We start from the raw sequence: 72089 nt of genomic DNA on the forward strand, positions 1-72089 counted from the left end.
TTTGATCGCTTCACCTCCTCACGCGCCGCCGTCGACGGAGACCAAGGATGACACCGACAGACTCGGAACGATGCAAGGAACGCGATGGTGCGGGAGGTGTCGTAAACGGATTACCCGATCATCGTGAATCGATGAAAAACCAACTAAATTCGAGTTATTACCGACGGTACTTTCGACTGAAATTAATGACGAACGACAATGATTCACGACGAAAGGTTTGAGGGGTTTTGTTCCTCGGTTGACAACGAACACGATGGTGGTTTCGGTTCGTCGATCGGAGGTCGGACGGCGAGTAGATCGGAGTTGAAAAAGAGGTTGAGGGGAAGAGGAAAACTGGAATTTTCCAGAAAAATATGCGTCTGATGGGGGTTTATAATATCTCAAAAAGAAAAATGGGTAAACCATAAGTTTAGCCACTGAATTTTCTGCACTTTATAACATGGTCTTCAAACTTTGAAATTTTGCAATTTAATCCTCATTTTCTTCCAAAATACCAATTAAATTTACCATATTATAATTTCTTAAAATTTAGCCCCTAAATTGGGGTGTTACAATTCTCCCCTCCTTAAAAGAATTTCGCCCTCGAAATTCATTAATGTCACATAGTTGTAGAAATGAAACTTTTATCAACTCTTCTATATCTTCGAGTAGCTTTTTATAGAAATATGGATTCTCCACTAATCCTTAACCAGTTGAGTATACATTCTTATCAGAAATCTTCCTCATTTCAATAAAAGAATCTGAACGAAAATTTTCTCGAGTAATCAATCTCTTCAGAATTCTCCCTCAGTCCAAGTAAGTAATCAAAACAACTTTATCCTTGTGAAATCAATTCAGCCTTGGTTACGTGAATAGGCTCATAGAGCAGCAACATATCTCAATTTTATTTCTGGAGTCGAGTCAGAATTTCTCAGATGAATAACTCTCACATGGCTAAGGTACTTTACTGCGTTAAGACAGATGTTACTGGTATTCCTTTTTGTACAAGTATAGCCTTAACGGATAGAAACTTCGGTTTATTCGTTACAGATAAGGACTCAGCCCTGGAGTTCCGGCTCAGAGAGGTATGATTGCAGTCTAGGGGCATGTACTGATCAGACATATTTTGACATTCGACCGGCCGGTCTATCTTGAAAAATTTTGACTTAAACCATAGCTCTGATACCACTAAATGTAACACCCCAAACCGATGCGGGTAGCCCGATCCGATTCGAGAAGTCACATTAGGGCCACCGGAGCGACCCACCGTAAAAATAGCAGAAATTTTAAAACTTTTTATCAGAACATGTAAACTTATAAAATCATTTATCACTATTTAAAAATAAAACAGATTTCCAAACTCGTATATAAAACAAAATACAATTACATGCCCCCTAATCACAAGTACCATACTCTGCAACCACGCCGGAAGAACTCCCTTACTGAAGTCGATAGATGCACTGGTACAATTGTTTTAACCTGAAAAGGTGAGTAATAGAGTGAGCTTTGGAAAGCTCAGTAATACAGAACTACCAGATGATGCTACATGACATGTAGATAAATGGAAAGCCATATCATTTCCTTATCGAATCATATGTATACCAGCTTGCAGAATAATTTGGGGTTCCCTTAGAAGTTCATCGAGTAGAAGCCATGAATCTCAGTTCATAAGAAACCTTTCAAAGTATGACATTTTCAGGAGATCGAATAGGATGTCTAGTGTGTTCCAACAGTATAATAAAATCATAATAGGTACAAATCATAGTCCAGTAAATCTCACAATTTCGTAAAAGAGTTTAACTTTTGAAAATCATAGTTTAAACCCTTTTCTGGTACACCATCAGTAGTTCCCAAAATTATTTTCCATATAGCTTACTTTATGCACATAGCAAAAAGAAAGCCGACTTAAGGATAGGCTATGAAGCTTGTATCCTTAAGCCCAAGTCAATAAGTCCATATAGCTTACCCTAAGCACACAGCAAAGGAAAGCCGACCTAATGAAACATCTTGGGGCCCTCAAGAGTCACATTAGGCCCATTTAGCTTGATCAGAGCTATTCCATCGTAATTCAATTCCAAAATTCAATTGCACCGTGACATAAATTCCATAAATCCAAAAACATGGTAATCATATACCATTTCAAAACAAAAATTAGATAGCAGCCATATTCCATAAATTGTCACATTAAATTGGTGCATCCATAAAACAATAACCAATGAATTCGGTGTACCACATATTAAAACCAATAAAACAGTTCAGTAATAAGTAGGGAACACACTAGAGAATCCCAGTATTTCCAGAGGCCATTGTAGTTATCATTTTGGATAACATGAAACTTATGAAATTTGATCGAATTCCTGGAACAAGGTCCTATTGAGGAGAATCGATTACTAACCGATCTAGCCAGACATTTAATATTGATACATTAGAATCCCACTATATTTTCGTGTGCTTTAGGAAAACGTTCAGGAACCTTTATACATAATAATTCTAAATTCAGATTTACTGCGAGTGATTCCATTACCCAAACAATCAGGGGTATTCAGGAATATACTTTAAATTCATAGGATTTCAGCCCAATTGAACCAAATGAGATATTCAGAATCTTTTCCATCTTCGTTACTTGTTTTTTTTTCTTCAAACATGACCGAAGTGATTTTAGATGAAATATAGAATCGAAGATTCAAGTCATTTACAATCTACGACTATCGATCATATTATCAAACAACTCGAGTTACACAACTCTCAAACTGATGCATGTCAACAAGTCAATTCATTATCCTTCCAGTGTATTCACTCTTTAATACCATAGTGCAGATCCATAGATCATCCCCATAATCATCACTGAATAAATCTTCCAACGGTCTTTATTTCATTTCTACGTTTCAACAATATCAGGAAATACCGACGTACTTGATCCATGGCTCATAACCCATAATGACAATTCATCATGTAAGTTCAACAGTGTTTCCAAACTCATCAAATCACCTATTTAATCCTTACTCATTGATGTTACTTAGTTCGTTTGGTAAGCAAGTCTATCCCGATTACTTTAAAGTTTTCCAGAATAATTCAGACGTTTCTGAATTTCAAATACACGTTGTACTACATTTCATTTCAATTTATTCATATAATAAAGTTATTATGGTATTCGTGGTTGATTTGACTAACGACTACCCACTTATTAGTACTGTATGCTCTCTAGAGTTGAGCTGCGCCAAGTACTTCCAGAATTATCATCGATCCAAATTTGAGCAGATGAACAAACATTCAAGTGATACTTATATCATTCAGGTAATGATATAGTACTAACGTTGGTTAATCACTTAAGTTGCGTTTCACAACTTTTACTGGTAGCACAACATCCATGTTTATTTGGATTTCTTAATTAATCCAAGACATTTACTTATTCTAGGTCATAAGGGCATTTTGGTCATTTTGGTGCTTAACATTTTTTTCTATTCATTTCAAAGCTTGAGTATATCCATTCATTCCTGAGCTTGGTGACATTCTTGAGTTAGTTCCATTCCAGGGGTAATTTGGTCATTTTATAATTCTAGAATATTTCAATCATTTCCTTCCATCCGGTCTTATTATTTAATTCAATCTTATCATTTACTTCAGTCCTTTCGAACAATTCTGTCAGCAGAATACCTCCAATAAATTACTCTTCAAGTATTTACTCCTTATTCGAATATTTTCGGGTCAAGTGTCTTCTCAGATTTTACAAACGGAATATTATAAATTTTTCTATACAAAGACAGGATCTTAACAATTAAATTCGTACTTAATCGAGTTAAGTACAAATCCTCAAAGTACTCTCTCATTCAGGGTCAATTCAGACTATTTTATCTCTCTAGGGCATTTTCGTAATTTCTTAACCAAATAATTTCAATATTAGCACTTAACGAAAATAATTATAATTTAGAGATCCTATGATCAATTGCTTTCCCGAACATTCTTTGATTTTGAAATGATTCCTTCACAAACTCTCATAATTTTTCATCCAAGTATCTTTAACATTTAACCCTTGATGATATAAAATATAACTTACAAATCCAGAGCTGATTTCTTTATCACCAATCACAAACTTGTAATTTAATTCTAACAATTATCAATCTCTTATCTTAGTCATTCGATCCGTATTCAGTTACAGAATTTCTACCACATTCATATCGAGTGAATAAATTATTCAACTCCACAAAAGTGACCAACATTATCTTATTCATGCATTTACCAATATCAACATGTTCCATAAAGCATAAAGAGGTAGTAAAGTATTACCTCGATTTCCGTGCAATACCGATCGACCATAAAAATTCCATTCGAATGCCTTTGATCTTCAATTCAACTTCAAATAATTCCTCAGATACATATCAACATAAATTATATCAGAAACGGAGCTTAATTGCGATAAATGGATCGAATCGGGTGATAAATTAGTCAAAAATAGCTTACCGGGTTCGAATTTGGTGAAATCGACTTCGGATTCGGATTCAAGACGTCGAAAGCATAAAGTATGACTTTTCGAAAATCTGGAATTTTCGGTCAAAATCAAAGTCAACGGGTTTGACCGGCAATATCGAGGCCTTTGGGTCCGAATTTTGGAAAACGGATTACGGAATCGGATTTGGAACGTCGAAAACTATCAAGATAGGTATACTCGGTCGAAGTCAAAGGTCGTTTAATGCCCGGTCAAAGCTGGTCAACGTTTTGGTTAACTGTAGTCAACGTCAGTCAACGGTGGTCAACAGTAAACGGCTCGATCTAGGCGGCTCGGCTTGGCTCAGCTCAAACGGCTCGGCTCGGCTGAAACGGCTCGGCTCAGCTCAAGCGGCTCGGCTCAAACGGCTACTCAGGCTTCCAGACGAAGCCCATTCTCAGGTGGTGGCGCGTGCGGCGCGTGAACAGTAACCCCGTGTCGGAAAATTCCCGGAAAAATTCCTAAAAATTATTTTAAGCGATTTTGAGGCACTTACAAAGATCGGTTCACAATTTTGAACGGCGGAGAGCTCGATTCCAAAACGTCGGAAACTTTGATCGCTTCACCTCCTCACGCGCCGCCGTCGACGGAGACCAAGGATGACACCGACAGACTCGGAACGATGCAAGGAACGCGATGGTGCGGGAGGTGTCGTAAACGGATTACCCGATCATCGTGAATCGATGAAAAACCAACTAAAATCGAGTTATTACCGACGATACTTTCGACTGAAATTAATGACGAACGACAATGATTCACGACGAAAGGTTTGAGGGGTTTTGTTCCTCGGTTGACAACGAACACGATGGTGGTTTCGGTTCGTCGATCGGAGGTCGGACGGCGAGTAGATCGGAGTTGAAAAAGAGGTTGAGGGGAAGAGGAAAACTGGAATTTTCCAGAAAAATATGCGTCTGATGGGGGTTTATAATATCTCAAAAAGAAAAATGGGTAAACCATAAGTTTAGCCACTGAATTTTCTGCACTTTATAACATGGTCTTCCAACTTTGAAATTTTGCAATTTAATCCTCATTTTCTTCCAAAATACCAATTAAATTTACCATATTATAATTTCTTAAAATTTAGCCCCTAAATTGGGGTGTTACAGGGGATTTTCCTAAACATTCCAAAAGATGATCTTAATCATTAAAAAAAAGGCAAAGAATAGTTCAAACCTGAGCATTGGTCATGTTAGCATCCTCGAAACACATTGTTCACTCGACCACACAACTCGAACAACTATATTATGTTCTTGATTTAGTCTTAGAGTAGCAGGAGCCTGGATGACTAACTCATTCGACGCCACTACAACCGATGAGTCCCGTCCTACTAGCATGCATACACAACACTCTGATCACCCTTATACGCCTACATGGATACATAACCTAATGTATTTCCATCATTCTTGCTTCAATACGTGTTTTCCTTATCCACATTGATATTTTCATGCACAATGCCATCATGTAGATCCAGTGCTACAATCCTTAACCCAAATGCAATATCTTTCTTACCATTTGGTCTATTACCTAGATTTGAATCCTTTCCAACAGTTGAGGATTTTCTCCTATTGGTGGGCGTTTGCATTCATGGACCATATAGGTCATTCGCTCCTTCTAAAACATTACTATGTCTTGGATTTCTGTGAGGTTTGTGGCATTTCGGTTTGAGTTTCAGGTTAGTTTTGGACAAGGTTGCATGAGATTAATAGAGGATATGTATTTTTATTGGAGTGATCAGAGAAATATCGGTAGTAGCCATGATTGGAAGCCTGTAGGCAGATTTAAATAACTTAGTGGATCCCTATGATGAACGTCAGCCTCGTCGGATTCTAATTGACACAAACGTTGAAGCCGATGATGTTTTCGCTATCCTTTATCTCTTGAAGTAAGACACAACACAATTCGATTTGCAGGTAAACACAGGGTCTTAGAACGATCCTTCCACATCGTCTTACACACCAGAAGAGACGAAGCTTTAGGAGACCGTAGATACTAAAAGAGGATGATACCTTTGATATAAACGCACTCTGGGACGATGATCATTTCCCACACTCTCTATTCTATGATCAAATACCAAACTTGCTATTGTTTATTCACAACAGTCCCCTCTAACCTTTTGAATATTAACATTAATCATTATTTATTACAAAAATCCAAAAACAAAAATATTAAGCACTAACATATATGGTCACTTCAAAAAGAATACTATTTATTACAGAGCAAAAGATCAGAAGTAGCAACATAGCCTGTTAGTTATAAGGCTTTCTCCATTGATCTATTAGTATAAAGAACTTGAGCTTGAAACAAATTTTCAAATCGATCAAATCACTCATTTTTGTTTTGTAGCATAGGCAAAGGTTACTGCAGCCATAATAGTTGTTGATGAGGAGACCAATTTCCAGAATTGAGATTCCACAATAGTTTTCTCCATAACCTCAGCTTTCAGCTTCAAACCTTGAGTAACTGTCTCTTCATTCTCAAATGCTTGTTTGATTATGACAAGCGTCGTAATTTTCAAATAAATAAACTTAATTTTCAATTTAAATAAATAAAATAAAAATAAATATAATAGTATAAAGAAATAGGGTTGATCCACATGGACTAAAGAATTTTCAATTAAATATGATTTGATCTCTAACTAAAAAATATGCAAAATAAAATAAAAATGAGGTTTTATCAAATTTAATCGAATAAACTAAAATTAAATAAAAAATAACAAAGCAATAAAAATAAATAATTGAAATAGATAATGATAGGAGATAATCTCTATCTTCGCTTTGACATGACTCGTCTTCAACCTTGAAATAGATTTTACTTCAAAATCTTGCCAGTTACAGTCTACAAGGCACAACCCTTGTAACTTGCTCTTCTCTCATGTGAATTAATCCCCATAATCAATTCTTGAAAATGAATCCTTGCTTGGATTTAACTTCGACTATTGATGTTAACGCCAATTTATTCTTTAATGTTGGAAAAGCCCGTGCTAGGATTATGCGTCTCAATGAGAATCAAACCTCATCTTAATTTCCCTTAACAGACTGCCACTAAGTATGTTCTTAGGGATTTGAATTTGATACAAGATGATTTCTTCCTCAATGGTAAATCAAAACAACATTCAAGCCAAGGTGCAATCTTTGAATTGAAAGTGTAATGAATTTAAAGATTAAGTCGATTATCTGACCTTGTTTGCCAAAAATCAAGAAAGATACCTGAAGGTATGAAGCGCTTTTCAATTCTCACGAAACAAATTGAGTCGTCGCTCATCTATCGGCTAAAAAAGATTTAGTAAAGCATGGATTGGATCATTCTTAGCATTGTGAAAAGAAAAAGATGAAATAAAAGTAGAAATTCAATAAATAGTCAAGGAAATACAAATTCCAATCTGAGTTCAAAGGTTGAACCTAAGGAGTATTTATAACTCGAAAGTTCTAAGTAAATAAAATAACTAATTCTTAATCATTATATGAATGCTTCATTGCTTTGTAAACATCGAATTTAACAACCTCACCATCAAATTCCATAGTAATAATTTCACTCATAACGTTGATTTTGGTATGTAAGGTGCTTGGGAATGGGCGACGAAGAAGGATTTCAGAGGAAGTGTTGGTTTGGTCATTTTCCATTTTGATGACATAAAAATCAGCTGGAAAAATTAATTCATTTACCTTAACCAAAACATTTTCAAGAACTTCAGGATAAATGACAGACCGATCAGCGAGCTAAAAAATTACTCTAGTTTCCTTCAAAAGCTCAGCAGAAAGTGAGTTGTAAACAGAAAGAGTCATAACATTTATGGAAGCACCCAAATCACACATAGCTCGTTTGATGCCTACCTTACCGATTTTACATGGAATAGCAAACATACATTGGTCATTTAATTTCAATGAAGCCTATGTTGAAAGACAACTAATACGTTCTTACCTAAATTTACCTTTTCATGGATGATAATTCTTCTTTTCATAGTGCAAAGAACTTTCAAGGATCAAGCATACCTCGACATATTTCGGATTACATCAAGAAGCAGTATATTAATCTCTACCTTCCGAAATATATCAAGAATCTCATTTTTCTCGACTTATTTATCTCATTTAACCAATCTTGATGGGAAGGGGGTGGCGTCGCATAGGGAGAAATCATGGGAGAGGTTTGGGATTTACCTTTTTTTCTCTAGGATTTTGTGTTAACTCCCTCTTCCTCACGGGGTCTTGATTCTTTTTCTTTTTCTATCTCCCTTGCGTTGGTTTCTTCTTGATTTCTTTGGGATCATGATTCTTCATTTTCTTTTTCTTAATTGGATTTAGCAGCAACATTCTTAGGAATAGGTTAGATGATGGTGGCACTCCGAAGGGTGATGTCACTAATGTTTTTTCGTGGATTTACCTCAGTTTAAGATGGTAACCTTCCTTTTGATTCCATTCATCCCATGGTTTGAGCCAATTAGACCTTTTGCTTATCTAACTCTTGTAAATGTGCCTCAATCCTGTTGAAACTTCTCTTAGGATAACGCCAAACATTCAACGATAGACTCTAATGATGATTTCGTCGGTTGAGACGGTGGTGCCCTTGGTTGATATGCTTGATTTGGTCTAGGATTTGTGCATAGATGAAGTTCAGATGATCTCTCCACCCTGGTTTAAAGGTATTTGCATGAGGATTGTAAGGTCTTTGGGGAGGTCCTGGAAAATACCAACTATATTTACTTGTACGATAGTGTCTTCTTGTAACATCGGACAACAATCTGTAGGATGGTATGTCCTTGTGCATATTTCACAAAGTCTAGCGGTACTTGTTTTTCCAGCAACAAGAGATTGAACAATATCATCCAACTTATCAATTTAATTTTCCAATGAAATTGTACTTATCTCGTGAACTCGTCGAGTAGGTTCACTAGAAGAGTCAAATTGTTGATAATTAGCGGCCACGATAAAAATTAGATTTCTAGCCGTATACGGAGTCATATTCACAAGTTCTCCTCCACTAGTTGTGTCAATCATCTTTATCTCTAAAGGAAGCAAACCTTCATAGAAATATTGGAGGAGAATCTGTTTGGTTAACCCGTGCTGTGGATAGCTAGCACAGAGTTTCTTGAATCGTTCCCAATAGTTGTATATCGACTCTTCATCCTTTTTTCGAATTCCTAAGGTGCTTTGCCTTAATTCACTCACCTTCTCCACAAGGAAGAAAATGTCAAGAAAAAGATGAGTCATGTCAGACTAAGTAGTAACATAGTTAGGCAGTAAGTAAAATAGCCAATCCTTAGCCAAATCGGCTAAGGAAAAAGGAAAAGCACGGAGTTTAATCTGATCATCGGATACTCTGTAACACCCCAACCCGTATCCGACCCGGATACGAATCCGAGGTGTCACATTGACCTTTTTAAAACATGTACTTGTATAAAATAGTGAGTAATTTAAAACTTTTATAACATATAAATGACTCATTTACATAAAAGACATTTTCATTATTACAAACCCAATCAGAGTATGTATCTTTCACTTATTATTTACATATAACTATTCGAAACATTTATAAAACTGTTCATAGCTTAAACAATAGATTCTTTTGAAAACATGCCAACTAGAACTTTATATACTAAAATACATATTATTCACATCTTTTCTGATATGACCTTTAGTAAGGAGAACTGACCTGTCTTGCTCCACATTGTTCTTTACTCTTCTTGAAACCTACGTGTAAATCACTTACACGCTAAGTTAAAGACTTAGTGAGGCATATAAACATATAAGGTAAACGGTAATTAATAATCATTCCTAAACAATTACTACTATCATTTTATACCACTCATACTTTTACATGTAACAAATATATGCATACATATATGTCATTATCATTCATGTCTCTTATCTCATGTTCCTATGATCTCTTATGTCCATATCATATAACATATATCATAACCAATTGCACATATACATATCATGTCATGTAAACCATATATATATATATATATATATATATATATATATATATATATATATATATATATATTATCATAAAACACGTACACCCAATCAATTATATTATCATCTTCATTTTTTTCTTATTTTATCACTATCATTGATTCCTTTCATCATATGGTCTTATAAGTTACCATTTGTACAATCAATATCACACATGAAATTCCACAAGGAAACAAACATATTATCATATCACTTTATTAATATTATCTATTTAATAGCCCATGATACTCATGTGAGAACTAAAGATATGCGAGTACATAGAGGTTGTGCACTAATGCTGTCACCACAGCTCATATAATTGCACCGAAGTGCCACGTAGAATTGCACCGGAGTGCCGCGTAGAATTGCACCGTAGTGCCATATAATAATGTCCATAAGGACCACATATCATTCCTTAAGAATCATATACATATGCCAAGGATCAAGTATGTGTCTCACCAGACTTCACACATGTTCCAAAGAATACATATATGTCCCGAAGGACCACATAGACCCTCGACTCTTGGCATGCCAACTATACCCCTAGCTCTCATGACACATAACATGGGCATTATCTTTTATATCCTTTTACATATTCATGTAACCATATCATATATTCATATAAGCTCATGGTTTCATTCACATATACATGTAATCACGTAGTTTCTTTCATGTAATTCATGTCACTTTTCATATGAATTCATATTCATATGTCACATAGGATTCACCCTCATGTATCACATATACTTTCTCTTTCATATGGCTCATAACATTTCTCATGTTTCATATGACATGTAACTCATTGTCATCTTATCATGTTATCACATAAACATATCATCTTACAATACATACAAAACATATCAATACCTATATTCACATATACCTATCATTTCATTATCCTTATTATTATTCTTATCATCACCATTAATCTCTTTTACTTACCATATTCATATCAATAAAACATATACTCATGCACACATATAAATCATAACAAATGCATACTTCTATGAATTCATGTTTTTCACTATTGGAAATAGACTTATCACAAGTCTTATTTTCCCTTGAACCTCATATAGTAGAGAATGTGCACTCACCTTAGCTTTGCTTTGATTCGATTATAATCCTTCAATTGATCCGGAACGGGATCACGTTCTATATCTACATCATCATACATAGATCTATATTAGTATTATAACTAATATACTCTAATGGTTCACTCTTTAGACTAAGAGAAAAGGCAATTTCATCTTTTAATGAAGGTATGCATCGATGCACTACTGATGCATCGGTGCATAAAATGCATTCGATGTTTATTTATTACTGGGATGCATCGATGCACTACTTATGCATCGATGCACTAATTGCATTCGATGTATTTATTTTAAAAGAGTGCATCGATGCACTACCAATGCATCGATACACCTTCAAACAATTTTTGGGTTTTAACATTGATGCATCGGTGCACTATGAATATGCATCGATGCACTCTACCCAGAACCTCTTTTTGAACCCAAAAATTCCTTCTTTTTGGATTAAATCATTTATATTTCTACCCCTTTCATATTCCTAACTTTCATATATATACTTAAACTCATTAATATTCATTTATCTCATCTTTAACCTCTAAATTCCATCTTTCATATGGAAATTCAAGAATCATACTCAATTTCTAACATGTTCCAAATTCCATTCAATTGCTTCTAACTTCTTAATTAGACCCTTAACAAGTCAAATCCAACTTTAGAACTTCAAAAATCTTTCTATAACAAAAGTTCATTTATAAACCCTTAATAAAAATTCCTTTCTAATTCTCTCTCTTTGGTGTTTTAAACTTATATAAGCTTTCCTTAAGCTTATATAACCCTCAAAGACTCAAATCCAACTTAAAACTTTCAAGAAATTAAAAGCTAAATCAAACTTACCTTTGCTTTTGGCTTCCACGTAAAGAAGAAGAAGAAAGGAGAAGAGAACTCTGGAGAATTCTCTCCCTTTCCACGTGTATATAATTCCATTTTTAATTCATTTCTTGGTTAATTGACCTTTTTGCCCTTTATTTCCTTTAATAATTACTAAAAAACCTTCATCATATATATCCAATAATCATTGAACTATTTCATTCTTCTACTTTAGTCATCAAATTCTGAATCTTTACAATTTGGTCACTAACCCATAATTTGGGATGTTACAAATCTCCCCTCATTTTAAAAATTCGTCCTCGAATTTTCACTGCACATCCTGAGAAGAACATATCTTCTAACGTTCTCATGCTGCTTTCTGAACTTAATTTTTTTTATCATCTTTAATAACTTGGTTCTTATCTTTTCAATTATTCGACTACCTTTTTACTTTATATCTCAACATAACCTTTATCACATCTGATTCTTTGAACTTCATCCTTTCATTTCCTTCATAAATCAAAATCTTCTTATACACCAATCATATCTTTCTTTCATGTTCACATACTCTTTTCCTATCACTTAAACTCATCTCTGATTACCAATCTTTATTATAATCTTTATAACTTTACTAATCATTTCACTTATACATAACCTCATTCTTATCGTATCTTGCTTGTATTTTCTTCCTTCAAAACTTTCTTTAAAACACATAAACATTTATCTCCTTGCCTATATCATATCTATATGATCAAAATACACAACCACATCCAGATTCGTATCTCATTTGATTAACTTACTTTATGTTTCCTTCAAATTTGATAATTCTAACATCCATGCCATTACAGCTAATTAATAACAACTTTTCAATCTAGGGCGTAAGCCCTGATCAAATTAATCATAAACATCATTTCAGTTAAAATCAACCCAGTGTAATTCACTTATTGAACCCATACTCTCATTTATATACATTATTATGCCTTGTCTCCTTTATTACCTTTCATTCCAATGATTAAAATACATAACCATATCTCAATCCACACCATACATAATTAGCTTACCCTGAAATCATCTTCAAATCCTTTAACTTTAATACACTACTATCTTATAACTCTGTTAGTCAACATCGATTCTTCCAATCTAAAACATAAACCTTCATCGAACCATTCATATACATTCTTTGTAGTCAGAATTATTTCAATAATAGTTTACTCAACTAATCAAACAAACATTCAATCTCATACACCATGTCACTTCCATTATTCAAGCTTAACATTCTAACTTCCTTTATTTATAAACTGATCATTGATGTACCCATACTTAAACTCTTCTTATCAATCCTTAGTTTTACTCAAACATTTGAATTCTCACTTCCTTCACTTTATCACTTTACTATAATCACAGTATACAACTGTATCCAGATTCACTTCATATTTGGCTATCATAACCTACCATATCTTGAAATATTGTAATTTCTATACATTCCGTCCCATAATCTTGTTAGCCTATGCTAACTCTTTCCATCTTAAATACAAAATAGTATCTACCTCACTTGATACATTTCAAATACTTCTTATCCTTCACATTATTTAATTTCTAGCAAAACAATTAATCCATTCCTTGGTCTTTATCCATTTATCCTTTTTATAATCCTCATTGTCTTATACATAACTAAACCATATCATGTTCTTCATACTCCCATGATCTTTTATATCACATATATTTATCCTTAACTATCACTCCCTTATCACATTTTCATTACTTTGATAATCAACTTTACTTGCACAAAACCTTATTCTTTACCATTCTTATACTTATGTTTTCTCCACTTGTAAAAAAATCACCATATTTCAATACTCATCTAATCCATTTAAAATACTTTTTCTTCTTCGATTTACATAACTTTTAAAAGAGCTTTTAACCCAATTCACAAGGGTTGTCTTTAACCCTGACTTATCCTCAATTAACTCTTTGTTTAATCTTTCAAGATCAAACCTACTGTTGGAGTCTGTCAAACTCTCATCTGATTTGATTCTCTGACGGATAATACAACTAATTCATGTCTGGTTTAAAGTTGAACCAGAATCTCTACCTTTCTTTGATGGTGCTAAAATTCTATGAAGCACTAATTCTCTTAATCATCTGAGATTTTATTTCTCCAAACTTTTTGTTCTGAGCTTTTTCTCTTTAAAGCTTTAACACAATTAACCATTTCTTGAAACGATAACAAATTCAAAACCAGTAACACTCTTTTAATTTAAGGCGCAAGTCCTAACAACAAATCACATGTATCATTTTCAGTCAGAATTAACTCAGCAGTAATTCTGCTTAGCTTAATAAACTTATAATCCTACTCATACAAGGTGTAATCCCCTTGTTTCAAGCTCGTGTATTCCAGTTTCATCTGTCTTATAAACTGGTCATCAATGCACTTATTCTTGAACTCTTATACAATTCTAATCACATCATTTAATCTTTTAACGTTCTTATGGTGACAATTGTCCACCATACTCTAACTTACCAAAGTAGTAACAAAACTACTCAATTCAACATCTCCACTTTGAAGAAATGAAAACCTTCTATCATATCATTTAACCAAAGGTCTATAACAATAGAACCTTTCTAAAATCCACCCTTGAACTTGGGTGCTCTCAACTTTATCAACTAATTTGATACATTCATTCTATGAGTTAAAGAAGTATAAATTGAAAACACATCAGAACATTCTTCAACATGAAGAATAATTTTCCAAATTTTATACAGGCATTTCCTGAGGTGTTCGCTCTTCTCCCTGCCTGGCCAGGGCAGGTGAATGCTATTACCTTCAGGTTTATTACCTTTCACTTCTTTCGAAGCTCTTATTATCATACTTCTATTATCACATAATAATATATTTTTATTAGCAAGACAGCATACTCCTTACACTATCAGATCAGAATTTTTCACTTTGAGTTGGCATGTACACTTTTTAAAACACTTCTGACTTCGATTTAAGCCTAGAATCGGCTAAACCGTAGCTATGATACCATTAAATATAACACCCCAACCCATATCCGACCCGGATACGAATCCGAGGTGTCACATTGACCTTTTTAAAACATGTACTTGTATAAAATAGTGAGTAATTTAAAACTTTTATAACATATAAATGACTCATTTACATAAAAGACATTTTCATTATTACAAAACCAATCAGAGTATGTATCTTTCACTTATTATTTACATATAACTATTCGAAACATTTATAAAATTGTTCATAGCTTAAACAATAGATTCTTTTGAAAACATGCCAACTAGAACTTTATATACTAAAATACATATTATTCACATCTTTTCTAATCTGACCTTTAGTAAGGAGAACTGACATGTCTTACTCCACATTGCTCTTAACTCTTCTCGAAACCTACGTGTAAATCACTTACACGCTAAGTCAAAGACATAGTGAGGCATATAAACATATAAGGTAAACGGTAATTAATAATCATTCCTAAACAATTACTACTATCATTTCATACCACTCATACTTTTACATGTAACAAATATATGCATACATATATGTCATTATCATTCATGTCTCTTATCTCATGTTCCTATGATCTCTTATGTCCATATCATATAACATATATCATAACCAATTGCACATATACATATCATGTCATGTAAACCATATATATATATATATATATATTATCATAAAACACGTACACCCAATCAATTATATTATCATCTTCATTTCTTTCTTATTTTATCACTATCATTGATTCCTTTCATCATATGGTCTTATAAGTTACCATTTGTACAATCAATATCACACATGAAATTCCACAAGGAAACAAACATATTATCATATCACTTTATTAATATTATCTATTTAATAGCCTATGATACTCATGTGAGAACTAAAGATATGCGAGTACATAGAGGTTGTGCACTAATGTTGTCACCACAACTCATATAATTGCACCGAAGTGCCACGTAGAATTGCACCGGAGTGCCGCGTAGAATTGCAGCGTAGTGCCATATAATAATATCCATAAGGACCACATATCATTCCTTAAGAATCATATACATATGCCAAGGATCAAGTATGTGTCTCACCAGACTTCACACATATTCCAAAGAATACATATATGTCCCGAAGGACCACATAGACCCTCGACTCTTGGCATGCCAACTATACCCCTAGCTCTCATGACACATAACATGGGCATTATCTTTTATATCCTTTTACATATTCATGTAACCATATCATATATTCATATAAGCTCATGGTTTCATTCACATATACATGTAATCACGTAGTTTCTTTCATGTAATTCATGTCACTTTTCATATGAATTCATATTCATATGTCACATAGGATTCACCCTCATGTATCACATATACTTTCTCTTTCATATGGCTCATAACATTTCTCAAGTTTCATATGACATGTAACTCATTGTCATCTTATCATGTTATCACATAAACATATCATCTTACAATACATACAAAATATATCAATACCTATATTCACATATACCTATCATTTCATTATCCTTATTATTATTCTTATCATCACCATTAATCCCTTTTACTTACCATATTCATATCAATAACACATATACTCATGCACACATATAAATTATAACAAATACATACTTCTATGAATTTATGTTTTTCACTATTGGAAATAGACTTATCATAAGTCTTATTTTCCCTTGAACCTCATATACTAGAGAATGTGCACTCACCTTAGCTTTACTTTGATTCGATTATAATCCTTCAATTGATCTGGAACGGGATCACGTTCTATATCTACATCATCATACATAGATCTATATTAGTATTATAACTAATATACTCTAATGATTCACTCTTTAGACTAAGAGAAAAGGTAATTTCATCTTTTAATGAAGGTATGCATCGATGCACTACTGATGCATCGGTGCAAAAAATGCATTCGATGTTTGTTTATTACTGGGATGCATCGATGCACTACTTATGTATCGATGCACTAATTGCATTCGATGTATTTATTTTAAAAGAGTGCATCGATGCACTACCAATGCATCGATACACCTTCAAACAATTTCTGGGTTTTAACATTGATGCATCGATGCACTCTACCCAGAACCTCTTTTTGAACCCGAAAATTCCTTCTTTTTGGATTAAATCCTTCATATTTCTACCCCTTTCATATTCCTAACTTTCATATACATACTTAAACTCATTAATATTCATTTATCTCATATTTAGCCTCTAAATTCCATCTTTCATATGGAAATTCAAGAATCATACTCAATTTCTAACATGTTCCAAATTCCATTCAATTGCTTCTAACTTCTTAATTAGACCCTTGACAAGTCAAATCCAACTTTAGAACTTCAAAAATCTTTCTATAACAAAAGTTCATTTATAAACCCTTAATAGAATTTCCTTTCTAATTCTCTCTCTTTGGTGTTTTAAACTTATATAAGCTTTTCTTAAGCTTATATAACCCTCAAAGACTCAAATCCAACTTAAAACTTTCAAGAAATCAAAAGCTAAATCAAACTTACCTTTGCTCTTGGCTTCCACGTAAAGAAGAAGAAGAAAGGAGAAGAGAACTCTAGAGAATTCTCTCCCTTTCCACATGTATATAATTCCATTTTTAATTCATTTCTTGGTCAATTGACCTTTTTGCCCTTTATTTCCTTTAATAATTACTAAATAACCTTCATCATATATATCCAATAATCATTAAACTATTTCATTCTTCTACTTTAGTCATCAAATTCTGAAACTTTACAATTTGGTCACTAACCCATAATTTGGGATGTTACATACTCCCTGTGGTTTCATGTTAGAGCAAACCATATGAAACTCAGTAAGGCGTTTGTGAGGATTTTCACTCCGCAATCTGTGGAAAGTAGATAGAAGACAGATTAAGTCAGTCTTGAGCTCGAATGGTATTTCTCCATTCGTGAATGTGATGCATAATGATTGTTGTTCGGCAGGTGCCACGGCTAGTTGTCAAATTATTTGATCAGCCATAGGATTCAGTTCTATGTTGTGTAGATATTCGTCGTTAAAGGTGGCGTCAGTTCTAACTGTTGCGCCTAGTGCTAGTTCATGTTTGTTGTGTTGTTGTTGATTCCTCTTCTCCCAACATTTTTGTGCGTTAAGTTTTCAAGCGAGAGCTTCGATCTCATGTTCAAATTTTACTATCTCTCCTGGGTTGCTCATAGTCATAAATCAAAAACAAATTTTAATCTGTAATTTTGCTAAAGTCCCCAGCAATGGCATCAATTTGACAAGCATCGTAATTTTCAAATAAAAAAACCTAATTCTCAATTTAAATAAATAGAATAATATAGAGAAATAGATTCGATCCATAAGGACTAAGGAATTTTCAATTAAATCTAATTTGATCTCTAACCAGAAAATCTGTAAAATAAAATAAAAAGGGGGGGTTTTATCAAATTTAATTGAATAAACTAAAATTTAATAAAAATAACAAAGCAATAAAAATAAATAATTAAAAGGGATAATGATAGGAGATAGCCTCTAGCTTCGCTTGGACTAGACTCGTCTCAATCCTTGAAATAAATTTTACTTCGAAATTTCGTATGTTATAATCTACAAGGTCCAACCCTTGTAATTTGATTTTCTCTCATGTGAATTAATCCCCATAATCAATTCTTCAAAATTAATCCTTGTTTGGATTTAACTTCGACTATCAATGTTAAAGCTAGTGTCTTCTTTAATGCTATAAAATACCGTGATCAGATTATGTGTTTCAATGAGAATCGAACTCAATCTTGATTTCCCTTAGCGAACCGCTACTAAGTTTGTTCTTAGGGATTTAATTTTCTACAAGTCGATTCTCCTCCCCAACGGTAAATCAAAACAACATTCAAGCCAAAATGCAATCTTTGAATTAAAATTGTAAAGAATTTAGAGATTAAGTTAATTAACTAACCTTGTTTGTCGAAAATCAAGAAAGATACATGAATGTATGAAGCACTTTTTAATTCTCACGAAATGGATTAAGTCGTCACTCAGCTATCGGCTAAAAGAGATTTAGCTAAGCATGGATTGGATTATGCTTAGCATTGTGAAAAGAAAATAATGAAAGAAAAGTAAAAATATGAAAGAAAAGTAGAACTTCAATAAATAGCCAAGGAAATATAAATTCCAATCTGAGTTTAGAGTTTAAACCTAAGGGGTATTTATAACTAGAAAGTTTTAAGTAAATAAAATAACAAATTTCTAATCAAACTAGAAATTCTACCAATAGTTCTAATAAAATAATAATAATAAAATAATCAAACTAAAAAATCTTAAATCTAAAAGGTTTACCACAAAAGATAAAAATAAATATGTAAGTCTTGTACTTCTGGTTGAATTATGCTTCATCTTATGGATAACCTTATGCCAGGTAAATTCCAAGTAAATATTCAAGATAATTTGTATATATTCTAGAAGATGTTGACTGAATCATCAGAATATACTATTTTTTCAGCTAATTAATCCAGTTTCCAAAATAAAGATAAATCAATAATATCCAATCGAAAAATAAAGAGTAAATAACAATATATATATGCAATATTAAACACTCATCAGATTTTCTCTAAGTCGGTTGCAATTTGTTCAGCTTCCTCTTCGGGCTTCTTCTAAGCGGTTTATGTAGTTGGACTTTGTATGGAATAATGGAGTGGGAATGTTTCTCTTTACAAATCAATGGCTCTTGTTCTTTTAAAGCTATAGTCTATTGTCGTTTTTTTTAAATCTTCTCTTCCAAAGTTTACATGGATTATTAATGGAAAAAATGTATCTTGATTGCTTCAAGTCGATGGTTACAACTTCCTATTCAATCACTTATCGGCAATAGGACCTTCTTCCTTCTTCTTTTTCTTCTTTAGATTGACATAACAGTGAGACAGTGTCCTTCAACAGCAAGGCAATGTTCTTTTTCATTTTTGAGCCTTTTCACAACAATCCACCGCTCACCAGTAACTGTTTCTCCAATGAACTCTTTAAGGGAGTCCATAATCTTCTTCTGCATATCCTTTAGTTCCTTGAGGAGTTTCTTGGACATAAAGTTGCCAGTGAGGGTGAAATTCTGAGCTACAAGAACGAATATGACTGATTTGATCGAGCACAAGTTCTTCATACTAAAAGATCAATGGAGAAAACCTTATGACTAACATGCTGTGGAGAAAACCTGAGGGTGAAAATCTTGTTTGCATGTTGGAGTAACTACTAAGTTTGGGGCTCTAGCCATACCAGATAAGTGGTAAGGATATACAATCAAGTTGAGAAAGTCAAGGGAGAAAATCAAGGGATTTTCAACTTGAATATTTCTTTGTAGTATCTGGCAGTTACTCAATTTATTTTGTTTCCTTTTTATTAGTAGTTAGTTTCCTTATTTTATTCTCACATAATCAGTATATATACTGCCCATATAAATAAGAACAGCAAGCCATATATTTCTTCATCCTATTATCTTCTATATAGTATCAGAGCCACGGTTTGCTCTTTGATCTCCAGCAAACTTCTCATCCCCCTAAATTCAATGGCTAATGAGAATAACCAAGTCATCATACCCAATGCCCAAGAACCCACAAAACCGCTAACCATGATCACTATCTATAACTCCATTAAACTGACACCCACTAACTATCTTTCTTAGAAGACCCAAGTGGAAGCCATTCTCATAGGCTACGGCTAACAAAAATTCATTTTTGGAACCCATCCTGCTCTTTCACCCACCATCACCGCCAATAATGTTATCTCTATTAACCCTGCATACCAGACATGGCTACGTTAAGACAAACTATTATTTGGAGCACTTTTCAGCTCTCTTTCACCCTCTTTAATTCCTCTCATCACCCAATCTAAAACCTCCTATGAAGCCTGGCAAGTCCTTGGCAACACTTATGCTCGCCCATCTTGTGGCCATATCAAGTAACTCAAAGACCATCTCAAAAATATTACTAAAGGTTCTCAATCTATTACAGACTATATATAGTCCATTAAAATACGGGCCGATGAACTTGTCACTCTCGGCAAGCCTCTTTACCATGAAGATCTAATCGAAAAAGTACTTCAAGGCCTTGATAAAAATTATCAGTCTATCATTGATTTTATCAATGGCCATGATTCCACCATCTCTTTTGATGAACTCCATGAAAAACTCATCAATAAAGAACTATCATTTGGCGGCATCAGCTGATCTCACCAATGTTTGTTCTACTCCATAGTCCGATACCAATCGAACTCATCGGCTCCCTGGTTTCACATCCATACCCACTCAAGATATCATAAGAAGTTCTCCCAGCAACACTCGAGATAATCGTTCTCCTGTTCGTCCATTCCTCGGTCGCTACCAATATTGTAGTACTCAAGGTCATGTAGTATCCCAATGTGTTCTCTTCTGACAACAGTTTCTGCATACGCAACCACCTCATCGTCCTAACAACTCATCACAATATCGACCACCGTCTCCTAGGCAAGCTCAAACGAATGTTGCAACCACCCATCCCTCTAATATTACATGGCTACTTGACAGTGGTGCCTCACATCATGTCACAACTGACCTCAGTAATCTTACCCTCCACAGTCCTTATGATGGCACAGATGAAATTATGATCGGGGATGGCTCTGGACTCCCCATATCCCACACTGGTTCCACCTCTTTTACCACTCCCTCTCACTCATTTTCCCCATCTAATGTTTTATGTGTTCCCACCATGAAACGTAATCTTATTTCTATTTCTCAATTTTGCAAGTCCAACAATACTTCCATTGAGTTCTTACCCTTTTATTTTTATGTGAAGGATCTTCGCATGGGGGCAATCCTTTTGCAGGGTCGGACTAAGGATGGTGTGTATTAATGGTCGTTTTCCACTACTCAATCACCTTTAATCGCCTTTTCCAGTGTCAAAACCACTTTGTCCGAGTGGCATCATAGACTAGGTCATCCTTCTTTGTCAATCTTCAAAAATATTATGCCTTCGTTTCATTTAGATGTCTCTCGTTCTTCCAATTTCAATTTTAATTGCAATTCATGTCAACACAATAAAAGTCATAAATTACCATTCTCTACTTCTACTCTCTCTACTTCTTCACCAATTGAAGTTATATTTACTGATATATGGACATCACCAGTCTACTCTGTTGATAACTTCAAATACTATGTTATATTTGTCGACCATTTTACCAAATACATCTGGCTTTATCCCCTCAAACGCAAATTTGACACGCATGATGTCTTTGTGCGTTTCAAAACCCTCATTGAAAAATTCTTAAATCGTCCAATCATAACTCTCTATTATGATAATGGGGGGAATATCAAGCTCTCTCTTCATTCTTAACTATCAATGGAGTTTCACATCTCAATTCTCCACCTCACACTCCTGAACACAATGGGTACTCTAAACGTTGTCATCGTTACATTGTCGAAACGGGTCTTTCTCTCCTTACCCATGCATCCATACATGCCTCTATCATATTGGCATTTTTCCTTTTCTACTGTTGTCTACCTCATCAATCGCCTTCCTACCCTAACTTTAAACCACCTTTCACCATATCTCAAACTCTTTGGCATATCTCCCAACTACTCCAAACTTTAAAGTTTTTGATGTCTTTGTTATCCTTGGCTTCGCACATACACTTCCCACAAAGTCGAGTCTCGTTCTTCTCCTTGCATATTGTCGGGTATTCCCCCACTCAAAGTGTCTATCTCTGTCTTGAAACATCTATTGCTCGTCTATACACTTCCTGCCATGTCTGCTTTATTGAGTTCATTTTTCCTTTTGCCACTTCTCAAAATTCTCTTCCTCGTGCCACTCCATCCACCGTTTCTGAGTGGTGCTCTATGACTTTACCAGTCGTGACAACACCATCCTTGAATGTCGACTCTGCTCCCCCATATAATCCGCCTGCTCCTACCTCCCCAAGCCAACCCCAATATCAGCTTAAAATAATGTCACCCACGTCACACCTACACTAGAGCCCACCAATCATTCTAGTGAAACTGAGCACGACCTTGTTAGTGACCCACCACCCTTGTCTCCTCACAATGAACCTAATCCATCTACCGACCCCTCAGCCTAGCCTCATGTTATAGTCACTCACTCCAAACACAACATCCATAAATCAATTCAAAAGCTTAACCTTACTGCCCAACTCCAACCATATACCCTTGAACCCACCACTGTTACCCAAGCCCTCAAGGACCCTAAGTGGTGACAAGCTATGTCTGAAGAGTTTGATGTTTTAATTCGTAATGGGACATGGGAACTAGTGACATTTCATCCCATTCAAAATTTGGTTGGTTGTAAGTGGATGTTTCGCACCAAATATCTACCTAATGGCTCTATTGACAGGTACAAAGCTTGATTGGTTGCTAAAGGCTTCCACCAATGCCCTGGAGTTGACTACTCTGAAACTTTAGTCCAGTCATCAAACCTACCACTCTTCGTCTTGTTCTCAACCTTGCGGTTAGTCAGTGTTGATCACTCAGACAACTTGATATCAACAATGCCTTCCTTCAGAGAACTCTCACTGAGGATGTGTTTATGTCTCAACCTTCGGGATCGTGACCATCCTTATCACGTATACAAGCTACGCAAGGCTATTTATGGCCTCAAGCAAGCTCCCCATGCTTGGTACCATAAGTTGCGCCAATTTCTTCTCCAATCTGGCTTCACCAATTCAGTTGCCGACACCTTCTTATTCATCTTCAACGATCGTTGCACCACTCTTTATCTCCTAGTCTATGTCAACAATATCATTATCACTGGGCATAATGCCAATGCTACACAGGCCTTCATTCAATAACTCTCTCAACGCTTCTCTCTCAAGGACCTTGGCCCCCTGACATACTTCCTTAGAGTGGAAGTCACCTCTCACAACAATGGTCTTTTCCTCAGTCAACGAAAATACATTGCTAATCTCCTTAATAGAACTCACATGACTAAAGCCAAGCCTGCTCCTACACCATTAGCAACTAGCCCAACTCTCACTTTACAATCTGGGACTCCACTATCAAATCCGACCGAGTATCGAACAATTATTGGTAGCCTACAATATCTCTCACTCACTCGGCCCGACGTTACCTATACAGTGAACAAACTCTCTCAGTTTATGCATCAACCAACCAGTGACCACTGGAATACGGTCAAGTGTCTACTGTGGTATCTCTGTGGCACCTTAGAGCATGGCATCACACTCCGTCAGACCTCCCCACTAGCACTTCATGCCTATTTAGACGCTGATTTGGCATGTAACAAAGACGATTTCACCTCCATTAGTGCATACATAGTCTATCTCGGTCACAATCCTATTTCTTGGAGATCCAAGAAGCAACGTACAATGGCTCGCTCTTCCACTGAGGCAAAGTACCAATCGGTGGCCTCCACAGCTGCTGAAATTCGATGGATTTTCTCTCTCCTTCCAGAACTAGGTGTCACCCTTCCCCAAAAACCAATTATTTAATGTGATAATGTTGGCGCCACAAATCTCTGTTCCAATCTGGTCTTCCACTCACACATGAAACATGTTGCTCTTGACTATCACTTTATCCGAGAACAAGTTCAAAGGTTTACTTCGGGTGTCACACATCTCTGCAGCTGATCAACTTGCCGATGCTCTTACCAAACCTCTTGTTCATCCTTAATTTGACTCTCTCAAGGTCAAGATTGGACTTGCTCCATGGTCGTCCATCTTACGGGGGCATGATAAAGATATACATTCAAGTTGAGAAAGTCAAGGGATAAAATCAAGGGATTTTCACGTTTGGATATTTCTTTGTAATTATCTTTAGTATCTGGCAGTTACACAATTTATTTTGTTTCATTTTTATTAGTAGTTAGTTTCCTTCTTTTGTGCTCACATAATCTGTATATATACTACCCATATCAATAAGAACAGCAAGCCATATATTTCTTCATCCTATTATCTTCTATAATAAGGTTGTAGCGAAGAGAGTAGGAGGTAGAGGAAGAAGAAAGGAAAAGTTGTGGCAATCAACAAGAAAACATCACTAGAAGCAGCTGAATCGTGAATCGTGAATGGCAGGGGAGTATTCTTTATTCCTTTTTAGTTATTTTCTTTTGCATTTATTTATTTTCCATGTTCATCTTTAAGTTTAGGGTGTGTTGTGCATTTAGTTGCATTTGTAATTAGTCATGTTTTAATTCATCTCTGTTTTATGTTAAATCATGTCATTTATATGAGTAAATAAACTAGGTAACTACAATTGATTGCACACACTTACAAGTAGAAAAACTGCTCTTAGGGTGAAAATCTTGCATTTTGAAGGAAATGTATAGGAGGAGAGTTATTGAGAAAAGAATTAGTGAATATCAAGAGAAGAAGATCATGAGAGCTGAACCAAAATTAAAGAAACAAGGGAGATTGCATTCGGCCTCTCATAGAGCTTTCTCTACTTTAATTCCTTTGAATTAGAAAGATGTTTTCTTGTGTTCAATTGATTTTATCTTACTTAGCCATGAACTAAACTCACTCGACTGGGATTGTTGACCAAGTGGATGTTGTAACATAATATTTTAAATCATTCTTGAATGTTTGAATTAGAAAAGGAATCAACTTCGATTGGTTGGCCACTATTTAGTAAAACCCTAAGTTACATTTAATACTAGAATGATTAGATTTAACTGGATCTTGATTAGTTAATGTAAACTTGCTATACCTTCGGAGACTGTCTCCAGAAACCTCCAGCCAAAGCTATTGAACAGATATCTCCGTTTACAAGAGCCTGCGAGGAGCCCAGATCCTCCGGATATAAGCCTTCAACTCAACTACAGTGCATAGACAATACCTCTTTCTTCTACAATGACAAATATTTTGTGAATTTGGTAACTTTTTTCGGGCAATTTTTAGCCTTTAGTCTTTTAAGTATATCAAGATTGTGTATCTTGTTTAATGGTGAAGGTTTCAAGTTCTGTGCACAAAAAATCACCTTGACAAATATGAGCATAAATAGACTAAGAAGCCTTTCCTATGCAAAAAAAGAACATGTATGGGGGACAAAAAATCACTTTGACAAATGCCTTCTGAAGACCTAAAAGATTATAATATGATGATACAATTTTTAATAGCGAACATGATGGTTCAATGGCCTTCTCAATTCCTCGGATTCTAGTAATATAATATATACTTGATCATTGTTTATCGATAAAGATGCTGAACAATATTTTATGTGGCAGGGAATGTCAATTGTATCTGTGGGCCGTAGAAAAGCTTTTCTTTACTATTACAACAATTACAAATATATGGGTTCGAGTGTACTTAAGCACACTATATCTTGCAATTTAATTTGTGTTTTAGGTCCTAGTGATTACAGAGCAACCCAAGATCATCCAAAAACAAAAACAGGAAGCACTGACATATAGGAACCATCCCTTGAGGTTACTTCGAAAACAATACTATTTATTACGGAGCAAAAGATCAGATGTAGCAGCATAGCATGTTAGTCATAAGGCTTTCTCCATTGTGTTGGGACCGTCGGCGCACTCCATGGCACAGCGGAAACAAAACTCAACGGTCTCACCAGTGATCCAAGTACGAAAAACCGAAATCGGGAGGAAGAGATATGAATGCTTACAGTGGGTTCCTTGAAAACAGTAAGAACAATAGTGAATACGGTGGTGTAGATTGATTCGAATCGAAAGCCTCCACGAAATCACGTCTCGGCCTCTACTCAGTTCACCTGATTGAGAGCAATATTTGTTTTGTGTGTTTGTTGCAAAAACGGCTGCTAGACCTAACATACCCTTTTAAGCCAAGTTATTCTAATCATATTAGGGTTTTATTATTTTAAATTAATTAAATCTATATTTAATTAATTAGAATTTAATAATCCTCATATATCCAAGTTATCCTAATCATATTGGAGATTTTATTATTTCAAATTAATTAAATCTATATTTAATTAATTAATTGAAATTAAATATTCGGGATTATTAAAACATATATTTTAGTAACGTACAACAAATTGTACATCTTTGTTCATTTCAATCCTAGGGTGTGATCTTGTAGGTTCTTATAACGTTAGCAGTAATTATTAGAACAATTTTAATATTACATACAATAAGTGAAATCTAGCAATATATCATTGTCACCTAAGTTACAAGAAAATATGATTCGATATATCATCTTGGTGATTACTCTTTTATGTATTACATCCTTATGTCATTTATATCTAGAATAGGCACAAGTCTTGGAATAGTTACACTTGTATAGCCCATCTAGTGTTTCTTGATATCTAGAGCAGACTTTAATTAACGAATAGTTTATGATATCTCATATCAACTTATTCGAGCATGACCATGCATTTCTAGTCTTACTCAATTAAGTGGTCTGTTATATATTTCCTATTATGTAGAAAGGACAAATCCTATCTTAATCGTACACACTCACTACATATATTGAGATATATTCAATAACGGTCTTTATAGAGCAACCAGTTACGGAGCTTGTTTAGCTGCATCAAAACATACAACAATATATGTTGGGATAGTATTGATCTCAAGTCTGAGGATTATACATATAATCATCACCATGAGCAATGTTATGACTGTCACATAATAATCCAAGATATATGCTCATGGTCGGTCAATCCAATACATTGTTCTCTAACAATATAATCATGTATCAATTCTGACATCTCTATGTCAATGACAACTCATTGTCATCAATCAATAACATTTTAGTCTTAAGCGTATTATTATTGTTCATGCCCATAATAAAACTTGACTATGGATCTTTTAATAATAACAATTATGTCATTATATGGACTTTATTATCTTTCAGTTTATATTAAACACATATATATAAATGAAAATAATAGCGGCAATGCCTTTATTCAATAAAATCGATAAATAAAAGTATTATTACTATCATCATATGATTCGTCTTTGAGCATATCAGTATGAAGAACTTGTGCTTGAAACAAAGTTACCAATCAATCAAATCACACATCTTTGTTTTGTAGCATTGACAAAGGCTACAAAACAAAGATGAGTCTCTGTCTCTTCATAATCTCAGCTTTCAGCTTCAAACCTTGAGTCATTGTCTCTTCATTGTTAAATGCTTGTTTTATTGTCTCTAAGTCGGTTGCAATTTGTTCAGCTTCCTCTTCAGGCTTCTTGTCAGCAATAGGAGCTTCTTCCTTCTCCTTCCGATCTTTTTCATCTATGGATTGATATAATAGTGAGATAGTGTTGTTCAACAAAGTCAATAATTGTCCATGATTAATGCTGGTTAATTCCATTTTATCCCTCAAATCGTTGAAGCTACTCTTCACCTCCAAAAGGGAATTCTGCAACCTAACTATCAGCATGTTCACAACAATCCACATAACACACTTCTTCGTGTAGCTCAGAATTTTCACTTTCACCGGTACGTTTTTCTCCAAGAAACTCCTCAAGAAAGTTCAGAATCTTCTTCTGCAGACCCTTTAGTTCCTTATTGTTCATTTCCAACACTGTTCTAGCTGCATCCCTTTCCTCCAATAACTTCTCCATTTCTTCAACAAAGTTCCTATCATTTTCGACCATTGCCGTCATCTTCTCTTTCATCAAACTATCCTCATTTCTTCCCAAATCCCTCTCGTTACAGTAAAAACTCAATATTTCTCTCTCTTTTTCAAGACTACCTAATAGTACATTCATCATACGATACAACGCCTCAATTACCCTTACCCTCTCAGCACTCATTTCCTTCCTTTGAGACGCCATATAAACCCAAAGCAACTCGTATTGCAACCCCATGCTCATACTTTGATTCAACTGATCCTGAAAGACATATGCTTTCAACAAATAATTGAATACGTTCTGGCTTTTCTTGGACCATCTTGACAAGCACCTCGTTTTTAGAGTGAAGTTGTTTTTCCTTCTCATTAGGGTCTTCCATGGAAGATTGGCCGCTCAAATTGCTGGAAAATTGCATAAAGGTTGACTCTTTTGGATGTTCTTGAGTTTCCTGAGGTGGGTTTTGTTATATGGGGTCTTTGGATTGAGGGTATGTTTCTTTCTAGCCTTTCTTGGCAGGATTGGAGATAGATAAAGGAAGGATGAAATTCTTGAAAGGATTCAAATCTGGGGATCTAAGAAGAAATACGATGATTTTATGGTGGAATGGTGTGGCTACATGCATATATATATATATATATACCTTAAGAGTGAAGTTTTTAAGTTCTAAACTTGGGATTTTCATTTTAAAAGTAGAGAAAATAACCTCAGTGACCAAAAATGCCTTATAATATACAATTTTAACCAGCTTTTTTTGGATTTGCCAAAATGACCAACTAAATCGCAATGCGATCGATAATTCGCAACGCGATCTCCGGTATCGCAAATCAGTTTCCAGATTCGCAACGCGATTCTGACTATCGCATTGCAATTTTCCAAATTCGCGTTGTGATTTTCCGACTATCGCAATTCGAATATGTAAATCGCAATGCCAGTATGACTATCGCAACTCGATTCTGACTATCGCAACGAGATTCTGACTATCGCAACGCGATTCTGACTGTCGCAATGCGATTTTCAAAGCGCCATTATTATCGCAACGCGTATTTTTTTTCAAATTCCAAACACAAATATTAATTTATCAGAACACTGAACCGTCCACAATATATCCCGTAATCGTAACTCATAACCTAAAACCCTAAATCACAACTCAGTCCCATCTTCATCTCTCACTCTCTAAGGTGACATCCATCCCCATCTCCGATAAAATCATTTCCCATCTCCGGTGAAATCCGTCTATCTCCATCTCTCAGAGCCACCCTCACAATCATTCACGGTCAGAAATGGAAAATCAACCAAATCAACCACCGAGGGTTAGTTTTTTAATTATTTTTATTTTGAAATTTTTGCATTATTATTAGGTTTTTCATATTGAAATTGATGATAAGTTTACTGGTAATTTCAATAATTGATTAACCATTTCATTTAGATTGCTTATTAAATTCATTCGATTGCTGCCAATACTACTAAACTGTTTAGTCTTTAAACTCTGTGAATTTAGCATTTGTCTTTGTTTTGTCTTTTGGTTGAAGTAATGCAATCCATTCAAGTTTCAATTTTAGTATTTGAAACCGAGAATCGCAACGCGAAATGAAAATCGCAATGACAGAATCGCAATGCGATTTTAGTTTCGCGTTGTAATTTTTATTTCGCGTTGCGATAGTCAAATTCGCGTTGCGATAGTCATTTTCGTGTTGCGATTTTCATTTTTGTGTTGCGATTTTAAGTTTCAGAAACTATTCTTCTTCTGCAAATTGAAACTTGAATGAATTGCATTACTTCAACAAAAAAAAAGACAAATACTAAATTCACAGTGTTGCAAATTTAAGTTTGAAGAATAAACTACTACTCTTTATGTTTATTGTTCTTGGTATATCTTCACAGTGTAGTTTTTGGTATATCTAACTTGGTATGTTTATTGTTTTTGTAGAACTTTTATTCGGCTCAATTGACCTTAAGAAATAAATTAAGCCTGACCAAAACAATTGCGTCGAAACTTTCACCTGCACAAAGAAAAATATTTCAGGATACTTGCTTCGAGCCATGGTTGAAAGTACAACATCCGGGTGGAGATGCTATGTTGACCCATCTGTTTCTTCAAACCATGACTAGCGATCTACCAGAGACTATACAACGTCGTGATGAAGAGATATGGTTTGATTTTCCACCGGCGTATACGTGTTTTGGGCGGGAGGAGTTTTGCTTAATCACCGGTCTACGCTTCGGACACGATGATGTAGGTCGGTACACTAGACATATTACCCGCCTATCATGGTTATCCCGGGTTTTTCCTGAGCTGTCAATGGAGAAGTCGAATTTACACGTGGAAGACTTGATGAGATTATTGAATAAGAAAGATGGTTTTACTCGGATGGATGACGTCGATGTTGTCCGAGTATGCCTTCTAATACTTTTGCATGCCGGCTTTTTAGGCAGAGAGGCCAGACAACCTATTCCTAATGATCTAATTAAATTGGTAGAGGACCTAAATGCATGGAACCTATTTTTTTGGGGTTCGTATCTATGGAAAGCTACATGGAATAAGTTGTCGTCTGCCTTTGATGATCGAAAAAGTTTGCGTGGCGATGGTTCCAAATACACTTTGTCAGGCTTTATTTGGGCCTTTAAGGTAAGAATTTTTATATAATGTTTCCAAAATTATAATTAATTATTATTTAACAATTACTAATGTTTGTTATTATATTGTTTGTAGATTTGGATATTTGAGGCATTTCCCGCCATGCAGACATATGCATTAAAAACTTCTAATGATATTCCTAGGGATATTTCCTGGAAGAGGAAACAGACCTTGCAGCAATGGGAAGATTTACTACCGTATACGACAATAAATAATGTAAGTTAACACAAATACTACTATATGTTTATAAACAAGTTATTACTAGTACACGTTTAACTTTGTTTGAGCTTTTATATTGTTAGGAGTCCAACACTCCATTACAGAGGCTGACACCCATGGAAGCTGAGCTTGCCACTGATTAGTGGCAAGATAGTAAGTTTTTTTTATGGCACGGATGATGAGCAGCCTCCACTTCGAGAGCCATCACCTCACCCAGAGCCATCACTTGATCGACCCGACTATACACCTCCACAACGAGAGCCATTACCTATTCTGTCACATCATCGAGCCTCTTCTCCACCATCACCTCATGATAGGCGATCGGAAAAGATGCCACGACGTTTATCTCCATGTTCTCCACCTCCACGGGATGAGTTAGGGGAGTTACGTGATGAGGTCAATGCCTTGCGTGAGGAGGTCGGTACTTTACGCAATGACAATGGTGCATGGCGTGTTGAGGTGTCTACTTTACGTGGTGAGGTAGCCGCTCTACGTGAGATGGTAGCATCGTTGCAGAATGAGGTTCATACTCTACGCAACGAGGTAAGTTTAATATTTTTCATATTTAACTTGATGATAAATTTACTCGTAATTTCACTTAGATTAACCATTTCACTTAGATTAACCATTTCACTTAGATTGCTTAGTAAATTCTTTTGGTTGCTGTCAATACTGTTAAACTGTTTATTCTTTAACACTGTGAAGTTAGTATTTGTTTTTGGTTGTCTTTTGGTTGAAGCAATGCAATCCATTCAAGTTTCAGTTTACAGAAGAAGTGTTTACTTTCGCAACGTGAAAATGACTATCGCAACGCGAAAATGACTATCGCAACGCGAATTTGACTATCGCAACGAAAGAATTGCAATGCGAAATGAAAATCGCATTGTGATTCTCTCGTTACGATAGTCATTTTTGCGTTGCGATAGTCATTCGTGTTGCGATTTTAAGTTTCAGATTCTATTCTTCTTCTGCAAATTGAAACTTGAATGAATTGCATTACTTCAACCAAAAGACAAAGACAAATACTAACTTCACAGTGTTGAAAATTTAAGTTTCAAGAATAAACTACTACTCTTTATGTTGTCATTGAACATGCACTAAACCTATATGTTGTCCTTTTAAATGTTTATATAAGTGATTACTTCTTGAATGTTATCTGATGCATTTTGTGAACAATGATAGAATAATGACTTGGGTGAATACCGTGCAAGTTTGAAATATATTTGTCTTTGTTTTCACTGTTTAATATCATGTTTGTTTATTTACTGATTTATGTATTAATTTATTTTTAGCGGCCCGCTAAGGTGGATGCTCTACGTCAGGTTTTTCTTGCAAGATGGAGTTCACGCATTAGACGGCGTGCACGTGCCATTAAGTCTCCATTCACCCCAATAGTGCGAAGAATCCATAAGAAAAAGCCCGACTCACATGTCATCGTTCAAGAGGCCTCCCCTATCGTTCAAGAGGCCCCTATCATCCCTCAAGAGTCCCCTCCCACCGTTCAAGAGGCCACTGTCATCATTGAAGAGGTCCCTCACAACATTCTAGAGCCCGATTCACACGGCATAATATATCGAATTATTGAGAAACCCCTCACGTGCCGGACATGATAGATGACTGTTGGCTTTCGTATAAGTTACCGGCCAGTACCATTTCGGCAGATAAAGTGGAGAGGAAACAACTACCGGAAACAATTCTGGATAATACCCTTTGGGCTAAGACCGCAGTTTATTTTTATCTACATAAGCGGAGCCAAGGGTGTTACGCTGACATATACAAACTCAACGATGATATGCATTTGTTGATTGAACGGTCTTGGTGGGGTGTGTTATTAGGGGTTGAAGACAATGGCTATTTCGATAGGGGGTAAGTCTTATATTTCTTCTTATATTTCATTTTGATTAATTTTTTTTTAAATTTATGTAATTCACTAATGTATGTCTTTTTTTTGTAAAACAGCATATTGATGCATGGGTGTCACGTCTTCTAATAGTAAGGAAATTGAAGAAAAATAAAAATAAAAAAAAATACGCGAGATACAATTATGTCGACGTCTTTTCACGTAGTTCACTTGAAGAATCAACGACAGGAATCATATGTGTTGGCTAATGGACAAGCTAAACTTTATCCTGTATGGTGGGAGGTCGATAAGGTTAGTATTTTTTTAATATTTTAAAGGTGTTCATAAATAAGTGCGCAATTTGAATTATTACTTATGATTGCAGGTGTTTATCCCTGTTTTGGAATGTACTCATTGGCTTCTCATCGAGCTTCAGCTCCCATCCCTGAAGATAATAGTATATGACAGCATGATAAATTACATATCATTGTCTGATTTGAGAGATATTATTAAGGGACGGAGCTCTCATTTGGCTAAATTCTTGGATGCGATTAATTATTGGACTTATTCTGCAAATAAGAAGCCAAAGAAGTTCAATGTTACAGTTATCAGAGACGAGACCGTGCCACAACAAAAGCCGAAAGCCAGAGGGGATTGTGGTCCTCTCGTATGCATGTGCTTGGAGCGTTTGACGACAGGAAGTACACAGTTTCTACCTCCCATCGATAGAGATAGAGGTGCAGTAGGCTTGTGGTTTCGGCATTTTATGGCTAGAGCGATATATTCGAGACGTTGCCTACCTGCATCCGCGTTATGAAAGTGTCCATAAACAATTTGTAAGTCAAATGCAAGTGTTGTTAAGTACCTAAAATTCAATAATAATTTGTTGTTTGTTGGTTTTAGATGTGTAGAAGTGTTATTTGAGCAAATGTTTGGTTTCTGCAGGTTAATCTTGAAGTGAGCTGCGTGAAATTGATGTATGTGTGCATAAACAACTGTCTGGGATACACTTTTTTTGATTGTTTAATTGATTCTTAAAAGTCTGATTTGTTTAATTGATGAGGAAAATAAGAATTATTATCATTTTTTGCTTGTTTAATTGATTTATAAAAATTGATTTGTAAAAGTTGATTTGTTTAATATTGATGTGTAAATAATTCTTATTTGTGCTTGTTTAATTGATTGAAATGTAAAAGTTGATTTGTTGATTTCAATCTGCATCATATTAAAGGCAAAAGACTTGTTGGAGGTACACTTTTGCAACGCTAAACTCAAAATCACAATGCAAAAGATAAAATCGCAACGCGAAAGTCAATTCGCGTTGCGATAGTCTAATACGCTTTGCGATTTTCTCGTTGCGATAGTCAAATACCCGTTGCGATAATAAAATTCGCGTTGCGATAGTCAAATTCGCGTTGTGATTTTCTCGTTGCGATAGTCAAATAGTCGTTGCTATAGTCAAATTCGCGTTGCGATTTTTGCGTTGCGATAGTCATATTCGTGTTGCGATAGTCAAATTCGCGTTGTGATTTTTGAGTTACGATAATCAAATTCGTGTTGCGATAGTCAAATTCGCGTTGCGATATTCAAATGAATGTGTAATAAGTGATAACAACTGAACATATCATAGCAATGTTCAAACTCAAGTTACTAATACATGCCTAACTAAAAATGTTAAAAGTTTACACATAAAATACACATAATAGTCAAATTCGCGTTGCGATATTCAAATGAATGTTAATAAGTGATAACAACTGAACAGATCATAGCAATGTTCAAAATCAAGTTACTAATACATGCCTAACTGAAAATGTTAAAAGTTTACACATAATACAACGTTTGCATTTAAAAATCACCTAAGTTAATAGTTCCAAAAGGTGAAGCCGGTTGTGATTGGGATTTTGATTTTGATTGCGATTTTGATTGCCTTTTTCTTGACACCATATGAGCTTTGGATTTTGATGAGGATCCATATTTTGGTAGAGGAAAAGATGATTGTGATGGCATTGGTGATCCACATGTCAACCTTGTATGACCACTTTCCTTGCACCGACTATATGTCGATCTATTCTTCTCTTCACCCTTAGACGGTATACGATCGTAACTTTTTGGTCGGCCAGGTAGCCTTCTGTCCATGGCTGGTGGCAAAACTGTTTGTAAGTCATCTGGTATGTCCCACTCAGAAGGATGTGGAATAGGGTAGATAATCTCGGCATAAGTCTGTCGATATACTTCTGTAGTGTAGCAATCCATAGCGTATGCGCTTGAATCATCTTGATTTAGATGAAGAGCAACTTTTATAACATGCCCACACGGATAACCAGATGTTTGCCATTTCATACAACTACACGTCTTTGCATTTAGATCGACAAGCCCATTTAAGTTATTATCCAGTACTTCAAACAAAGTGTTTGAACATGGTTCAACTCTCCATGACGTTGACTTCACAACACGTTTCGTTATCTTTTTTTCAGTCCATGGTGTAACACGATGTTCCAATGTTCCTGTAAATTTAAATAAATAATACTTAGTAAAATATATGATAAGTTACGAATTTAAAGAAATAATACCTGCATGGTTTCTTTTCTTGTAGTACCACTGTTGAATAGAAGCTCGAAAAAACTCCATTAACATAGTAATGGGTAATTTTCGGGAATGACGACTTAGAGCGTTGATTGATTCTGCACTATTAAACGTCATGAAACCATATCTTGCTCCAAGTTGATGTACTCTTGACCATCTTTCAAACCCGACATCTTCTAGTGTTTGAGCACACTGAGGCAAAACACGTCTTAAACAATTTATATGCTTATTAAAATCCACTTCCCGATAAGCTTTTACAGCCTTCCAGTATGTCCATTTGTGATTTTTTATACCAGCAGACCTTGATTTTAGATTTCTATATAAATGAACACCACAAAGTCCATGAAAAACATCTGGGAAACACCTTCTAACAGCGTTGTCAATTGAGTTTGCCCTATCGGATATGATTGTCAGATTGCTAATAGGACCTATGTAATCCCTAAGATGCCCCATAAACCATGTCCATGAATCAGAGGTTTCAGATTTGCCAACCCCGTAAGCTATTGGCAGTATCCCATTGTTAGCATCCATGGCTACTGCTAATAAGTTTACTCCAAGGTATCGACCTTTTAAATGTGCTCCGTCAACTATAATAATTGGGCGCATGCAAGTAATAAACGAACGAATCTACAAAATCATATACACAAGAAATATAATCATTTAAATATGAAATGCATGTAACTAACAAAAATGAGTCAACAAAATTATATTGATTTACTAACCGCAGCACCAATGGCGATAAACAGCAACTCAAAGCATCCATCTCTATCTGTTTTGATATGAGTTACTGACCCAGGATTTTTCAGCTTTAAATTGTGACAATAAGCCGGCAGTTGGGCAAACGATGCTTCTGGCGACCCCCTCAACAATTCCAAGGCATAACATTTGGCTCTCCAAGCTTGAGAATATGAGATACTAATCTTGAACCGAGCATTCATGTCAGTCATAATTTCATGTCTCCGATATACCCTGCCATTCAAAAACATTAACTCAGTCAGAAAACCACCCAACACCTTTTTGTTTGCCTGTCTATGGTGAGGAAAAAATTGGGTTCTTGAACATGTATGTTTATCAATAAAAGTCCTAACTTGAAATATTTCGCAATCTTTTATCCTCTTTGCAATCATACGCCACGTACAGGTTTTATCAATCATACACCTTGTTTCGAAACGATCTTTGCTTGATTTGTTAACTTTTAGTTGATAGCCATCTTCCACACATTTCTTATACAAAGCTATCTTCAAGTCTTCTTTTGTATCAAAACAATCATCTTTCTTGATACGAATAATTTTTGTGTAACAATCAAATGCTATTTTTACCAACTCTTCTTCCGGTATCTGAAGTAATTCTGGCATATTCCAGTTATACTCCCGTGGCATTTTCTTTGGGGACTTTTCTTCGGGGATTTCTTCTTCTTCTTCTTCTTCTTCAGGGTTATATGAATTACATAATGGATGTTCAACATGTTCATTCACAGTCGTAACTTCCTCCTCATTATCATCAACAACATCTTCCTCGGCAGCGGCTGTTTCATCATCAAAATTCGGGTATTGATCAATATCAAAATCATTACACGCAGGGTCTGTTTCTTCTTCTGAAACATCATCAAAATCCGAGTATTGACCAAGATCAAAGTCCGGGTATTGACCAAGATCAAATTTCGAATACCGACTAGTACTCACAATTTTTTCTGTTGGCTCATCATCGTCTAACTGGTTAATATGAAAACCGGAATTTGGTGCTGAAAGTTGATTGGGATTTGGATTAGGGAAAGGTTGTGGGTTTTGAGATTGTGTTTGGTATTGGAAATGTGGTGAAACAAAATTTGCTTGGTGATGAAATTGTGGTGGAACCATTAAATTTTGAGCACCATAAACTGGGGTTGAAAAACTTAGTTGATTACTACCCGCTACTGACCCAATTTCATTACTTCTAGGTTCAACAACATACATTGTAACATCATCTTGCGAAACACTAATGTAAGCAATGAATCGTTCAACATCTTCATTGTCGGTTAACAAATAAACTTTACCTTTTCTCTGATAAGATAGCCTAAATCCACTTAAGGGCTCTAAATTCAATTTATTTGCAACATGTAATATTAGAGTTTCATAAGTTAACTTTTTTAATGATAGTTTTAGTTGAAGATTCATGGGTAAAGGCATATATTGTAAAACACCATGAACATTCTCCCATGACCCTCCAAAACACAAATCTATCCAAACATGATCAACATTAGATGATTTTATTATTGTAAATTAATTTACTAAACAAACGAGCTGCGAAACTAAAACCTGTTGCCGGATGGGGAAGGATGTCGTTGGATATAGGAACGGATGTCGCCGGAGAGAGTGATAGATGGAGATGGAATGAGTTGCGATTTAGGGATTTAGGTTATGAGTTGCTTCTGCTGCGTAGTTATATACCCAAAACATTTGTGTTGCGAAACTAAAACCTGTTGTTAATTAGGGATTTAGGTTATGAGTTGCTTCTGCTGCGTAGTTATATACCGAAAACATTTGTGTTGTGAAACTAAAACCTGTTGCAAATTTGAAATTCAGTGTTGCGACAGTCAGAATCGCGTTGCGACAGTCAGAATCGCGTTGCGACAGTCATAATCGTGTTGCGACAGTCATAATTGCATTGCGATTTAGTTGGTCATTTTGGCAAATCCAAAAAAAGTTGGTTAAAATCGTATATTATAAAGCATTTTTTGTTACTGAGGTTATTTTCTCTTAAAAGTATTACAATAAAAAGTTAATACTATAAAATTACCACTAGAACAATAATTTATTTTATTAACGGATTTGAATAATTAATTTAATGATGGAAATAAATATTAAATATCAAATCAATTATAATATATTTTAAAAAAAGATTTTAACTAGTAACATTTTAACTAGTAACATTTCATGAGTTTAGTAACTTTAAAGATGTTCACCATTATTTACCTTCTAAATTTACTTATAATGCTATTATAACATTTACAAAGAAGATATACTCCCCTCTTCAGCAACCAACAGCACTAGAAGTGATGATAGATGTAATATCTTCAGGTCATATAACTGTGTTTCTCAAGGGAGCACATACAAATTTGCCATCTTGCTTATGAACAATCCTCACTTGAAGATGATGTGGAACACATTTTTGCCATGGGAGGTTCCGTTAGATCAGACTGTCTGAAGAACCACGATTCTGATGATTCAAGGGAATGTTCTGATATTAGTAATCTGTACCCACAAGATAGATATCAATATGCTGAGTTCAAAGTATTTTCAGACCCGTTTGCTGCCTACAATGTGTTCCTTCGGTTGTTTTGTTTGACAATGCTGAGTTCAACCTTCTGGGGCATTAGATGGCTTCATTCCACTGCTTACAGGGTATTCAATGTACACAAGAATGGGGTACATAGTGAAAGCGATTGATTTTGACAAGGACATGAGTGCCGAGGACTTTCTAGCTCTTTTACATCTCCTCAAGTTACCTGTGGAATTAATCGATCTCGAGGTAGTTTATATCGGATTGGATTTGCTAGGACTAATCTCAATGTAGACTGCAGATCTCAAGAGTTGAGCATTTGCAACTTTAAATTAGAGAAATATTGCAATGTTCTGCAAGTTATATTTAAGCATGGCTAATGTTCAGGCTTTACTGAAGTTTGTCATGGTTGATATTTCTATGTTCAACTAGGGAATACTAATCAGCTCAACAGGCTGGGTGACTCCTGCAACGGATGTCACATATGGCATACTACATATGATGGGTCGCGATGACATTCCAGTTGGTCTTGGCAAAAAGCATTTTCAGTTGGGCTAGCCAATCCATCTTTTGCCGCAATCGAAGACTGCAAGTATTCCAAGGCTACCCCTCATGGTGGTGGTGGTTACTTGGACTACAACACACTATATGGACTTGCTTGTGATTTACCTCGAAGTCCAAGAAGGTAAAATTATAAATACTTCCGTGAATATAACAACTAAAAAATGTTGCAGAACATGCATGAGCAAAAACAAGTTACAAATATATGGCCTATTGGCCTTCTAATGACTTTTTCAGATGCACAAGAGAAACCTGTGTCAAATACGGAGCTCCTAGAGATACCAGTAATCCGGAACACAGGCAACCATCAGCACGAGAAATTTGGAAGTCTATGGTGGACTCGTTGGATATCCAGGATCAAATATCACAGTATTGACTAATTTAGCACAGATCATTCTATCAGAGAATGCAAGCTCAGTGATCAAAGGAAATATTTTCACGGTTCCCTCGAATTAATATGCAGAATTTAACATGTTTCTCGATTCTTAGCTGCAAAGGAAGTTTTCACTTCGTCTGTGAACATCACACTTGTTCCACTGCAGATGCAAAGAAGAGTTAGTTCCTTCAACATCAGGATGAATGCCACAACTCAGACTCCTGAACTTGTGTTTGCCCGACGATTCTTTCAAGACTTTGGCAATTACAACAGGAGATGTAATTTTAGAAACACTAATGGATGCAAAAGAAGTTAGATTAGATTTATTTTTGGGGGGAGATCCTTGGTTCAGTAATCGTGGCAGGAAATTCACATCCGAACCAGACATTTATGTCCAAGCCTCTTAAGGTCTCGGAAGACGGGGAGACGTCATGATGATAGGAGAGATTATTATTGATGAAGAACAAGGGAAACAGGTAAATGTTTTGGAAAATGTTAATCCAGAATCATATTATGACCATTTCACTAGGATCTTAGGTGATCACTGACAATATGCTATACTGGGAAGCATTAATGAGATTACCAGATTGCAATTAATCATTTGATTTTTATTCAGAATGTATGCCACTTATTGTCTCCACATTGACTAGCCAAGGATCGGACTGTGACTAACCGTAATGGCGGTCTTTACCTCCAAAAGAACAATATCTCATGGCGAACACAGTTCTGAAATCCTTGCGTCAGCATATATGACCTCATCTTTCCTATCAAGTATATATCTAATATTATCAGGTCTGTCTGTTGGTTCACATTTCAGCTCTTTGCACTTAGCATCATGCTCTCGTGTGATGATTGAGACGAGTACCGAATCATGCTCCCTGGTTCTTCAACATAAATCTACCGAATGATGCCTTTCAAGTTTCAATGTCGGATTAGTTGTATAGCTTAACAACTATGACACCATGACAGTGCATGAACAATGCTATATGTAAGCACTGCACTAGGATTCCTCTGTCCTTTCTATTACTTAAAATATTAGTTTTATACAACATAAAGTGGTGTCACCCCCAGCTGGAAGGTTATATATATATATATGAAATAACATATGAGCATGCTCGAACAGTGACATGTGAAGATACTATTTTTTATCCATATTATTATTATTAATATTATTATTATTATTATTATTATTATTATTATTATTATTATTATCATTATTAATATTATTATTATTATTTTTATTTTTATTATTATTTTATTATTAAATATATTAAATACATATAAATTACAAACCAATTACAATTCAACCGGCCCAGTTACAAACCAACTGAAACCGGTCCAAATCCAACCAGAAACCCTAAATATTTGGGTTTCCAGTTAGGGTTTCCTAACCCTAATCATCCTCAGCCGCCTCATCACAACCGTTGGATCTGGCACGATCCAACGGTCCACATGGCTCCAGAGAGGAACCCTAGGGTTTGATACCCTAGGGCCACGCGGCGCCGCCCCAGCTTCCACGCGGCTGCCGACAGTCTTCTCGCCGCCTCCGCCGCTGCCACGTCCCGAATGAAGGCTCCAGAAGATCATACCAGCCGTCCACGCCATGGCTACTCGGTGAGTCACCACTGGTAGTCCGGTGACTCACCGAGAGCCCTTCTTCGGACCGGTCCGACGGCTACAACGGTGGTGGCTATAAAAGCCACCACCCCACCTGCGAAAGGAACCCCAGACAGAAAAACAGAGAGAAAAAATAGAGAACGGAAAAGAAAAAACAAACAGAGAAAAGAAAAAAAAACAAACTAATACCAACGATCTCAGCAGCAGCAAAGAACCAGAAGAAAAAAAAAAAAAAAGGAAGAAGAGACTTACCGAGGAAGCTCCGACTACCAGATCTCACCGGAACATTCGAAACAACGAAGGTACTTTTGTAGATTTGCTCCGATTGGGAGCCTTTTAGGAAGAAATAACACCGGAACCGTCCTTAGGACGGTCCGATCTATATATTAGTGTAAAGAAAAAAAATTTCGGCCACCGGATGCGGTGGCCGGCGGTGATGGTCACGGCGGCAGACGGTTGCCGTCCGGTGACCGGCTTCCCTCCGGTGAGGGAAGCTAGAGAGAAGGCAGAGAGTTTTAAAACTCTCTCTGCTAGAGAGAGAAAAAAAAAAGAAATGAAATGGCTGGCCCTTCGGGCCAGCCGGTTTGGACCATTTATAGTCCTTCCCGAACGACGTCGTTTCGGGAAGGACTATGCGCGTAATTACGAAATAGTTAAACCCCGTCCGCAGTCCTCCTTATTTGTAAAGTTTACATTTTAGTCACTAAATTAAATTTATAATATTCTTAATTTGGTCTTCGAATTTTAATTTCTTTTATTTTAGTCCTTCATATTAAAATAATATATTTAGGATAAATAACATATTTGATCCCTATAATTTTGATTAATTATAAATTAGACTTTTAATTTTATTTTTACTGTAATTTAGTCATTTATTATATATGTTTTCTTTTATTGTTTTTAAATATATTATTTTAATAGTATTTTTATTTTTATGAATAAATATTTTTATATAGTCATAAATATATATATAATAAATAGTAATTTTTAAATATTTATCTTAATAAATCAAAGAAAATGACAGTCTTAATACAACTGGATGTCCTATTCTGAATTTTTAAAATTTAAAAATTAAATAATATTATTTATCAATATCAAAGAAAAGAGCTGTCTTAAGGCAACTAGAAGTTCTTTTTGGATATTTTTAAATAAATAAATATTTTTTTATATAATTTTGAAAATAATAGAATTATAAATTTTTGAATTTTTAAATTTTAATAATAGAGACAATTTATAATTGCAAAGTACCAATTTTGGGCGTTGTAGGGGTGCTAATCCTTTCCTAAACGTAACCGACCACGAATCCCTTTTTATTACTAAAAAGAACGAATTTTTGGTTATAAACGCAGATCAGTTTAATTTTTTTTTGATGTTTTCTTAAAACTTTTTTTTAAAAAAAAAAAAGATATTTTTTTAGGTATTCGACCTACCTGACCCAAAAGGCCGATGGCGACTCTCAAATTATTTTCAAAATTATTTATTCACATCAATTTCCTCGCCCAATTTAATATTTCGTGCCCGGACGAAAACCGGTTACGACAGCTTGGCGACTCTGCTGGGGAACTGGTCAAACTTTTAAAAAAACAATTATAAATTGTCTCTATTAGTCAAAAATTAAAAATTTATATATTTAATTCTTTTTTTTATTTATTTATTTATTATTTTTATAATATTTATATGTTATTTGCAAGTATTTTATTTATTTCAGTATTTATTTTTCTGTCAAAAGTTTGAACATTTCTCCTCACACACAACACTTGCATTGCATAACATAAAGCTCTATAATTGAGTTGTCCCTTTTAAGTGGGAGTGAAAGCGACGTCTTCGTGAGAATTTATTCTCCGTGTCAGACCTAGCAAGTAACTTCCGGGGTTCATATGCTCTATGTCTTCGTGAGAATTTATTCTTCGTGTCAGGCATAGAGAAATGTATCCCCTCGAATTGAACTCGATCCACTTTAGTCTGTGATGGACTAGGATTGGGGGTTAGCAACCCAAGGGGGCACTAACAAGGACAATTCGGGTACCTTTATTCTTAGATCTGAAACCCTGCATATAAAAAAACCTTAAAAACTCTTCCAATCCGAAGTCATGCCGAAATTTTGTCCAAAATAGGTGTACACACAGGAGAAATGAATTCTGTCTTTCCTGTTAATTTATTTATTGTTTAAATTACATGTTTATTTAAATTATTTAAATTTAGAAAAGCATGTTTAAATTAAATAAATGTTATTATTGAATTTTTTATGTAAACTAATTTATTTTCTTTTTTGTGTGTTCTTTATTTTTCTGCTTGCATCGCATCATACAGGATAAAAGACATTGATCCTTGTGTTAATTGTCTCATTGGAAAGCCTTCATCTATGGATAAAAAGTGTTCAAGTCAAGTAATTCTAAACTCAGAAGTAAGACAGTGGGCTGAAGATTTACAAAGACAAGAAGGAGACAGTCTGCAGGATGATTATGTATCTGACTTGGCCAGTTATGCTTCAGTTTCACTAAAAAGAAATGATATGCAAGATTTGCGAAGCATTTGGGAAAGTTGGGATTCAAACAAAAAATTGCAGTTTTATCAGACTTACGGAGACATCCCATATCTGCTCTATGTGGAAGTTGATGATGAATTACTCCGAGCCCTAGTTCAATTCTGGAATCCAGGGTACAATTGCTTCACTCTCAATAAAGAGGATTTGGTCCCTACTATTGAAGAATACACAACTTTGCTACATATTGAAGGTGCTTTGGAGAATCGAATATATTCAAAGTCAATTAAAAATCAACCCTTTCGAGTTAAATTAGCAAAGATTGCCGGGGTACGAGAAGAATGGGTAGCGGCCCGTACAAAACAAAAAGGCGAAAGCGAAGGCATTGCTTGGACCAACATCCGAGAACTTATTCAGAGCCATCCAGATATTAAAGTACGATTCGATCTATTTGCTCTGGGTATATATGGCATGGTCATCTTCCCAAAAGTATTGGGATATATTGAAGCTGCAGTGGTAGACTTGTTTGAACAGCTACCGAAGAAGATTAATCCTGTTTCTGCAATCCTAGCAGAAACCTTCAGATCGTTAAATGCTTGCAGAAGGCTAGGAGGTGGACGATTCTCAGGGTGTACTCAGTTGTTATATGTTTGGATCCGTAGTCATTTCTGGAGAACAGAAAAGGTTTCATACCGACGCTTTAATACGGATTATTCACCATTAAAAGAATTTCTAGAGCAGGAATGGCCGAAAGAAATTAAGAAAGATATGTGGATTAATGCCTTTCGAAATCTGCAAAGCAATGACGTTGTTTGGCGCGCCCCGTGGCAAATCCAAAGGGAATTCCTTTACAGGTGTGGTGATTACAACTGGATAATGCTGCTCGGATTATGGGGAGGAATTGGATATGCACCACTTCTGGTTATAAGACAGTATGAAGGTCGTCAATTTGTACCTGTCACTGCTGGACTACAGTCGTCTGAGTTCGCATTCCACAGCAAAAATTATAAAAGAAGTATCATGGAAGCCGTTACAGCTTGGAAAACAACTTTTTGTATTCGAGCTAAAGCAGCAAAAGAAATGCTAACTCCTGATTATGAAGATTGGAGATCTGTCAGAAAAAACGAAAATATTCCTCTACCAGATCAAAATGAGGATATCTCTATGGAAGATCGCATTAAGGTGGTTCCATCAGAGATTGAAATCTTGAGAGCTGAGTTTGAAGCAGAAAGAGATGGCTGGTCGAAAGAATTAGAGCAAATGAGACAAGATAAAGCTATGTTGGGGGTTGACATTGACTTTCATTCATCACAATGTGCAATGTTGAGAAAAGATAAAGAAAAAGGTGAGGATGAGTACAGAGCCTTACAGAAAGATTACCAGGAGTTATACAAATCCCGAAAAGCATCAGGACCCAGCCAATCAACGGTACAGATGACCAGAGAATTGAACATTGAGAAAAGACGAGTTGAAGATCTGAAAGGAAAAAATTGCCGTCTACTCAAAAGCCTGGAAAAAGGAAAGCAAAAAATAGAAGATTTCGAGGTTGACAGAAGAGAGCGAATTATAAAATACAAGGCTGAACACCGTGAGATCATGAATGAAATGCAAAGAGAAAGAGATCGAGCCAAATATTTAGAAGAGATGAAGAATGACATCTTTGTTAAATTTGAAAGCGAGAAAAGTATCATGTTCAAGGGATTTGAATCTGAAATGAACCAGTTGATTGCTGAGCTTGAAGTCAGAGGCCAAAAGATGGAAGAATCCAATGTTGAAAAAGAAAAATGGGAGATAGAAAGAAAAAATTTCAACACCAGACTTGAGGTAGAGCAGGAGGTGGCTAGCAATTGGATGCAGAGATGCAGAAATAAAGATATTCAAATCCAGAAGCTTAATCAAAGAACGCAAGAAGCACGAACAAAACTGGAAGAGGATTTGGATCAGTCTAGAAACAAAAACTCAGAGTTTAATACTTACATTTTACAACTTGAAGAATCATTGTTTCAAGAAAAGGTTCGTCTAGGACCTAATGATCTCAAGGAAAGTAATGAGGAAAATGCTTCACTGCGAAGACGCATTAGAGATCTTGAAAAAATTCTGCACAATTGCCAAGTCAGAATCACTGAGTTAGAGCAAACTCTTGAAGGAACAACTGAACGATGGCAAAAGTCAACTGAGTTCTATGTCGAAAGAAGTGAAGAAAGAAGCAATATGGTGTTCGAGGCCATGGTACAAATGAGCGAAGTTGCCAGATATGTTGGGGAACTAGCTGTTGAAGCCAAAATAATTGAGCATCAAGTTGATCCAGTTTCTAGATGTGGAAAGAAGGTGTCATGGTTAATGAAAGAAATTATAGAGCTTAATAGGAAAGCTACGCCTTATCTGTAGTTATGAACTATTATAAAGAAACTTTTGTATGCCGATGAAAGTTGTTCTATGACAGTTAACTTTTTGGGATCAATGTTTTTACATACATGCATTTTGCATACATTCATCATTCATTTCACAATTTTCGCTATGAATTATTATTTATTAAGTTAAAATTCATTAATTAAAATTTGAAAAATAATATTAAGAGATTTTTCAATCGAAGTTACTCTGGCCAAAAGAGAAATACTACATCACTACGGTACTAGACAAGCTACTAAAAGAATTATGGAGGATAAAATACAGCGTATTGAGGAACAGCATCATAAAGAACAAGAAGAAATGAGAATGAAGTTGGAAAAAATTGAAGCCAGCATTGCAAATTCACAAGACAGTATGATGAAGAAGATAGAGGACATGTTTAAAAGGCAGGCTATCAGTGGAAAAATGCATGAAAATCCTGTATCTTTCGACCAAGAACCCATATATCCTCTAGGTTTTTCACCAGAACCAATTTATCACTCTGGTATTACCCCTATACAAATCAATGCTCGTACATCTGCATTACAAGAAGCTAAACCACATGAAGATCAACAAGTGGATCCAGCATCTTCAAGCAAAAATCCGCTTATATCAGATGTGAAAGTAGGGGATCTTAATACTGATCAGTTGATCCCAGATTTAAATGAGCTGAATGAGAAACAAAAAGTAAATGAAGAGCTGACCAGACAGATCAAGAGCTTAGAAGAACGAATGAAATCCGTGGAAATAACTGAATCATTCTATGGGTTTGATGCTAGTGAATTGAGTTTGGTTCCAGACCTAATCCTCCCTATCAAGTTCAAAGCTCCCGAATTTGATAAATATAACGGTACTACATGCCCTTCATCCCACATTACTATGTTTTGTCGAAGAATGGTAGGATATGTGAAGGACAAAAAATTGTTAATTCATTGCTTCCAGGATAGTTTGACAGGACCGGCTTTAAAATGGTATACTCAATTGACCAAAGCCAACATTAGATCCTGGAAAGATTTGGCTAAAGCATTTTTAGAGCAGTACCGCCATGTGACAGACATGGTCCCTGATAGATGGACTCTCCAGAATTTGGAGAAAAAGAATAATGAAACATTCAGACAGTATGCCCAGAGATGGCGTGACACTGCAGCCCAAGTTCAACCACTTTTGTCAGAAAAAGAGGCCACAATAATGTTTGTCCATACATTGAAGGCCCCTTATTTAAACCATTTAATGGGGAATGCAACAAGAAATTTTGCAGATTTGGTCATTTCTGGAGAATTAATTGAAAATGTCTTGAAAAGTGGCAAGATTGAATCAAATGATGGGTCTAGTTCCAAAAGACCTACGTACCGGAAAAAGGAGAATGAAGTCAACAATGCAAACTCTTACAGCAAGGATTCATCGAAAAGTGTTACAATAACCCAGCCAAGGGTTAAGAAAGAGGAAACAAACACTAATCGAGCAGAGTCCAGAGGATCTCGAAAAGAAAACGAAAGGTTTTCTTTTACACCTTTACCAGTACCATATGCAGAGGTCTATGATTCGCTGTTAAAAGCAGATGTTATACGGCCCTACCCTTTGGTTCCCATGCAACCACCATTCCCTCCTTGGTATGATACAAAGGCACACTGTGTTTACCATGAAGGAATTGCAGGACATTCTATTGAAAACTGTCTAGCATTCAAAAGGGTGGTTCAAAATTTGATCAACACTGGGAAGTTGGAATTTAATACACCATCCGCATCAAGTCATCCATTGCCAAATCATGGAGATAAAAACGTGAATGCAATTCAGGAAGAGGACAGAAAGAAAGCAAAGACTGACATTTCTGAAATTAAATCTCCATTTGTTTGGATATTCCAACAGCTTTCTTTAGCCGGTATAATTCCACAACAATTCAGGCCAAAGCAGAATGAAGGCAAGAATTATTGTGAATATCATCAGGAGAAAGGGCATAAAATTCAATTATGTCCTGAGTTTAGAAACTTGGTGCAAAAATTGATGAACAACAGAGAAATAGAATTCTTTGAAGAAAAACCCGGGAAAAAAGAAGATGATGTTTGCTCATCAGAGGATTCTAAACCAAGTCAAAGAATAAGTGATCCTGTGATCATTAATGTGAAATCATCTACGACGATTCCGGCACCAATAAGGCCAAAAGTAATTATTACCACTCCTCTACTATTTCCATACAAAGATACCCGCAGGGTACCTTGGAATTATACTACCAATGTTTCAATGGTAGGAGGATCTGATTCTCTAAATAAAACAGAAGAGAAAACACAAAGTCTGAGTACAACATCGGCATCTGAAGCAGTGAGCGAGGTCGGTTTCTTTACAAGAAGTGGGAGATGTTACTCTCCCGAAACATCCAATGCTTCAGAACAAGTGAAAGCAAAAGGAAAAGCCATGGCAATACCTCAGAAGGTATTTGAAGATGAATCCCTTCCAGCATTCAATGAACCTGTGACAGAAAAGCAAGCTCAAGAATTTTTGAAATTCTTGAAACATAGTGAGTATAGTGTGGTTGAACAACTACACAAACAACAAGCGAGAATTTCTATTCTTGATCTATTGATGAATTCAGAAGCGCATAGGAATGCTTTGATGAAAATTCTCAATCAAACATTTATCCCCGAAGATATATCCCTCAATAAACTTGACAGAATTGTGGGACATATAGCCGCTGACAATTACATAACGTTCACAGATGATGAAATACCGGAAGGCGGAATGGGGTCAGTAAGAGCTTTGAACATCACGACACACTGTCATGGTCATGTATTGCCAGGAGTATTGATTGACAATGGATCTGCTCTCAACTTGATGCCTCTAGTTACACTTCAAAGAATGCCTCTGGATCAATCACACATGAAGAGTTATCAGAATGTGGTACGAGCATTTGATGGTACTCAAAAAGAAGTGCTTGGGAAAATGGAAATACCATTGTTAATTGGCCCAGTCGTGTACAATATTGATTTTGTGGTGATGGACATCCACCCCACATATAATTGTCTCTTAGGGAGGCCATGGATTCACTCAGCAGGAGCCGTTCCTTCTTCATTACATCAGAAATTGAAATTTGTTATTGATGGACAACTAATATGCGTCAATGCTGAAGAAGAAATCATTGCATCTGTAACAAGCGATGTTCCATATATCGACACCAATGATGAGGCTCTTGAATGCTCTTTTCGAGCTCTTGAATTTGTAAATACAACCTTTGTTGCAGAAGGAAGGAAAATTCCATATCCCAGATTGTCTGATTGCACCAAGATGACGGTACAACAAACTTTAGGCATCGGAGCTAAAACTGGGAGAGGTCTAGGAAAGAATCTTCAAGGGATTTCAGTTCCTGTCAGTATAAAAATGAAAAAAGACCGTTTTGGGCTAGGGTTTAAGCCCAATTTTCAGCAAAGGAACAAAGAGATGAAAAGAAGATGTGAAGACAGAAAGACAAAATTGAAAGGAGGAGAAATCCTTTGGAAACACATGTCTTTCCCACAGTTGAGGACAACATTCAGATCAGGGGGGAACAATTAATGTGGAACAGCAGCTTGTTGAAGCCTTTAAAGAAGAAAAGTTGACGAAAGATCAAGACATAGTTAAAGAAGCTATGAATGGATTATTTATCAACATGATCACGAATAACAACAAGACTGGCAAGTACTTGGATATGATTCGACCATGCCTTCCTGGAGAAACACTCACCAATTGGACCACTGAAGATCTTCCTATAGTTTTTAATATTAATACAGAGTAATATTCAGAACTAATCTTTATGTTTAGCTCAAAAATATGAAAACTTTTTGTTATCTTGTAAAAGAAATTATGTTAAATATAAGAAATTTTCTTTAAAATTTTCAGATGGCAATCATTCTTTACATTTTCTTACATTTTTACATTTATTTATTTTCATAAATTTACTATATTCTTTCGGAAATGTTCCGACTTAAATTTGCAGGTGTCACCGTGTTAATAGCATGTTTATTCCTAGATTTAATCCAGTGATAAATTTAGAGCAGCCTATATGTCTGGAAGAAATCAATGGTTGTGAAGATGAACTGGAATGTGATGTTCCTACTGAACTATTAAGATTGGTAGAAAAAGAGGACAAACAAATTCTACCACACAAGGAAGAGGTTGAGACTGTGAATTTGGGAACAGATGAAGAAAAGAAAAGAGGTGAAAATTGGTACCACTCTGACAGTCCATATAAAACAAGAATTGATAAATCTCCTTCAAGAGTTCAAAGATATATTTGCCTGGTCTTATCAAGATATGCCTGGTTTGAGCACAGATATAGTGATACATAAGCTTCCAATCAATCCAGAATATAAACCAGTCCAACAAAAGCTCAGAAGAATGAGGCCAGAAATGTTGTTGCAAATTAAAGAAGAAGTGATGAAACAAATCAATGCAGGTTTCCTAAAGGCATCTAAATACCCAGAATGGGTAGCCAACATTGTTCCCGTACCTAATAAAAATGGAAAAGTTCGAATGTGCGTGGATTACAGAGATCTCAACAAAGCTAGTCCGAAAGATAGTTTTCCATTACCCCACATAGACACATTGGTGGACAATACTGCAGGGCATGCATGGTTTTCATTTATGGATGGCTTTTCAGGATATAATCAGATAAAAATGAATCCTGAAGACATGGAGAAAACAACATTTATAACCATGTGGGGCACATTCTGTTATAAAGTGATGCCATTTGGATTGAAAAATGCAGGGGCAACATATCAAAGAGCCATGGTAACTTTGTTTCATGACATGATGCACAAAGAGATTGAAGTATATGTAGATGACATGATTGCCAAATCCCGAACTGAAGAAGAACATATTCAAAATCTGAGAAAGCTTTTCCAGAGGTTGAGGAGATATCAATTAAAGCTTAACCCCGCTAAATGCATTTTTTGGGGTAACTTCTGGAAAACTCTTGGGATTTGTGGTCAGCAAAAAAGGAATTGAGATTGATCCGGATAAAGTCAAAGCAATTCAAGATCTTCCACCACCCAATACAAAAAAAGAAGTTCGAGGCTTTTTGGGGAGATTAAATTATATATCTCGGTTCATTTCTCAATTAACTGACAAATGTGATCCAGTGTTCAAATTACTTCGAAAGAACAATCCTGAAGTCTGGAATGAAGAATGTCAAGAAACTTTGGATATTATTAAGAAATATTTATCCAATGCCCCCCATTTTAGTATCACCAATACCTGATAGACCATTAATTCTTTACTTGACGGTCTTCGAAAATTCGATGGGATGTGTACTAGGACAGCATGATAAATCAGGAAGAAAAGAAAAAGCTATTTATTATCTGAGCAAGAAATTTACTGATTGTGAAGTTCGATATCCACCAATACAAAAATTATGTTGTGCTTTGGTGTGGACTACTCGAAGACTCAGACAATATATGTTATACCATACTACTTGGTTGATATCCAAACTTGATCCTTTAAAGTTCTTAATGGAATCACCAGCTTTGACAGGCAGAATGGCTAGATGGCAGATGTTATTATCTGAGTTTGATATTATCTATGTCAACCAAAAAGCGATAAAAGGAAGTGTCATAGCTGATTTTTTGGCCAGTCGTGTATCAAATGATTATCAGCCTTTGAACTTCAATTTTCCAGATGAAGATTTATTGTGCATATCCATGAATGAAAAAGTCAGAACAAATGATGAATTTGCAACTTGGAAACTTTATTTTGACGGAGCATCTAATGCTTTGGGACGAGGAATCGGGGCAGTGTTAATTTCTCCAGAAAATGTTTATTATCCCTTTACAAGTAGATTGGAGTTCTTTTGCACCAATAATATGGCGGAATATGAAGCTTGTGTCATGGGATTGAAAGCAGCTATAGAAAGAAAAATCAAATTTCTCAAGATATATGGAGATTCATCGTTAGTGGTGTATCAACTGCGAGGAGAATGGGAAACAAAAGATCCCAAATTATTGGAATACCGAAATTTTACACTCGAATTAGTGAAAGAATTTGAGAGAGTTACCTTCAATTATCTCCCTCGAGAAGAAAATCAAATGGCAGATGCTTTGGCTACATTAGCTGCTATGTTTCAGGCAAATAAGAAAGTTGATATGATGCCAATCAAAATGCAAGTGTATGAAATTCCTGCACATTGTTATAGTGTGGAAGAAGAGGTAGATGGTAAACCATGGTATCATGATATCCTGCAATATATCAAAAATCAAAGTTATCCACCAAATGCATCAGAAATTGATAAAAGAACTTTGAGAAGAATGGCTGCTGGATATTTTCTTGATGGAGACATTATGTATAGAAGAAGCAGTGATCAAATGCTGTTGAGATGTTTAAATACCAGTGAAGCTCGAAACGTCATTAAAGAAGTACATAGTGGAATATGTGGAACACATGCAAATGGTCTTTCTATGGCCAGAAAGATAATGAGATATGGATACTATTGGGCTACCATGTACACAGATTGCATTGATTATGCAAGAAAATGTCATAAATGCCAGATATATGCAGACAAGATTCATGTACCCCCATCTCCTTTACATGTAATGACAGCACCCTGGCCATTTTCTATGTGGGGAATAGATGTCATTGGGGCAATCACACCAAAAGCATCGAATGGACATTGTTTCATCCTTGTGGCAATTGATTATTTTACCAAATGGGTTGAAGCTGCTTCATATACCAATATTAAGAGGTCCACAGTTTGTAAATTCATAAAGAAAGAGATAATTTGCCGGTATGGTCTACCAGAAAGGATCATTACAGATAATGCTCTGAACCTGAACAACAAAATGATGACCGAACTTTGTACACAGTTCAAGATCAAACATGCAAACTCAGTGGCATATCGTCCAAAGATGAATGGGGCAGTTGAAGCAGCAAATAAGAACATCAAGAGAATCATTACGAAGACTACTGAAACTTACAAAGATTGGCATGAGAAGTTACCTTTTGCTCTATACGCATACCGAACTACTGTTCGAACATCTACTGGGGCAACGCCTTTTTCTTTAGTCTACGGGATGGAAGCAGTCTTACCAATTGAAGTTGAGATTCCATCGCTCCGAATATTGAGAGAAACAAAATTGGATGAATCTGAATGGATCCAAGCTAGAGTTGATCAATTGAACCTTATTGAGGAGAAAAGATTGAAAGCTATTTGCCATGGACAGATGTATCAGAAACGGATGATGAAGTCTCATGATAAGAAAGTACATCCAAGAGAATTCCAAGAGGGTGATCTAGTATTAAAAAAGATCTTGCCTATACATAAAGATTTCCGTGGGAAATGGATGCCTAATTGGGAAGGGCCATACGTTGTGAAAAAGGCCTTTTCCGGAGGAGCGTTGATCTTGGCAGAAATGGATGGAAAAATTTTGAAAAATCCAATAAACTCGGATTCTGTCAAGAAATATTATGCTTAAAGAAAAGAAAGAAGAAGAGAAAAAGAATAAGAAAATAAGAAAAAAAAAAGAAAAGAAAAAAAAGAAGAAGAAAAAAAATAGAAAAAGAAAAGGGTCAAGGTGAAAACCTGCAAAGGGCATCTTGTAACCAAAGGAAGGATTTGAGTTGAAAACCTGAAAAGGCGGCTCAAATGCAGGTTGATATTAGGCATCTGGCAATTGAACTCTCTTAAGATTTTGATAGTTTGGAAGAAGCTTCACATCTACAAGCATTTTAACAACGTTTGAGATCTTCCAGACAAAAGCTTACATCATTACTCTAAGTTGTGTCAACTTGATTAATTTAGAAATATTTATGCTTATAATTTGTGGAGACATTTGAATTTTTATTATTCTTATGATTGCCATAACTTTGAATACAATTATATCTATTTCAAGTTCAATTTATTGGAGATTCAATTTATTTTTGGAAATTCAATTTATTCTTTTCTATTGAATTAACATAATTTTGAAATAATTTAAAGATTTCTGAATATCACTTTATGTTAATATTTTTGAATACATGGAATACAAAGTAAGCAAATCATCACTAGCTTAAAGCCATGAACATCAAGATTGTTATAAGTGGTGCTACCGACAACGAGGTCGAATCCGCCAAATCTACTCATCAATTGCTCCAACCGATCACCATTCAGTTCTTGCACATCTGTTTGAAAAGATATACTAAGACAATAAAAGGCAACCTTTGTAGCATTGATTCCAACAAAAAGAAACAAGACATTGATATCAATGGGAAACATGTTTCTATACAGATCCTTGTATATGGTTTTTAAGGAAACCTAGAAGCATTTCCACCTCATCAGGTTCAAATGGAGTAACTTTATTCCTTCCAACCCATACTAGATTCCATTTTCAGTACTCATCAAGAACATACTTCTGAATACTCGAAGGTGGCTTATTGTCATAGCTTCAAGAGCCTTACAGATCCTTTCTGTCAATCTGGAACTTCTTGTACATGTTTGTAAGCAGTTCAATTTTGTTCTTGGATCCTATGAAGACTATCATTTCTTTGTCAAGGGAAAAGCATCAGCACATGGAGGAAGCAGAATAAGAGAAACTCTGTTCTTAATTGGCAGATTATGAATATAGCTTATTTTCAGTATGACAGCAGGAAAATGATTCGAATCTACAAATTCTGGCTTTACATCGAATAAGTACTGTAATATCCCAGTCCAAACATTAAATGGAACAACTGAATGTGCTTATAGCATCTTCTGGAAGTGTTCTTTGAGTTATCTGATCTGGTTGATCAGAACATAGCATCTTCTGGAAGTGTTCTTTAAGTTATCTAATCTGGTTGGACAGAACATAGCATCTTCTGGAAATGTTCTTTGAGTTATCTGATCTGGTTGGACAGAACATAGCATCTTCTGGAAATGTTCTTTGAGTTATCTGATCTGGTTGAACAGAACATAGCATCTTCTGGAAGTGTTCTTTGAGTTATCTGATCTGGTTGGACAGAACATAGCATCTTCTGGAAATGTTCTTTGAGTTATCTGATCTGGTTGATCAGAACATAGCATCTTCTGGAAGTGTTCTTTGAGTTATCTAATCTGGTTGGACAGAACATAACATCTTCTGGAAGTGTTCTTTGAGTTATTTAATCTGGTTGGACAGAACATAGCATCTTCTGGAAGTGTTCTTTGAGTTATCTGATCTGATTGGACAAAATCAAGTATTGAATTTAAAAGATAAATTTGCCAATAACATCTTCTGGAAGTGTTCTTTGAGTTATCTTTTACTAGAAGAAGTGCATCAGCAGCCTTAGTCATTTGAGCAGCACATATAAAATTTATCAATTTTACAATTGATGAGTTTGGACCACATTTCTACATGGCTATTGAAGCTTCAGCCTTTGAGAATCCCATTTTTGTCAAGTATAACAGTTTATTCTCCTCATCAGAATCAGAAGTCAAGATTTTTTTAGAAGAACTATCGATATCTGTGAAATCATCTTGAAAGGCCATTTCATAATCAGATGAGCTGTTATCAGAATCAACATGTTGCTTGAATGCAAGTTTTTCAAGAGCCTACACAATTAAGTTTTATTCTCAAGAAATTTTTATGACATTATATCTACCTCTACATTTGTCAAAGAGGATAGATTCTCTGATTTGAAGAAGAAAGATTATAGAGTTTCTACAACTGAAGAAATATTCAGTTCACCAATCTGAAATCAAATAACTTAACATTCATGCATCATATTTTAGGTGTTTACAAAAATAGATGCATTTTCATTCATTTTTATTCTTGTTAAATTGTTAACAGAAATTTCAAAGATTTTAGCAAAGATTTCAAATCCACTTGATGGATCATTCATCCCCAGAGGAAAAGTTCATAATGAGAAGAACTCATCTGAAGAAAGAAGAAGAAATTCATAATGAAAAGAATTTGTTCAACCTTTTGCTTAAATTCATCATTTGATGGATCATCATTTCCAGAGGAAGAGTTCATAATGAGAAGAACTCGTCATCTGAAGAAGGAAGAAGAAGTTCATAATGAGAAGAACTTGTTCAACCTTTTGCTTGAATTCATCACTTGATGGATCATCATTTCCAGAGAAAGAGTTCATAATGAGAAGAACTCGTCATCTGAAGAAGGAAGAAGAGTTCATAATGAGAAGAACTTGTTCAACCTTTTGCTTGAATTCATCAATTTGATGGATCATCATTTCCAGAGAAAGAGTTCATAATGAGAAGAACTCGTCATCTGAAGAAGGAAGAAGAAGTTCATAATGAGAAGAACTTGTTCAACCTTTTGCTTGAATTCATCACTTGATGGATCATCATTTCCAGAGAAAGAGTTCATAATGAGAAGAACTCGTCATCTGAAGAAGGAAGAAGAGTTCATAATGAGAAGAACTTGTTCAACCTTTTGCTTGAATTCATCATTTGATGGATCATCATTTCCAGAGGAAGAGTTCATAATGAGAAGAACTCGTCATCTGAAGAAGGAAGAAGAAGTTCATAATGAGAAGAACTTGTTCAACCTTTTGCTTGAATTCATCACTTGATGGATCATCATTTCCAGAGAAAGAGTTCATAATGAGAAGAACTCGTCATCTGAAGAAGGAAGAAGAGTTCATAATGAGAAGAACTTGTTCAACCTTTTGCTTGAATTCATCAATTTGATGGATCATCATTTCCAGAGAAAGAGTTCATAATGAGAATAACTCGTCATCTGAAGAAGGAAGAAGAAGTTCATAATGAGAAGAACTTGTTCAACCTTTTGCTTGAATTCATCACTTGATGGATCATCATTTCCAGAGAAAGAGTTCATAATGAGAAGAACTCGTCATCTGAAGAAGGAAGAAGAGTTCATAATGAGAAGAACTTGTTCAACCTTTTGCTTGAATTCATCAATTTGATGGATCATCATTTCCAGAGGAAGAGTTCATAATGAGAAGAACTCGTCATCTGAAGAAGGAAGAAGAAGTTCATAATGAGAAGAACTTGTTCAACCTTTTGCTTGAATTCATCAATTTGATGGATCATCATTTCCAAAGAAAGAGTTCATAATGAGAAGAACTCGTCATCTGAAGAAGGAAGAAGAAGTTCATAATGAGAAGAACTTGTTCAATCTTTTGCTTGAATTCATCATTTGATGGAACATCATCCCCAGCAGAAAGTTCGTAATGAGAAGAACTCATCTGGAGAAAAAGAAGAATTTATTCAATATCTCCAAAATGATCAAAGTAAAGTCAAATGGATAAAAAAATTTATTATCTTTTCATCTTTTCCCTATTCTTGTTAACACAAGAATGAGCAAAGAGGGGCAGCTGAAGATACTATTTTTTATCCATATTATTATTATTAATATTATTATTATTAATATTATTATTATTATTATTATTATTATTATTATTATTATCATTATTAATATTATTATTATTATTATTTTTATTTTTATTATTATTTTATTATTAAATATATTAAATACATATAAATTACAAACCAATTACAATTCAACCGGCCCAGTTACAAACCAACTGAAACCGGTCCAAATCCAACCAGAAACCCTAAATATTTGGGTTTCCAGTTAGGGTTTCCTAACCCTAATCATCCTCAGCCGCCTCATCACAACCGTTGGATCTGGCACGATCCAACGGTCCACATGGCTTCAGAGAGGAAACCCTAGGGTTTGATACCCTAGGGCCACGCGGCGCCGCCCCAGCTTCCCGCGGCTGCCGACAGTCTTCTCGCCGCCTCCGCCGCTGCCACGTCCCGAATGAAGGCTCCAGAAGATCATACCAGCCGTCCACGCCATGGCTACTCGGTGAGTCACCACTGGTAGTCCGGTGACTCACCGAGAGCCCTTCTTCGAACCGGTCCGACGGCTACAACGGTGGTGGCTATAAAAGCCACCACCCCACCTGCAAAGAGACAAAAAACAGAGAGAAAAAACAGAGAACGGAAAGAAAAAACAAACAGAGAAAAGAAAAAAAAACAAACTAATACCAACGATCTCAGCAGCAGCAAAGAACCAGAAGAAAAAAAAAAAAAAGGAAGAAGAGACTTACCGAGGAAGCTCCGACTACCAGATCTCACCGGAACCTTCGAAACAACGAAGGTACTTTTGTAGATTTGCTCCGATTGGGAGCCTTTTAGGAAGAAATAACACCGGAACCGTCCTTAGGACGGTCCGATCTATATATTAGTGTAAAGAAAAATTTTTCCGGCCACCGGATGCGGTGGCCGGCGGTGATGGTCACGGCGGCAGACGGTTGCCGTCCAGTGACCGGCTTCCCTCCGGTGAGGGAAGCTAGAGAGAAGGCAGAGAGTTTTAAAACTCTCTCTGCTAGAGAGAGAAAAAAAAAATGAAATGAAATGGCTGGCCCTTCGGGCCAGCCGGTTTGGACCATTTATAGTCCTTCCCGAACGACGTCGTTTCGGGAAGGACTATGCGCGTAATTACGAAATAGTTAAACCCCGTCCGCAGTCCTCCTTATTTGTAAAGTTTACATTTTAGTCACTAAATTAAATTATAATATTCTTAATTGGTCTTCGAATTTTAATTTCTTTTATTTTAGTCCTTCATATTAAAATAATATTTGGATAAATAACATTTGATCCCTATAATTTTATAATTATAAATTAGACTTTTAATTTTATTTTTATGTAATTTACATTTATTATAATTTTTCTTTTATTGTTTTTAAATATTTATTTAATATATTTTTATTTTTATGAATAAATATTTTTATATAGTCATAAATATATATATAATAAATAGTAATTTTTAAATATTTATCTTAATAAATCAAGAAAAGGACAGTCTTAATACAACTGGATGTCCTATTCTGAATTTTTAAAATTTAAAAATTAAATAATATTATTTATCAATATCAAAGAAAAGAGCTGTCTTAAGGCAACTAGAAGTTCTTTTTGGATATTTTTAAATAAATAAATATTTTTTTATATAATTTTGAAAATAATAGAATTATAAATTTTTGAATTTTTAAATTTTAATAGAGACAATTTATAATTGCAAAGTACCAATTTTGGGCGTTGTAGGGGTGCTAATCCTTCCTAACGTAACCGACCACGAATCCCTTTTATTACTAAAAAGAACGAATTTTTGGTTATAACGCAGATCAGTTTAATTTTTTTTTTGATGTTTTCTTAAAACTTTTTTTTAAAAAAAAAAAGATATTTTTTTAGGTATTCGACCTACCTGACCCAAAAGGCCGATGGCGACTCTCAAATTATTTTCAAAATTATTTATTCACATCAATTTCCTCGCCCAATTTAATATTTCGTGTCCGGACGAAAACCGGTTACGACAACATGCTCGTATTTGACATCTCGAATGCAGATAACATTGCAGAAACCGAATTTCTTACCTGTAAAGTTAATCAAGCTCTTACCGGTACGGTGACATGTTTCATATGGAATTGAAACCATTAAAAAGATTGCAGAAGATGATCGGTGACTTGGTTGGAAGATGATAATGCGATTCCCATAAAATACTATGTAAAGATGAAAAGAAAATCATTTGATATTCTGTCATTACAGCTTGTATTCTGGCTTTACTTGCAAGATTACCAACAAACTAAATAAATGGGGGGACATCCCTCTCATGTGAAAAAACACAGTTTGACCTTATAAAATAATCATGTTCAATGAATGTGATAGAGAGATGAGTACTGATTGGTGATTATAAAAACATTTTGAGACTTCATAGAAAGAAATCAACCAAACAACGTGGGGTTTCCACTTCATTTTCAATGCCTAAAGTGCAACAGTAACCACTAATTTATAATCATATATACTGCATGTAACAGTGAATGGTCGGTGATAATGTTTATTTGGCCAACGCATTTGTTCTATAAAGAACAGTTTTAGTTGGTGTTGTTGATAAGAATAGTTGTTTCAACAAACTCACGAGGAATCAGTGTTCTTGAGTTGTTGGACTAATCAATTTGATTGGTTAATTAATAATCCAATCCTTTTGGTTCCTTTACCAAACTTCTGGTAAATTTTCACCTGTTTTCTCTAAAATGAAGGTGACAGAGATGAAGGTTCATAAAGTATCCCATTAAACCTCTGCAATTCTGATATCATTGATGTATAGATTTTAAGGTCTCGAAACACGATCATTGGTCCAAAGGATTAAGGATTCGTGATAAGATTTGTGTTTCATTTGTTCATATATTGTTCTTAAACAGATTGAAGCATGAAACTCAATGATTAAAACCAGAAAAAAGCACTTCAGAGGAAACAGCTGGAAGGGTTTTATTCACATTCTTTGTCATTGCTCGTACACAGGCAATATGATACAAGCTTAAGCTCGAAAGTAGATAGAACCCTTCAGTAGCTTAGGTACCCTACTAAAACTGCAATAATTGTAAAACAACAAAGATAATGAAAATAACTTTTCTACAATGCCAAAAATATCATATTTGGTCCCATGTTCTTCTCTGCAGATTTATGTCTCTTTAAAGCCAACTGTTACATAGGAATTGAGCCTCCAGCAGACAATATCTGCTGCTGAAGCTGCAGTCAATGAAATGGAAAATCAATCCTTGGAGTTAGCAAAGGATTAAAACATGTTTGGATAGAAAGAAAATTGCTACTCGATAAGGTTAGATATCTCTACATTACCTGGAACATAAATTCAAGCTTAGTTTTTACAAGAGAGTATTCATGCCTCACTTGTTGCAGACATTTAAGACACCTATGTATGACATCAAAACTTGAAACTTCTCATCACTATTAACATTAAATTCAATGAAAAGTACTAATCTAAGACATAAAATAAACTCACCCTTCGACATTCTGCTCTTCGCAGTAGTTGCGGAAGGCAATGCAGACTTTCTGAACTCTCTGAGCACCAATGCTGTTAATTTGAAGAACATTTTACCACGAAAAAAAAGAACATTTTGTAGGTAAAAGCTGTACAATTAATAGGATTCCTTCATGTGGGACATGTAGTGGAACCCGTACTTTACAATCGGTGAAAATTGATGACTACAGAAGACAAATTTTAAAGTACAGATTATTATTATTGAACATTACAAATTTTACAGACTGAATCTGATTTTTTCAGTGACAAACTTTCCCATACGTTGGTACAAAGTTGGCTTTAACCATTGCAAAAAAATGTTTCAATCTAAGGTTCTCATCTGAAGCTAAAATTAGAAACTGAGGTTAAAAGATGGAGGAAAATACCTGGAGCTGCTACCTTTCAACTGGTGAACATGAGCATCAACACTTTTGAAATCTACGCTCTGCTGCTCTCTATATATTAAGATCAGAAAGCAATAATGAAACCACACTAAGACATGGATGGAGAAAATGTAGAGAGTAAACCATAGCAGAAAATAGAGTCTTGGATGGTTCAGATTACAAGGAAAATTGTTTAAAAATTATTCAAGGAAAACCCTCACAGAGCTTTAGTCAGTTCATTGAGAAGCCTATCAGAATCTTCAAAGAAAAGAGATACCACTTCAACCACAAAATCTGGGTTGTTTTCATCTTGAAGTTCTTGAAGTTGGGTGAACTGTTCATCCAGAAAATCCTACTCATAGAACAAGAACTCATCACTCAAACATCTAATATATCCAAAAACCAAAGAAAACAGAACAAAACTAAGAGCTACTGGTATAACAAAACTAACCTCATGATAGAGTGAAGTTTTATAGTCAACCAGCTGCCTTTGCAACTGAGCCAAATCCATTGCAGCTTGCTTTTAAGGTATATTTTCCCCACTTGCAGATCTTATAGAGAACTATAACATGTTCTGCCTTTAAATAAATGGAAAGGTGAGGGGTTATTAAATGGATATTATAGTGTGAGGAGTCCAAGAATCTTGCCCTTGACAGTGGACTATAAATAATAACTACAGTATATGTAAAGTAACACCTTCCCTCTTTCTCTCTCCCTCTTTCTGTTGTTTTTTATCCCTTTCTTCTCTGGGTTTGTGTTTATGACTTCATTTCCTTATCTATATTTTACCCTCATAATTTATGAGCAAGTTGAAAAACTCTGAAGTGTATATATATATATATATATATATATATATATATAAGGTATCACAATATCCAAAACTTGATGCCATTGATTCACCTTGCCATCTTTTTCTTTCAGTAATTATTGCTCTCTCTCCCCATCATTTTCTTCAATTGTTTATTATTTTGTTTTTTTCCTATGCTAAGTGCCAACCAGCCTAAAGGATATGGCTTTACCATTACTGCCAATACCCCAATTCCAGTTCTAGATAATTTATTCCACTGTCAGCTGGCATTAAAGTCCAAGGTTTAATTGTAGCATCAGCAATAGAAACAAATATTTTTCACACAATCTTCTCATTTGTTGTTCATTATTGGAATCCAAAAAAAAAACAATTAACCATCTTGCAATAACTAATAACATGGGATGAAAAAGAAAAGAAACCCCACACTTTTCAGGCCAAATTTGAAAGAAAGTGGTGTGAAAACCATGCTGCAACTTTGCATGGGAGTTTTTTTTTTTTGGCTCAAATTGTCTCTTATGCAACAAAATAAAGGCTGGCGCAGTCACTGATGCTGTTATTTTATCTTATCAATAAAAAAATGTAAGTTCAAATCTTTATTTTTAAGAAATCAAGGATAATTGTTATTACAGAAGCATATCCATTTCTATCTTACCTACTACTCTTTTCAAGTTTCTTGCCTCTCTTTTCCTCTTATCCCTTCACATGTTATGCCTGTAATATGCTGTCAATCTTTTCAAGAATCTTAACTTGCCACAGTTGTTGAAAGCTATGTTCTTGTCTGTAAAGGTAAATATGTTTAATAGAAAAATTAATTGGCCAAGAGTGATCAATGGGGTACATTTTGGCCCTATAATGTACTCTACAACTTTGCTTTTTAGCTTTGCTCTCAAGATTAATTAATCTTCCAAATGCTATCTTTAATTGCTTTCCCTTTTATTTATTATTTCATGCTGAAATGTTCCATACATCTCTCAAACTAAATCGGAGGATATTGAACGTTTAAATACTCCAACATAGAAAATTCGGATACTAACCTTCCCAAGATGACCAGCAATTTCTCCAAGATTTTCTCCAATTGGACAACAGCTGATAACATAATTTTGTACACCCAACAGAACCATAAATCATTGCTTGTCAAAGAGATTAATTAAGAACACTACATGAGTTAGCAAATTTAGGTTTGGTTTTTAGGGCCATGTGTTGTTGGGGACCCTCAATGGCTATTGTTGTGTTGGATTAAGACAATTCAAGCCCCTTAAAACGACAAAAAAGATATGGACTGGACACCAGAAATGGCTCCAATCTCCATAGTAACAGGGAGCCTAAGTGAAAGCCCTTTCCAAGTACTTATTTTGCCAAAGTCCCAAATTTTGCTGTAAAATCTGTATATAAGTTAAAGACTTTGCCCTGTATAAGAAAATGGTGATGATGCATGATGAAAAAGAGTATCTCAGTGTGACTGGTTATAGAGATGGAAGGGACCACTCCATGTCTAAGGCCCTTTGATGGGAAGGGCATCTCTAGGTGGTGGGGGCTGAATTTCCATGGGAGATTTCATGCCATAAATGTAGCTGCCAATGCAGGCCACAAAAATACAAAGATGCAGGATGTTTTTTTTTGGGGGGGGGGGAATCCAAAGTTTTTGGTTAAAAAAAAGAGAAGGAAATGAACAGAACAGAGAGGGTCATCAAAGAGAAAATAATGTTTTGGATGAGCTTGTCCCTCTACAGTACTCATAAAAAAGTGCAGAATGTGTATATATATGGTTCATGTTTTGCCATTTCTGCTTTCTTGTTTTGTCTGTTATCAAAGTGTTTGCTCGTTCTTGAAAAACTAGATATTTTGGCTTAATATACAAATTGGTACCCTGAGTTTGAAAAAAATTCTCAAATGGATGCATGATGCTGACATGATATTTTAACAACCAAACATATTCATAATTGAAATACCAAGTCTATACAAGTATTAGTTTGAGAACTTTTTCTAAATTCAAGTACTCATTTAAGAAAAATTGTTAACTTCATATACCAATTTGTATATGAAACCATCTAGGCATATGGTATGATCATCTACACATTCAAGATGTATGCAAGGGCATGACTGGTTCATACCATTTAGAACAAACTGTACAGAAATTCATTTTCTTTTTTTTATTACTTTTTCTTTTTATTTGAAGAATGAATAATGTTACACAACACAGAAATAGCATGCCTTGCAAATTTGCATTTAGGAGAATATCAATTTACAACATGTACACTAAGTGGGTAGAATCCAGAGAGTTGCCCTAGTGGCACAATGAGCCAGTCTTTATATTAATTGAATCAATCAGTCAGTAGCTTCTTAAATCACCAAACCACCCTTCCAATTAGTTTGCCGGCCTATTCCCTATAAGCCTGCGGTTGAACCTGACATCGACAAAAATAAACATGGCGTTCGCATCAGGAAAGGAACACAAGATAGAACTCAACCTGCCACAAAACCGGAACGGTGATTTCAGTAAGGTTTTAGCCGATATAAAAGACAGTTTGCATGTTATATGGAAGAAGCTACTTCAAATAACATCTTTAGACACTGACCATCCTCAGAGAAAGAAAAAATTCCCCCGAACATATCATCATTGTCTCCTTCCTCTGATTTTTCTCTCTCACAAGGACTACTGTTGCTGTCAACATCAGTAGGGAGCTCACTTGGCTCGACACACGCACTTGAGGGCAACACTTTACAGTACTCTTCTCGAAAAAAGTGCTCAAAATCTGGTGATTCATTTACAGGCCCCTCGTCTAACATGTTCAAGCTCAAATCTGACCGGTTAGAACTTGTGTTCGAAACATCACTGCTTCCACCACTGTTTCTTCCACCAGATAGAGAGTCACTTGTTAATGATGATGGACTATTACTAGATTTATTATCCTCAATGTGACAGACACCCATTTTAGATTGACCAAAAGGAGCTAAACCAGCATCTTTGCTAAGACTGCTCTGGTTAAGCATATCTGATGTCAAAATAGAACTCTGTCCTTCTATCCCACTACTATCCTTCCCATACTGAATGCTCGGCGGGTAAGAATTTCTTGATGACCCTGGTTAAAACTCCAATCATCAAATGAATTGCATGAATCAAGAAGTATATTGAATGATATATAAAATTTAAAACACTGTCATACCATTATCTGAATTTTCAGTCGAGCCAGGTGACACTAACTTAGAGTGAGAAATAACAGTGACTTCAGAGAATCTTGCTTTGGCATCATGAGAAGATGACATTGGATAACTTTCTGCAGCTAAGCCCCTGAACAGGGAATAAAGGAAACTGTGTCAAGGAAATCTAATTTGGTGGGTACCATTCAGCACAATGTAAAGAATGCAGAAAATACCTGTCATTCCAATCAGGTTGAATCCTGTGAAAATGCTCAAAGATAGGTAATAAATCCCTCTGTCGAATTTCAACCTCATGAGCAGGCATCCGTTCTATTTCAATTTCTCCACCAGACTGATCAGCAGTGAACTTATGCTCATTGAATCGCACAGGACTCATTGCATAGAATGATACCTAAGGAAACGCATACGAGTCATAAGTGAAACTGGTGACCATCAATAGTATATTACAAAGTAATCATCAATAACTACCTTAGAATTCTGCCAGATTGGTACCCTTCCAGAGCTTATTTGCACTTCTGCATTGGAAAGATACAAGTGTGCTAGGTCTTGGGGTTTTGACAAGTCCTTTTGCCCAGCATTATTTTCTTCAGAGTCAGAACCATCCATAGCCACCTCTAACGGTTCTTTTCTCCCATAAGTCATTCCAGAAACGCATTCCTCTCTTTCTGGCCAATCTGTTCTTCTGCATACATCCCATGCTTGCATAGGTTCAACTTTCACCCGCAACCCCTCTTCTGGCACCTGGAGAGCAGAATCTGGTCCAATTCTCGAAGCACTTTCACTTGCCTCTCCTCCAAATGAAGGCAGTAGCTTATGTTGAACAACATGCCCAGAAGGAGTGTAAACTAGTAGGTGCTCCAAAACATTCGCATCTACCTGAGTTCGTTGTGTATCATTAGGTAAAGAGTTATGAAAAATGGCAGAGAAAGCACCAGAAGGGAAGGAGGTTCTTCCAGCAGTAGAGGATGCAGCATTGGTAACTGTATTAAGCCATCCAGAGTTAACACTTTTAATTCTGCTAACAACAGAGAGGGTAATAGTTGGTGGTGCTGGCAAAGAAAATGTTTGATAGTTTCTCAAGAAAGATGGAGTGGACCACCAAGGGAAAGACACAACCGGTGATAAGATAGGCCCATCAACGAGAGAATTCCGGATTTGGAGTACATTCTCAGCACCAAACGGTGAAAGAACAAAAATATGGCCAGTGCCCCTAGATGAAACAATGGCAATCCACTGACTGAAAGCACTAAAGCAAATATCTTGGATCACCTTCAAAAGAAAAAAAGAAATTATATATAGATGATATATATATAAAAAAAAATTAAAGAGTGGAGAATGCAGTAACATACAGCTGATGTCATCCCACGATGGAGCTTATAAAGGTGCACATGTGAAGAACTCCAATCATTGCTTTGAGTGCCAGATCCAATTTTTGTTGAGGATGGCATGATCCGAAAAATATTTATATTGTTCCCATGTATTGAGGCTGTAACTAGAAGAGTCCCACTTGGATCAAAGCATAGAGCAGAAATTGGACTACTATGGGCCCTGAACTGTGATACTACTGCTCTGGAAACAAAATCTTTGACAACCACCTGCAATAAACCACATATAAAGAAAAACCCTAAAATTACACTTGAAATTTTCATAGTTGATAACTAAAAGGTCAAACTTCCATGCCTCTGATATAAGTATTTCTAAGATGTAATGCCAGCCTTATTTCATCAGATACCTCTCAGAGAAATTTAAATTAAACATGCATCTAACATAAAAGTTCAAGCATCATAGGCAAAGATATGAATGGTAGCTTTCCACATCAAGGTGGAATTAACGTGCACTAGTCCTGTAAATTATTATCAGGCATTCTAACATAAGCCTAAGGTTTGCTTCTCAAATACATCAAGTACTTACCATCCCGGCAATATCAGTGTCTGCAGAATGTAATGCACCCCGACCAACTTTCCAGCCTGAATTTGAATACATAGGAGAACCAGAACTGTCAGGAACAAAATCTTGATAGTATTTTGACAAAGTTTTGTAGCCCATGTCACCCAGATTGACTAACCCAGCAGCTAATTGCTTACTATATTCCATGGCATATCGAGCCACAAGACTCCCACTAGTGGGAGAAGTTGATGGACTAACACCAGAAGGAGTCAGGTTGTGTGGACTCAGGCGACATGTATTTGACTGCAATGGATTGTTTGAAGCATAAGCTAACCACCTGGGACCCACTGCCATGGGACCATATCCTATACTAATCCCAAACATTCCTTGGCCTCCTGCTTGAGGGATAGGATAGGTGAGGACACTAAATTTATTTTCTAGAGTGAGAGCATCGAAGCAGTATATCTGCCAACCAATAAAAGAATGCTGGTTTAAATCGTTTGGCTCCAACTAAATAATTGGACAAATAAAAGTATATGATAAATGTTCTACAGTAAAAAGCTATCATGAAAAACGTTCTTATAAAACACAAGCATTCCTGGAACCATCCAATCTGATTTTTCCGAGTTTTTCAATGAACTAGCCATTCCAAAATATGAAAACAAGGAATAAAAAATATCTCAATCTGTCGGACTTGATTATGACAAATGTTAAAAATCTAGTTCTAAAACTAAGTTTCAGAAAAGAATACAAAAGGCAAATTCTTACTTGTGTTGCAAGCCCCACAGCAACTATTCGAGGACTGCACCGAACCATATATACAGTTGACCGGAATCTCAATACGTGAACATAATTATGAGACCTTAGGGAATAGAATCGAACAACAGTAGGAGAGAGAAGAGTATTTCCATTTTTAGGCTCCTCAAAACCATCTCTTCTGGTAAGCATCAAACCCGAGACCTTTGACTCATCAGCAACAACCAGAAGTAAAGGATGTGATGCTCTAAATCCTTCATGACCCTCAGACATTTCAGGGAGTGGTTGCATTTGTAAAAATGTAGCTGGATCATCACGCCTTGAAACAAGTTCACTGACATTAGAGGCATCTTCGACATCAAGAACTTGAAAGCCATTGAAGTATCCAAGTAAGAGAACCCTTTTAAAAGATAAGGGGGCAAGCTCTAGTCTGTCAAAGGAAGCCCATTGCAACTGTTTCACAAAAGAAACCCAATGAGATAGCAGATAGAGTAACAAGAAGTTTCAAGGAAAATGCACATATGCATTACACAATCTGACAAAGAAGAGCAAAACAAAAAAGCATGTCAAGCAATGTGACGCAGGTAAATCTATATCTGCATCTCAAATCTCACATTCAACCCCACCCCTCAGGATAACGGGTAAACTCGTGCCTCATCCTTACAATGAAATTTTGTCATCAAAACGCCGTACAACTGAAAAACTGCTTGCATATAATACAATGGCATTAAGCAGTTCAGTTTCCATTTTGTCAACTGTGATCTTAAAGGAACTCAAATTAGAGCATTATTAGAATGAATAGAACATACCGGCCAGTAATAGAAAGAGCAAAAACGAATCAAATCATTGGCACACCACAAATCTTCAAATAAACTGCCTCTATGACTATGTCAAAAAATCTATACTGTTGTTCTCACAAATAACCAAACTCTCCACTCTCCCGAGTCATCATTTCCAGATTTACAACCTAATCTTTTTTTTTTAATAAAATTATCACTGAAAATGTATCAAGCAAACGATTCAATTCAATTATCTTACCATCAGAAAAATGGCATCTAATTCCTGGATGATTAACATTATTACAGCATTTATTTATAAAAAACAAACCCACTCTATAAATAAGCGCCACTTCCCTTACCTCCCCAAGACATCATTTCTGAAAAATATCATCTAAATATTGGTTTGGTCAGAGCTAAAAAGGCAAATCAATCCAAATTAAAACACAAAATCTGCTCAACCTCCGTTCATTAAATTAATTAAAATAATTTTCAGAGAAATAATGCAAATGTCCATTCGATGGACACTAAAGCGACAAATATCATCTATATGTGATTTTTTCCTTTTTAAAGAAAAAAGAGAAAGATTCCTCTGCATCTGAAGTTTGCCCTTTTAATAAAAAAAATATCATTTTCAACAATCAAATTTAAATTTCAGCAAATATTAACGAAAAGCAATTAAGTTCAAGGATAAAATTTTACAAAGAAATAAACTTTTAGCTGTACATTTCAACATTCACTTAATTAAGCCCTAAGAAGTAATTTTTTACTTTATTTTTTTTTTTTTTGGAAATGAAGTAAATTTGATTTTTCTCTTTATTTTTTCCTGAGCCATGGAACGATAAAATAAGAAAGCTTATTTTTTCAAAAAAAAATAAAAACAAATCAATGAAAAATTAGAAAGAAAATAAACCTGATCTCTTGGATGCTCCTGAGAACCTCCGGTAACAGAAGCGGCGACGGAGGCACTAGCTGACCGGACACCGGAAGAGGCTGTTTTCAAGCAGGAAGAAATGAATTTCAAAGAATTCGGCAAAAAGCGATTATTATTACCAATATTCGAGCCTTTATTGTTCCCGATGTTTCCGTTTCTCTTCATAATACAGAAACAATTCAATTTCCTTTTCCGGCCACCGGGACGTTACCGGGATAGAAAGAATCGATCGCCAATAGCATAAGAGGTAAAAATAACAAAACGGCAGCGCTTCAATGTTAGAGGATCACCGTTAATGGAAACTCTTTTTGGGCGATAGTTGGGTTTGACCCTTTTAACAGGGAGGAAGGGATTAGGAAGGAAGAGAAGACGCGGTTCTCTTGCTTTCTTCGTTAAATGTTAATCGCAGTGCAACCAGTAACGGGAGAATTGTGGACCAGTCCCTGTTGAGTTTTCATATTGTTCGATGGAGTCCTTGTTTGGTCAAAATGATTTAATATAGATGTTCTACATTTTTAACATCATCATTTTAGGCATTTGGTCTGTCACGTCCATTAAAATAACTTCTGAATTTCTCTCAAACCTAATCCCCTCAAACTCTAAAAATTCTTAATTTTAAACCCATTTATCATCTTCAGTCGCCGCGGTCACCCTTTTTATTGCCCTCTATCATTGGTCACTTCATTGAATATGATTCCATCGCACCCTTAACGCACTTGAGCAACAAAATTCATTGTACTTTGAATTAAGTCTCCCTTATTTTACCTGGGTGAATGTCGTTAAAGTTTCGACTATTCTCGCGATGTTGGGGTTTTGACGGAGTTAGTGGCGGCCAACGATGGTAAAGAGATTAGAATTAAAGATTTCAGAGATTTTGATTTTTCTATAATTTTAAATAATTTTGGGTTTTCTTAAATAAGTTTTTTAACTAAAATTTTTAAAAATATATATAAACACAATATATGTTCCACTCCGAATGAATGACGATTTTATTTAACTGTCGTGACGGACCAGACACTTAAAATGATAACGTCAAAAGCTTTAACCACCTACATTGAACAAAATATACTTTAAGCATCTATAGTGAATAAATGTTTATAATTTATACACTTATTTTTTATTAAGTCTTATTAAAATATGTAATCATACAAAATAATTAAAATATTATTAGCAAGGAGAGGGACTGAAGTGAAGAAGAAAAGAAAGTAAGAGGGCAAGAGTGAAAATAAAAGGAAGAAGAGGCGTTACGACAGGGGAGGAGAATATCTCAAAGGGAGATGCCGAACCACAAAACCCGGGGGGTGCGTATTATAGATTTGCACAGTTATCAGCCGTGCATTTTGAAATTACAAAATCTTCAGAAAATAAAATTAAAATTACCAAACTAAACCAGACAAAATAGTTGCAGCTGAAAGAGATTATGCTAACTTGACGTCTCAGATTCGTTTCTTCCATCACATCTTGCGTCTCATTTTCGACTTGCGTTTCCATTCTTTTTTCTTTTTTTATTTTAAGTTTTAAATTAAAAATAATATAATAAATTATGTTTTTTTTTCTTTTTGCCCTACCGATTCGTATGACTTCGTCCTTACTAGTACAATCGACACGTGTCGTACAACTGATTTTAGTAGATGAGTCTACCAGTGAAGTTTTTTATATACACAAGAACTTGAATTCGAAACTTACTTAAGCGATATCAAACTGCTTATCACTTAAACTAACCTCCGTTAATAAATTACGTATTTTAGGAATTTTAAATTATTTTTTGTCAAAAAAAGTATTAAATTATTATATAGAGCTGACTGAATCACATCACATGTTTTCAAATTATAAC

The 72089-nt window shown here is 35.5% G+C and overlaps 4 protein-coding genes across 5 annotated transcripts; 1 reads left to right on the forward strand and 3 right to left on the reverse strand.

Annotated features, from left to right (window-relative positions):
* Window positions 1–28308: 28308 nt before the first annotated feature.
* LOC120163292 lies at window positions 28309–29074 on the reverse strand. The gene is made up of 2 exons (XM_039173263.1): window positions 28670–29074; window positions 28309–28623 (listed from the first exon to the last, which is right to left on the reverse strand). Exons 1-2 carry the CDS (start codon window positions 29072–29074, stop codon window positions 28309–28311), a joined length of 720 nt encoding a protein of 239 aa, XP_039029194.1.
* Window positions 29075–40740: 11666 nt separating this feature from the next.
* LOC120163293 lies at window positions 40741–54229 on the forward strand. The gene is given in 7 exon segments (XM_039173264.1): window positions 40741–40785; window positions 47508–48134; window positions 49287–49922; window positions 50870–50968; window positions 50970–51713; window positions 51715–51993; window positions 51995–54229. Coding segments are annotated over 7 exon segments (4665 nt in total).
* A 6751-nt stretch (window positions 54230–60980) lies between these two features.
* Window positions 60981–62736, reverse strand: LOC120163330 (histidine-containing phosphotransfer protein 1-like). The gene is made up of 6 exons (XM_039173300.1): window positions 62387–62736; window positions 62157–62287; window positions 61939–62007; window positions 61535–61606; window positions 61372–61444; window positions 60981–61263 (listed from the first exon to the last, which is right to left on the reverse strand). The coding sequence occupies exons 1-6, from the start codon at window positions 62444–62446 to the stop codon at window positions 61219–61221; spliced, it is 450 nt and encodes a 149-aa protein (XP_039029231.1). The 5' UTR covers window positions 62447–62736; the 3' UTR covers window positions 60981–61218.
* Window positions 62737–64868: 2132 nt separating this feature from the next.
* On the reverse strand, window positions 64869–70618 carry LOC120163328 (autophagy-related protein 18h-like). 2 transcript variants are annotated; one of them, XM_039173298.1, is made up of 9 exons: window positions 70235–70618; window positions 68558–68998; window positions 67814–68254; window positions 67252–67497; window positions 66371–67171; window positions 66118–66293; window positions 65908–66032; window positions 65320–65823; window positions 64869–65211 (listed from the first exon to the last, which is right to left on the reverse strand). In XM_039173298.1, exons 1-9 carry the CDS (start codon window positions 70418–70420, stop codon window positions 65207–65209), a joined length of 2925 nt encoding a protein of 974 aa, XP_039029229.1. In that variant the 5' UTR covers window positions 70421–70618; the 3' UTR covers window positions 64869–65206. The 2 variants fall into 2 exon arrangements, with proteins under 2 accessions (XP_039029229.1, XP_039029230.1); XM_039173299.1 differs by lacking the exon at window positions 67814–68254.
* Between the last annotated feature and the right edge of the window lie 1471 nt (window positions 70619–72089).

This window comes from Hibiscus syriacus, unplaced genomic scaffold (assembly GCF_006381635.1).
Source record: "Hibiscus syriacus cultivar Baekdansim isolate YM2019G1 unplaced genomic scaffold, ASM638163v2 tig00111440_pilon, whole genome shotgun sequence".
NCBI lineage: Eukaryota > Viridiplantae > Streptophyta > Magnoliopsida > Malvales > Malvaceae > Hibiscus > Hibiscus syriacus.

Coding starts and splice junctions, on each gene's coding strand:
- LOC120163328 (XM_039173298.1), bottom strand. CDS start 70,420: ATGAAGAGAAACGGAAACATCGGGAACAATAAAGGCTCGAATATTGGT. Junction 66,294..66,370: donor CAATCTGGCAGAATTCTAAG/GTAGTTATTGAT, acceptor GCGTTTCCTTAG/GTATCATTCTATGCAATGAG. Junction 66,033..66,117: donor CAACCTGATTGGAATGACAG/GTATTTTCTGCA, acceptor TTCCCTGTTCAG/GGGCTTAGCTGCAGAAAGTT.
- LOC120163292 (XM_039173263.1), bottom strand. CDS start 29,074: ATGGGGTTGCAATACGAGTTGCTTTGGGTTTATATGGCGTCTCAAAGG. Junction 28,624..28,669: donor ATTCTGAGCTACACGAAGAA/GTGTGTTATGTG, acceptor GTTAGGTTGCAG/AATTCCCTTTTGGAGGTGAA.
- LOC120163330 (XM_039173300.1), bottom strand. CDS start 62,446: ATGGATTTGGCTCAGTTGCAAAGGCAGCTGGTTGACTATAAAACTTCA. Junction 61,607..61,938: donor TTGAAAGGTAGCAGCTCCAG/GTATTTTCCTCC, acceptor TCAAATTAACAG/CATTGGTGCTCAGAGAGTTC. Junction 61,445..61,534: donor GAAGAGCAGAATGTCGAAGG/GTGAGTTTATTT, acceptor TGTCATACATAG/GTGTCTTAAATGTCTGCAAC.